Raw genomic sequence first — 72089 nt, forward strand, 5'->3', positions numbered from 1 at the left:
AAACATATCTCTATATAAAGCCACGGGTACATTAGAAGTACCTCAGACACTAATAGGGATGGTCAAAGACTGTTCAAATGTAAGAAAGGAATATAATGCACAGGCTAACACTTTTTCGCATCCTGAACTTGTGTGTTAGGAGCAACTAATGAGAGCATTCAGAAGTGGGAAAGCATTTCTCCTTTAAGCCCTAGATGAAGATAAGCTAATGAAAAGACACTCTAAGTGTGGTTGTAAAGCGTTTGCATTCAACACTTTTGTAGAAGCAAAAAAGTCCACCTAATAATGATTCCAAGTAAAAATGGAAACTACATCAAAACAGGGGTATTTATGAATAGAAAATTAAAGGATCAGCTAAAGCAGGTAATTTCTCCAGGTGTCATGCAGACTGTCCAGGAGATTGCACTCTGTACCAACAAAAGGGAGGTAATTAAATTGTCATTGGTGAAGGATGCTGTGGTCACCAAAACTGTAAATGGATTCAAACAATGCCTAGTCAAAATTCATGAGAAAATATGCTAATCAAGGGTTGTTAAACGGTCATCTGGATATAGCATCTGCCTTAAACAAATTCAGAATCGTTATTTCTCAGCAGGATCAGTAGAAAGAGGTGAAACTGATAAATGATGAGTTACAAATTGCTAGACCTGAGTTGTGTTCACACAGAAGTTCTACAGCTGATGGCCCGGCCTGAAGGAAGCACACCTCTTTCTCTTTAATTCGAGGCCCTCTTCCATTCCAGAGCTGTTGGTGTAGCAGGGTGTGTGGTTAAAGGGTGTTGTCAAGGTCAAAGCTGCCTCCTGTAGGCTCCTCGGCTGTGCCTCGACGCTTGATTCAGCTGTATGCTCTGTCTTCACTTGGTGTCTGGGGACAAGGTGCTTATTCTTTTTTTTCCCACCTGTATACACACTCGATTAGTAAAATGGTTCCTCTGTAGAAAAATTAGCAAAAATGAACGCTACTTAAACGAGACTGGACTGAAGGTGTTGGAACAGACCAGAGGTCTTCTGTATCCCTTCTTACACGGAATCTTAAGAATAAGATTTAGGGGTACGTGAAACTTCATTTATGAAGCCACTTTGCAGATGGGTATTTCTCAAAATCTCTGACTTTGTTACAGATACGTAATGGATTATGCTAAGCATCTTTCAACAATACTGAAATATTTTTGTTCCTAAATATTTGGTTTAATGTCATGTGAATTACACCGTGGATGTTTATCACTGGTAACAGAGCCTTTATACTTTACTAAAACATCTTTTGAGCTGTGAATAAGACAAAGGAAATCTAAGCTAAGCGACAGGCGAGCTCTCCTTGTGTCCATGCAGGAACTTACGCAGTGCTTAGTTAATGTGTACTCACCTTTTTCCTTGAAGTGCTAGTGCCAATGGCCTGTTAAAAAAAGCGTACAGCAGTGACTAGGGAAGCCCAGAAGAAGCGTGACTTCTGGAAGCCCAAATAAAGGGGACGGTGACATGAAAACACATCTCCTTAGTTCTCCAGGTAGTGGCAGAACTTTTAGAAGTAATTTTGCTTTGCAGAGCAACTCTGTTCCCTTAAATTATATATATATACACTGGAAAGATCTTTTCTCAAGCTTGAGAATGGATCTGCTGTTCCCTCCCTAAAACCCACTAAGAAAAATACCAAGTGCTCGTTATGATAGAAGAAGTGCCAAGTCCCCTGACTTTACTTGTTCTGCCTTTTAAGCCATCTTATTTTTGAAGCATTGTAATGTTTTAGATTAATTCAGCTTTGAACTAAAGGAGTTTGATTAGGAATGGTTTGAAATAGGGGTGGGAAGGAATAAGGAAGAAGAGGGAAATTCCTTTATGTGGTAAAGGAAACATTTATCAATAAAAGGTTGGTTCTTTTATGTTAGGGAATGGAATAATTTTATGGCAAAATTACTTCAGGGGGATATATAAAACAGTTTCAAGATAATCCTTGTCTTATTAAATTTTATTCAATGTTTTAAAGGCAGGAGTTTCTAAAATATACAAGGTATGCATAACATGCGTGTAAGGTTTTGATGACTACAGGTATTTGGAAAGACTTTAAAAGGCGCGCAGGTCTGCACCGCTCCTATTGACTTTTCACACAATTTAACATGCAGTGAGTCTCTAAGAGAAGCAAGGATTTTTAAGATTAATAGAGATACTTCATAAATCTGTTCACATTTGGGGACTTTGCTGCATTTTGATGCAGCTAAAAAGATTTGTCATAATTGCCAGAGCTCTTCATAGATCTCTTATCAGTGCTGCATGGCTCTTAATCTGAGTCCTGGAAATTCCTCTTTTCTAAGGAAAACCCATTATATTTTTTAGGCATAAAAATACACCATTTGCCTGTTAATAAAATATTATCTGTATTATTCTTCTCTGTATGGAAATCTCAGTCTCTGGTACTACAAACTTTTTATTGTTGGTACATGTTTCCTGCTGTGTAAGTGTAAATTCTAGTTTGGGGCCAAGTAAGTTCAAGGAGCATGATTTGAACTTTAATCACTTCCCCGTTTTCACTCTGCTACAGTATGTGAATGTTCGCTGTTTCAGCATTATTTCAGACAATTAAGTAGGAAGGTTATGCTTGATGTTTGACTGACTTTCAAATAACCCTGATAGAAGGAATTTATCAGACTTAGACAACAAATCTCACACTTCAGATTTGTTTTTCCCGGGGATTAATTTAAAAAAGAAAACAACCTACATCAAAATACCAAACTAATTTTCTTCCTTTAATGCTAGACATAAAACCTGAATCGATTCTTCCTTGAGGATTTCCCTTGTAACTCTTAGAGCTGTTTTAAAAGTGTTCTTCAATTATAGCCTTCATCATAATGCCAGAACTGATGTTGACAGCTGGGTAGCTTTGCAGCGGCATCACAAAATGTATGTCACCAAGAAAACGGGCTGTAAAAATAAATTGCTGTTCATCTTGCAAAAAGATGAGGCACCAGCAAAGACTTCTATACCATGTACTGCAGAAACTTCACTTATTTATTGTAGACATTATACTGTAGAAGAACATGAAGTAATATAAAAATGATAGCTGTGTGGATATTTGGAAGGAGTCCTTCCCAGGAGCAAGCTAGAATAGAATATCCTTTCATTCTAAATAGGTATAAGCAGATTTTTATCTAAGTCAGAAAAGAGGAAATTTAATGACTAAAAATTCAAAATGAAGGAGATCTGAAAGGGTATTAACTATGTGAACAAGGAGAAAAGTGATCTTTAAGTACAAAAATTACTTTTCCCCATTTTTATAATACTTCTGATTGCAAAACATATTTTCCACAGCACTTTTTTCCGCATATGGCTTTGAATTTAATCTGTATTCAGATTTCCAGCAATACAAAGACTGTGGTAGAAGTGCAAAATTGTTGTAACGCCATTTCTGCCCTGCCAGGTATTCTGTGATCATTAATTGCACGCCTTTGAAGCAAGTTCCAGCCTGACAGGTGCATTTGAAGAGTTAACTGCACAAATGTTGTCCTTTTTTTGTTGCAAGAATGCCAGAACTAACTCAGAGAAAAACAATTAGTTTGAATAGGAACTGGAAATGAGAAAGTTTTGTTGCTATAGAAACATTACCTTTTCTTGTAGCTCATTTTTCTGTAAATATCATGTGAGCCCTTTTTTGTTCTGCAATAAGAGAAATTCTCATCTGAGTACATCAAGAATATATCCCTGACTTGCCCCTCATTTGTGCAGAAAGTTTCTAGTTACAGAAATGATGAATTTTAAACCAGTTTTATTATAATCAGAAAGCTTATATTCACTTTAAATGACGTTATCTTTTTATGCCACCCAAGCACAGAAGTTTTTCATATGATATACTACGAATTAGGTCACTTCATTACAGACATCAGTAGGTTCAGGGTCTAAAATCTTGAATCAGTTTGGAGGGCCTTTCTAAAATCCTGCTCAGATTCACAACTAAAATGTCAGTGGCATTTATATTTCTGCCTGGGACGGTTTTTAAAAACCCAACATATTCAGTTACTACAAGATAACCACTTTTAGTGTGTTACCACCATTGCTACCTACCTTGAATAAGGGCATCTTATCTAGCGCTGTAATACGACTGGAAAGAGCATGTCGTCTTTTACGGTACCTGTTGTTTACATTGGTCATGTTTCCTTATGCAAAAAAAATGCAGAAATGTCAGATTTTGTCACTTTTGCATGAGATGAAGAATGTGATAGAAACATTAATAGCACTTTTTCCTGAAAAAGAGGAAAAAAAAAGAAGTCAGCATCTGGATTCAAATGATACAGTCAAGTAACTCTTTCCTCAGTGCGTACAAACTGGTACCATACTGTTTCATACTGGTACCATACCGTTTCATACTGTGTCCCAGACCAGCCTGTTTCTTAGGAAGGTCTTCACCAGGAAGTACCAATGAGCGTGGTGGGTTGGGTTTTTTTATTCCAGAATTCTGTCCTGGCTTCTCAGTTCTGAATTCTTTCCCTATGCCCTTTATTCAGATGCGGTCGCTGAAGGGCACAAGAGCGCTAATTAAACCACTCTTGCCCACAAGATTTTGATGTTGCTGTTTGACTTCTGAGAGCGCTGCGTGAGATTGTTGTCAGAATGACCTAATTATTTGGCTGGACAATACCGGTTTGAAAAAGACACTTCCCAGGAGGATGTTCATGGCAGCGAAGGTCTGCTCATGAAATGAAGACCACAATGACCCGTGGGACTGTGACCCCAATTTTCCACAGGGAACTGCACTACTGAGTGGGAGTAACTGCCTGTGTGACACTACTGGCAGTGCCACCATTGTGCTGCTTATTGGAAAAACGTCAAAACTAGTCTTTAGACTGTAAAACAAAGGGCTGCGTACTCTCAGGCTTGGAAAGTGTAGTTTCCCCAGAGTTTCGAAGGACAGTCGCGGTGTCTCCTTCTCCCCACTAACTGTGAGCGATGCCCCTGCCTCTTCCTGCCGTTTGTAGGGTTTGGGGGAAAGGTGACAGGCAAGGGGCTGCTAGCTAACAGGGAGCAAATGAAGAAAATTAATGCCCACAGTTTTCCTGGCTCCTCCTCTTTTCATCATTCTTCTTGATTTTAAAGCCTGTTCTCTGTTCTGCTGCAAAACTAGTACGGTTTGCAAAGATTATGGACAAAATAGCATTTTACTGTGTACCCTGGCTGTCAGGGCTGCAGGGCCGCTCTGCAAGGGGGACCAAGCTGGGAGACAAAGCCGACCCCCAGGCAGGCCGTGCCCATACCCGCTGTCCCACAGCTCCCATGCGCGGTCACAGCCCTCTGAGCTCTGTTGTGCCACTTACAGGGAAGCTGTAGCAAAATATAAAAAAGAGAAGACCTTAAATAAGTAAAATTGCGTAAATCATGGTGGGGTTTTTGTTGTTTTAAAAAAAAAAAGCCAGCCCCTTAAAAGCCAAGCCTATCAAGCTGTCAAAAAATGGGTGTCAAATAAAATTAAAAAAAAAAAAAATTTCTTAAGAAAGCACAGAAGAACTCGGTTAGTTAAATTCTTCAGGGAAATATTCTTACTTTTCAAGATTTCAGGAGTGTAAACTTCTTTGTAGCTGTTCATCTGCATCATAGTAATAATAAGGCGTATTTTAAATTGCAGAAAATGTCCAGGTTTTTCTTTTGTTCAAGGAAAAACTATGTTCATAATTATGTTAGGAGGATAGACAATGATTACTATATGATCGAGATATACTAGAGACTCATGGTTTCAGTGACTATTTTCGTTACTATATCCCACCCCAAAAGTGTACAGTCTCTCGCACACTAAGCAGCTGACATGGAACTTCAGTGTTTGCATACAGAATGTTCTTCCTTTTTGGCATTTTACACAAATAAGGAGAGAAACTGATAGGAAGGTGCAGGCTGCCACTCTAGTTTCAAAACAAAACGTTATTTCAAAAAATATTTTGGGTGTAACTATGAAATAAAAACGTACAAAATAATAAGCATTTCCAAGAGGAATCTCCCTCAAGCCCATGTGTGGGACTGAGATAACTCCAGTATTTCTAGCACCTGAAGGTGCACATTAGCTTTGCTTTCTGCTTCGCCTTTTACCCAGTATTTTATACTGCTTAGTGGTCACATGAAAATAACTTATGTTTATGCCTGGAATTACAGAAGAGAGGATATTTAGAATGAAACTGTACCCTATCTGGCGGCTTGTTTAAGTAACACAATTTGCTGTGCTGAGAAGTGGGGTATCTCATAGGAACGCACACCGCTACTGCCTCAGAGCGTTGCTGGAGTCAAGCGCTTTGGCACGTATCTGCTTCTGAACAGGCTTTCTCTTCGGGTTTGGCAGAGTCTGGAATCTTTTACAGCATGTGCCTGAAACTTTAAACCTGCCCCAGCCGTACTCCCGTGTCTCAGTTTTGTTATCAAATTTCAGGGAGTGATACGAGACCAAGCCGAGAGGGAAGATTAGTGTCTGTCAACTTCATAATCTGCTCCAGTTATTGAGAAGACAACTTTATTCTTTTGGGCAGAAGTCAGTGGCAAGCTCGCAGACTGTTTTGCTAGTTCAGGACAGGCTCTAAAAACTCTGACTATCCTGGTTTCTTGGTAGCTTTCACTGTAAAACCCGTGCGTTCCAGACAAAGCAAGCGTTGGGCTGCCTAGTCCAGCAGCTCTCGTGACTGCCGTAATTGCTGATGCAGCAAGACAATATGGGGTAAAGCCTTGCTTGGTGGGGTTCCCTCTTGCTTGAGGACAAGAAATATTTCATTTCAAGGACTGCCATGAGTTTTGCTCGATATTGGGAAATATTTACTCGCTTTTTGGGAAATATTTTTGTTAGAGGTGGTGTGAGAAATTAGAATAATAGCAGATTTATGTGCTGAGGTGGGTTGGTGGGGAGAAAAAAAGTAAAAGCAAACAATTGCTGTGGTAATTGTGCAATGCATCGCGCAGTTCCTACGGGAAAGGAAATGCAGAAAAGCCAAATGCAGCTACATAAAATTTGGAATGTACCTTTTGTATGGAGCATGTGACTCATTTGAATAGAGCTAGCAAATTACAGAAGAGATTTACCCTCAGCAGCAAGGCTAACTTTGGAACCAAGGAGGATTTTTGTCTCAAAAGAGAGGGTATCATGTATGTTTCAGGATGACAATTCAACAGTGTTATTTGAGTTATTTTTATAGTGGACATAGTACTTGAAATGCATGATTGCATAGGCACATGTTTGATATTTGAGTGTCCTAAACTTCAAATGGTGACTTAAGATGCCTTTAGTTTTAGATAAAACATATCATCAAGGCACCAGGAGATTGTGAAGTACAGTGTAGGAGTAGAAGCGACTTAAATGCCAGAGTGGGGCTTGTCTTGAGCTTTTAAAGGATTTGGAGAGTAAGAGGGCATCCTTGGAGTGTGGGTTTTTGTGGGTTTTTTTTTTGTCTTCTGCTCACTGGGGAGGTGTTTGGGATACACTGTGATTCGGAGCTACGCTGCAGACTGTGTTCTGGGACAGGGCAGCTTCCCCAGGGGCTACATTTTGCAAATGTGCATCATGAATCAAGAGAAACCTTAGCTAGCGTGTCCTTTTTGCTATTCCTCTGCCAGAACAGACAGCAGAAAAATAGTTTAAAATTTGGTATTAATAGCGTAGTCAAAGTGAGTTTCATAAGCCAACAAAACCAGGCATCCGTAGAGACATTTTTTGTGTTACATTTTGCACAATGTTTTTGAATCAATAGCATTAAGCATGGAAAATAGGAATCATTGATTTCTACACCTGCAAGGAACTGTACGCATGCTGTATACCACGTACTGCATTACTACAGCAAACGTAGAAGTAGAGCAGGGAGGTATGACAAGCATACAGAACACCTATTCTGGGACTTAGTCCCTTGTCTAGCATTTTCTTATTTCTAACTTGAGATGTTAAAGATATAAAACTGTCACACACATGATTAATAGCACGCTGTTTGCCTTCCACATAGATTATTAAAAAAATATATAAAACAAAGAACCATATATCTTAACCAATGTTAGAAAAATCACCCTCTGGTACTAAACACTTTGAGAGATATTCAGAAAAAAATCATTAGAACTTTGCTCAGTCATCAAAATTGGATGTTTTTATGACAGTGATACTGTTGAAGAAATGGCAAAAGCTAGGCAGGGTTACATTACAATGTGCTTGTGAATAAAGAGGTTTCTGGCTTCGTGCCTGACTGTACCTTCAGGCTGTTTGCTTAGTTCTCTCTGACTTTTTAAAGAAAACCTTCTCAATGTAGTTTTCTCTTACCCTGTGATCTACAGAGCAACCCCTCAGAGTAAGAACACAAGGAAATCTAGGGCCTCGGGCTCCACGGTTTTAGGAAAACTCACAAGTCAAGGCTTCATGTTCAGGTTAACTTCATGAAGAATGTGTTTTGTGCTAGGGCAAATGGTTGGAAGTTCTAGTGGTCTTCTGACTTATTTCCTGAATTACACAAAAGCAAAGTCCTAAATATCAAAATATCAAAAAAACCAGTGTACTTTCTTCTACATGAATTTTATAGCACTGTACATGCTAATGAAGCAAAGACCTCAGTAGCTGGAGTATTCCACATGATTAATATAGGTATTGTATTCCTTTAAGTATTCCTTTAATTTATATATGGTCTGTTTTGTCTATTTGTTTGGTTTTTTTCCTTCGGTTCTCTCATTTTCTTTGTAAACTGTAAACAGAAGAGAGCAGCTTGGTTCACATGCTTTGTAGGAGTAAAAAGACAGGGTGCTTCAGGAGAGTTTTGATCAAATGTTTACTGCTCAATGTTGTGTACTTAAATGTAGGTCTAGTTAGTCCAACCCGAAGATAAGGTGGTACTCCACATGCAGCCACTGGTTTTCTTCGTCTGGCCAGTTAAAAAATCAGAGGAATAAGGTTTGTGCCCCTAGCCACCATGCTGAACAAAAGATTCTCTGGGTTTTGACCCTATACGACCTACATCTCTTGTGAGACCAATGGCAAGTCCTTTGACAACTTTTATACTCCAAAATTAACGTTGTGATGATTTTCCTACAAATTCTTGAGTTGTTATGCTTGTGCATGTTGGGTCTCTGTAAAGAGCAGCCAATAAGGGCCAGTAGGAGTAAGCTACTGCCCTTTTCCCCAGGCAGCTCTTTCCAGAAGTTCCAAAATCTCCATGGAAGGAGAGGTGCATCCCAGTGCCCATGATTACTTGTACCTCTAGGCTGCCTACGTTCAGGTTACTGTCCTTCAACTGCTCCTCCCTCAAAAGGCCCAGTCAAAGGGCTGCTGTTAGTCATTATGTTTGTAATGCAACATCTGAGGTTAGTGCCTGGCATGTATGGGACTTGAAAGCGCTTATATGTTTAAGTACATGTGCACTCCTTCTTGAAGTTTTTTAGTAGCTGTTCCTAACAATATTTTGTGACAAAGAAAAATATGAAAACCCACTATATTGAATGCATCTGGCTTGTTCCTTGTGACAGGTCAAAACTAGCAAAGGGAATTTTGTATGAAGCTTTTTTCTTAAGTTATAAAACAGAGCTTCTTTCTTTGTGAAAGCTTTTCTTCTGTGAATGTTTCTGAAGGAAAGTCATGTTTTTCCTCCTATAGGCAGGGTACTAGCACTAGTTTGGTCTGTCATAAAAGCAAACAGACAGAGGATTACTTGCTCCTAAAGAGAGATTTCTCTGTCTATTTCAATATTAGCAACATTTTTTCTGCCCTGGGGTGGGCTACGTAGCCCTGGCCTCTGCCCCGGTCAGTGCAGGACATGGCCAGCCCTCACCACGCCTGGACGAGTCAGTCCCTTGTGGAGGTACCCTTACTGCTAAAGGCTGATGACCCGCCGTTGTTATCTGTGCACCAATTATAGCCATCATTTTAGTTAAAAAGCCTCGTAAACAGCAATTTCAGTAGCTGCGTGCACGTGTGGTGGCACGAGTAGCTGCCCTTTCTGTTATGCGTTTGAGGGTGCACAGCGGGACCCCAAAGCACTCAGCGTTCACCATTTGCTGGCCCCATTCCTCATGTCGGTGATGGCGATTTTGAGTGGCCTCATCCTGCAGCCGTGGAGCAACGCCAGAGCTGAACAGCTCCTGTATGTTAAAATTAGCGGCGTACTGGTGTGGTGAGTAAACCGTTGCCATTACACCATGCTGTGCATTTTGTTCGAAAAGCTGTTTAGACAGAACGTTTCCAAAGGCTGATCCTTAAACTATTGTATCTTTGGGACACGTTGTGAATCTGGCCTGAATTTTATACTGTATGTAGAGGAATTATAGAAGAGATGACAAAGGGTAGGAAGATTGTCTTTCAGGAGTCAAGCTTGCAGGCATCAAAGAGTCAAGGACTGGGCACAGATGCAACACATGTGTCTACCAGTCCTTCAGGTTTCAGAACTCTCTGGTGCCTGGGGACCTTAGTAGTGAAAAATGGAGTGCTCATAGACCTAAAGCAACACATTCCACTCAGCTTCTGCTTTGACAGCCTAAGGTTATACCCAGAAGCTTACTGCAAAATGCCACCTGAATTTTTTCTGCTGTTTTCACCAAGCGTCTTATCAGAAGCTCTCAGTAGCCATGGCTCATTGTTAGGAAACTTTTCTTTGTCCCAGTTCACAACTGGTAAAGGATGAGTGTGAGCTGGTGGGGAGATTCTGAGTTTAAATCGGTCCCCACAAAAAGCAGTTATAGTCCACAAAGCTAAGGGGAATCTAATGCTTCATTTAAACTTGTCCAATGCCTTTCATGCTTCTGTCTTAAAGCTGTGAGGGTTTTAATAGCAACAGGGAAAAAAAAAAAAGAATATCAGTCTATAAAATCAAAAGATGCCTCTAAAGTAGAGAACAGAGAAAGGTCCAGACCTCTTAGGGCTCGTTACGGACTTTATTGTACTTGGTTTCACTTGAAAGTCGTTTAAATAATGTGGTGACCGAAGGTAATATAAAACTCAATGTAACTGGTAAATATTTTAGGTGTTTCCAAGTCCAGACGAATTTGGATTAAATGTTTTGTTTCAGGTCTCAGTTTTCTTTTAAACATTGGGAAAGAAAAGACAATGCTTTTTTTTTTTTTAATCCCAACTTAAGAATTCAAAAATAGTAATATTTTTTCGGGAGTTCATATTAAATTAGTTGGTTTTAGCATTTCTAATACACCTTCAGAAAGTTACAACAAAATCTGTCCTTGTATTCAAATGGAGCATTTTTTCCAGCTAGATCATCAAATTCACTGCTCACAGTGAAAGCAAAACTGAGCTCCTGGCTCTGGCTGCTAGGTTGAGAGCTGTAGGAGTTAACTCTGTTGATGGTAATGAGACTGAGCAGGCAGCAGATGCTCACGTGCCTTTACAATCCAAATCTACCAAAAAATTCCTCTCACAGAAAATTTGAGGAATGTCTGGCACCCTGGAGATAGTGACAGACTTGTATTAGCCCTATGCCACCTGCTAGAGCCATTGTTAAACAAATCGCAGGGGTTTACGGCGCTGTACGAAGTTGCTTACTCACAATGAGACTTTGTCCCATTCCAAATTTTATCGTCTTCCCTTACAACAACTTTTTAAACAGCAAGTCATGTAAAAATAATGACTTTATTACCAAAAAAAAAAAAAAAATTAAAGAATTTAGTTGAAGATGTGCTATTTACAGCCATCCGTGTGCAGGAACACAGTGTTTGCTATGCTCTGTTCTTTTTCCTGTGAAAGCTCAAATACTACACGCCTACTGTTTCACATTTATAATTTTAATATCTGTTTCCTTAAAGGTTTTGCTAGGGTCTGCTGCTGTTTCATGCCTTAGCATACTTGATGTGATTCTGAGCCAAAAAGCCATTCTGTAAAATATGCAAAGTTCTTTGTTTGCAAACCCTGTAAAAGAATGATACCTCACCGTAAAGAGGAACACTCCTGAGAGCTGTAGAATGCATCGTGCATATCAGTGATTCCTTGTGTGGTTAAAAAAGGCCTGTTTTTCATCTAGTCTGCAATTCGTGGATAAGTAGGTACAGGGGGGAAAAAAAAAATCAGTGTCCAACATGCTCAGAAATAACCGATCCTTTCTGAAAAGAGGTATCTTCAGTTATGAGCTTCAAAACTCACGTCTCAGACTAAGGAATTGAAAACTTGGCCAAAAATACTCTTGAACAATCAGTACATATTCCTGGGCATATGTGTGAGCGTTTGTTTTGAAAATACCACAGGAAAAAATAGTAGGTGAAGGAAGCAAATCCTATTCAAATAAAGAGGAATCAAATCTATCTTTACATTTAAGACGGTCAATTCCTATGACACGAGCTAAGAAACCCTTCTGGTTTGTGCAGGGATCTTCAAGTCTGCGCTCTGGTCATCATTTAGGGGAGGATTTAGAGAGAATCTAACAATGATATGGAGAATGAGAAAGTTAAGGTAGAACTTAACAGGTTACAATAAGGTAGCTCATGGACTCATGTGGCTTCAGATGGCCCAACAGACCAGTTAGATTCAGAGTTAAAAAAGGTTTGAAGCTGAGAATGGTGCAGCAAAGGCCCATTGAAAAACCAGGAGAAAACGTCATCATTTGGAAGCACTGTGGGAGTCTGGGACAGGGAAAATTTGGCTTTGCTTCCAGATAGCTGAAAGTTCCCCACAGCCTGACGTGCTGGATATTCCTGTTGCTCAGGGGATGGACTGGGCCTTATATCTGTGGCTAGTCTTTATTGTACTGGCTGGTAGTGTTAAAAATTGTGAATCACAAAAAAAAAAAAGCAAAACAAAAAACCCCACGCAGCTGAAGGGGAAGCTCGGAAAGTCTGATTTAAACCTGGGAAGGCAGGTTAGGGCCAGGCTTCAGGCCCAAGGGCAGTTTAGCATTAGTGGCAAGTCTGTAAGGTCTTTTGAAGGATTCAGCTACACAGAGCTGTTTATATTGAATTTAAAGCTTTGGCCAGTTCTGAGTTACCTTAAATGAAAGAATAAACAACATACTTTGTGATGCAACCCCTGTAATTCCTTCCTCAGAGTCATGGAACTCAAGTGTAGCACTTGGTAAATACAGACACTTGGTTTCTCATCATTTCCCCTATTTGGTTTGCTGTTTAATCTCCCTCTCTATAGCTGAGATGCTGCAGTTTGTTGGAATATATTTTGCGGGATCTTTTGCCCTGGAGTCGCTAATTCAGATTCAGGCTCAGATTCATTTCAGTAGGAAAAGATTGAGGCTTACATATTTTAAAGTGTTAGCTCCAGCATGAAAAACCACCGGTTTGTTTTATTGATATGTTCCAATCTCAGGACTTTTTTTTAGTGATGAGCAGAGAGAAAATTGGAATGAATGAAAACTGGGCAGGGGGGAAGTACTTATTTATCTCTGGATTCATTCTCATATTTAAGATTCTGTCAACTTACTATACAAACATTCTAAGAAGCTCCAGCCTTTGCAAGAGGTTGTTGGTTTTTTTTCCTCTGTGCATGTTTTCAGTGAATAAAAATGGTTGCGGTTCTTCTATTAGAGAAGTTTATTTTGAAAAATGCAGAAGTAGGAAAATCATTATTCCTAGTACTGACTCCATTTCTGAAACATATATTCATTACTGTTACCTGCTCCATCTTCAGTTGCACAGGTCAGCAAAATGATAACTAAGCAGAGAGACTGGCGCACTGTGAATATACCTTCGAGCTTACCCCCAGGAAGCACAATGTTGTCAGAAATGTGTGCGGATATTTTTGAACACATTTAGGCTGGCAGTTGGGAGATACCATAATAACATTCCTAACCACCATACAGTCAGGTACAATGCAGTCTTTCAGTGGAGTAGTTAGGGGGAAAATGCTGCTTATTAGTTTTAAGGTAGAGTTGATGTGTTTTTTGAAAAGGTTTACACGGCGCATTACCTGAGATAATAAGGTACTGTTCATTAAGAGACAGAAAGCTCCTGCTAATCCCCTATTTCTAAATACACTTGTATTGCTTTGTACTCGTTCTCTGATTATGCTAAATAGCAACTACAAAGAATGTGTTTTGCCTTTTAAGCATTGAGCTGGCTGCTGCTCCAGAAGCTTATCATATTCACCTCAGAGCAGGCGAAGCGATATCCATAGCACAGGACTGCAAATCTGGTACGTGTGCCCTTTGGAAAGCAGTGAGTGCTGCTGGCAGTTAAAAAAGTCTTGGGAGGCTCCTTTCCTAGGGTTTGCTCCGCTGCGAGACAGTCAGACGGGTGCTGACAGCAGCTCTTCAGTCTTACTCTAATGGGCATGTTCCACCCTGCGAAGCATCGTTATTGCTTCCGTTGTAGCTCTTCACCTCATCCCTGCTGCGCAGGGTGACTGAGTCAGGAAATCAAACTGTGGCATGAACAGGAAAATTTTTGACTTGATACCTCCACATCTGGTCGTTCACTATAATACCTACGCAAAAGAATGTAGAGGCAAGATTACGACTTATCTTCAGGATTCAGTGCTGATCTGGGTTGGTGTTCTGTTCCGATTGCTCATTCCACTACGCAGAAAACTATTTCTGACCTCATTTCAGAACGCTGAGGTTCAGCACGTTGGTTCTTGTCCTGAGGACTGCAACAAGCCACTCCGGTTCCTTCAGGGAGAAGAGAAATCCTCGGTTAGCAAGGGAGACTTGTAAATGATTTTTCTCTCGCTTTCTTGTCTTTAATCTCTCTGACGTTCCCAAGATCCTCCCACGCTGTTGTTTTAATGCATTCACCCTGTTTCCCAACTATGGGATATAGGCCCTTTGTTTCTGTAGCCACAAGAAATTCTTCCTTTCTGGAGGTCCACGTGGGCCTGAATAAGATAAATACAAGTAGGTAGGAAAAACAACACAGGAAATTATTTTCCTGCTCAAGGAGTTTGTTATATGTGGTCTTTCAAATAGAAGTACCAAACATTATTTTTTTGAATTGGGTTTTATAACATCCAGAGACTGAATGTCCATTTGCCTGTGATGAATCTATTCACCTTACTTCTGGAGTGTGTGAACTGTAATAAAGTATTAAATATTGAATGTTGTATTTCCTTATAGTATTCTAAAAGATTTCATGTAAGTAAAAACATAGAAGATGGTTATTAAAATGTCTCAGCTTTTGGGTACGGTTTCAGTACTTTATTCTCAATTTATATCTTTTTATCTTAATATGCCTTCATTCTGATTTATTCACTCCTTCAGAAGCTGACAATGAAATTAATATCAATAATTCTTTTATTTCAGTTGAAACTATGACAGTATAAAAACTGCTTAAATCAATTGTGCCTTTTTTTACTTTTTCTTCCACTTGTGATTATGATAGTGATAGATTTATTTTTTTTCATGCAAAGATATTGTCAGCTTTAAGGAAAGCTCTGAGTGATATGATAGAGTTGTGTTATCTTGGAAACATCTCTTCAGACGGCTACTAATTCCCCTTTTTATTTTCCTGATCTTTGCAAAGTTTCACTGAGAATACTGAACTGATAGTTTTGCCTCGGATTGGCAAGAAGGTACAACTGGTAGGGGCAGCTTTCAACAGCCCCCCTTTTTCATGTCGGCTTTTCTTGTTTGCATTTCGAATAGTAGGATCAGGAACTGAAAGGTGCCAGAAAAAAATACTATTCATAGCACAGTTATAATTTGGGTTTGTGGGGTTTTTTTGTGTCAGGCAACATTTTAACTGACATGGGGACTCTCTGCTATCTTACAGGGCTATCTCTATTTCTGCCTTGTATATGGATTCTGGTTCAACTTAAGCATTTTTATATATTTTATTTCTTTTTAAATAAGAAGACTAATTAACTAATTCTAAGTCAGTCTGTACGATAGCCCGTAACAGCTTAGTAGTTTAAGGTTTGACAATGAGTCTAGTTGTTCACGATGTGTGTCCCACATCCCACGAGTGACATCCCGCATGAATTCTCTGGCTTTCGTGCTCGTCGCCAGGCTGGCTGTGTCGGAACAGGGGGGGACGGTGAGCCAGGGTGCTTGCTGTTGGATTCCACAGGCTGTCGGGCGGCAAATAGCGCCTGGCAAACTCTGCTCCGCCTCGCAGGGCCCGCAGGATGGTGCCCAAGGAGCACCCGAGTCTGTGCGTGTGTCTGCGCGTGGGCAGGGGAGGGAGGTGGTGGTACTGAAATAGGAGTTGCGAGTTCCAGCTCACCTGAGCTGATGTGGTGAAGTTATATAGAGTTTCTGATTTTATATTAGAGGAGTAACTCATCTGTCCAAAATTATAAATAAAGGAAAAAAAAAAAAACCAACATAGGAAAAAAGTCCATAATTCTGATCCTAGTTAGCTAAATTGATTTAGCAACTTCATAACATTATCTCTTCTTGTAATTGTTTTCCAAACTGAAAATTTCCTTTTTCTGTTGTTGGAATCATGATTTTCTGCATAGATTGTAGTTACAAATATCTGCCATTGTGCAGTTAGAAGGGTGAGTCTGAGTCTCTTCTCTGAATTCCAGTAGCCGTTTCAGCTGCCTCAGCTATTGCAGACAGACACCGTGCATCTACGGAACATCATGGTTAGTCTCTTTCACTGAAGATGCAGCTTCTACAAAATTTGCAGTAAAAGCCTGTTGAAAATGGATGGACGCTTGTTTTCAAAGATAATGAATTCTTACTGACCCCAAAATATCGTTTTCAGTAGAGGAATTGAAGAGTAATGTTCTCACTGAAAAATATAAGCAGCACCACAAAAGGTTTAGTTTGCATATTGCACTGATTAATCCTTGCAACATAATTGTAACTATTTTAGACAAAACCATGAGTTCATGAAGAGGAATTTTTTTTTTTTCTGTCATCATTGTGCTCTCATGATCATAACTTTAAATTTGAAATTGCTGTACTGCTTTTTAAACCTACTTATGCTGTCTGTTTTAAACATAAAGTATAATTTTCTCAATAACATTACCAGAAAAAGAACAACTATAGTGATCAGAGGAAGATTTGACAGGAAAAAATGTGTCAGTCTTACAGACTGTATGTACCTAATAGTTGCAGGAAAAAAAAAAAGGTGTTGCAAGAAGCACAAGGAAAGCTTAAGGAAACATGACTTCTCTACATTTTTTTAAAAAATGACTGTATTTCAGTTTTTATTGTAAGAATCACTGAAAGTAGGCAAATACTACTAGAAAAGTTCTCTAAGAAATCACTATTCACCTTCAGGCAGAGCTAGACTAGATGGTTTTGGTTTGAGTTTTAAAGATAAAATGAAGCTGGAAGCTCTTGCTAGTGCATGAATTCAAAGGCACAAAAAACTTTTGTACAATGTGACCCTACGCGGCTGATGGCAACCCCCTCGTTTTTCACTGGTTTCTACCATCATTACGGCACTGCTCAGCTGATGAGTGAATGGTATCCAGAAGCGTCTCCCCAGTGGATAAACTGGGGCAGAATAGGGAGGCTGAAGTCCTTGGGGTTAATCCTAACCCCAAGGGAACTAAAATTTCCTGTGTCAGAAGGTATGCTGTGGTTCCTCTTACTGTGGAGGTAGAGCTGCAAAACAGTATTTCCAGGAAAATGTTATTATTTAGGAAATGAGAGTTCCAGCCTTTGTGTGTCCTTCTGAAAGCATGCTTTGAAACACACTTTGACTTGATTTTAAACAGCTTAGGTGGTGCAAGGACTAGAACATCCTTTCTCCTTTGCCTTTTCATGCGCCTGCAACCGTAAAAACGTATCTAGAGAAACTTTGGTGCTGTTCCAGAGGAGCACTGAGAGCCATAACTGGGCAGAGATAAACAGCTTTTTCTGCCACAAGAGCGTAGTGCCAAACCATATTTGCTCGGGCATTTTAAGAAAGTCTTTGAAGTTGATCATGAAATATGGATTGCCAGGGGATATCTGAAACTGGGAAAACTTTTAGAGGGTGCTGCTAACAAATTATCATCATCATGTGATTCTTTCATTTCGTCTTTCCCTTCTCACCAGAAGATTACACAGTGTTGCACGAGATCAGTCCTAAAGCATAATGTTTTCAGTGTACCTGTGTAAAGTACAGAAAATTCCTAGGTAAAAGCTCTAATGGGTGTTAAGTATACCACAAATTAGGTTTATGTTGGTGCATGTAGCTTTTATAGTTACAGAACCTGCAGACTTGAAGAGTATAGAGTGCTGAAGTTTCCTTAAAATCAGAAAGTTTACATACACCGTAAGTTACATTTTTCTTGAGTATTTTTGAGATTTTTATCCTCATATCAGATGCTGCTTGCACAATAGTGTGCATTTAGATACTGAGGCAAAAGAGGAATCTGTTTCCTTTCATCTTCCTAGTTTGATACCCAATCTGCAGAATGCGTACAGAAATTATTTATCCCGTGGAGAATTCTGATTTATTTTGGTAGGACGTTTCAGGATGTCAGAGGAGGACATAGGGGACTGATATACAGCAATTGTGATTTTTAACGTGCCGTGCCAGGATACGTAGCAATAGGGAAAATGCATACTGCAATGGTAGGGCAATCGCAAGGGGCATATTGCAAATGGGAAATACGACATTCAGCTGCCCTGAATAATTTGAGTGCACAGGGAACGATGGTATCTGGTATCTTGATAGTAGAGATGCAATAATTCAGCATTGGCTGCACTGTGCTTACTGATAACATTTCAAATCGGATACCGTGTGGCATTTAAGTATCTATGGGCGCGGATTTTCCATCAAGGAATGAAGACAAGCAGAGAAAATCTATAGAAATCTTGCGCTGATATAATGGAACTGTTCAGCACAAGACTTCTATAGATTTTTCTATAAAAAAGCATTTATATTCTATTTTTTCGTATATCTATATTTGAAATGACTATATTTCATGTTTTCAAAATAAACCAAGAGCGTAAGCAGCTGCAACACGTTGGCACACACTACTCGAAGAATATATTAATGATTTTAGTGCAATTGTGGTTTAACATCCACACCTCTTCAGACATTACAGCTGCCTACCTGGGCTCTTATTGCATGTAGTTAAAGGTGCTCAGTATAAACACACCACAGTTTCCAGCCAATTAAATATTAAGTAAATAATAATGTGAACCTCACAGCTTTAAGGCATGTGTAAAAATGCTGTGGAAGTGTAGACCTTGGAGTTACTCTTCCCGTTAGAGAATTCTTTGTTGGGGAGGGTGTGTGTTTTTACTGAAAGCCTTCAGTCTACAGAATTCTTGCCATGAAGTTATGTCATCTTCCGTGCACACTTACTTACAGTATGAGAAGTAATGCATATGTAAATTTTCTGGACTTTTAACTGTGCTGCTGGAATCAGTAGATACAAGCCTTGGTTCTTTTGGGTGGGTTTTTTTGTTTGTTTTTGACAATGTGAGAAGAAGGAATAGAAAACAACATAAATGTTACATATGTTATCTGTTTTTTTTCTTTTTTTTCCTCTTTTTCATTTTCTACTTTTTAAAACATACTTGACATTACAGCATTGACAACGTGGAAAGCAGAAAGGGGCAGAAGGGAAGAGCTGATATATATTTTTTTTTTTCTTTTTTACTAAATTTATTAAGGTTTCAGTCCAAAGAAAAATCCTGTGGCAGGTTAGTTTGAGAAAGTTGTACTTTATGTTTTATCAGTCCATTACTTCATTGGGGTTTTTTTCTGCGTGCTCGTGCCTGAGGCTTATCTCCTTTTTATCTCATCCCTGATAGAACTGTCAACACTGATCAAGTTTCCTACACACACGTGAAAACTGACTTATTCTCCGCTCCACCACGGTTGCTTTTCAATACTTACGTATCGCCTCTTTGCTCCGTTACAAGTGCTCTGCCTTCGCGGCCGTGTGCGTAAACCCCAGCTGAGCACCCCAAACCTGTCAGGTAGCAGAGGTACCGTCGCTCCTTCAGGCCTGTCTCGCCAGTGGCGGGGCCACCGGCATAAGCTGTGCAGCTTAACGCGCCATCATCCCATGTCACGCCCCCCGGCTCATCTCTCCTTGTGTCCCGTGTCAGGGCATGGTGGGAAGTGACACTGGTGCCGTGTCCCTTTGTGTGCCACCAGACCCTGACTTGAGCTAGCTGCTTGGTTTTCCAGCAGTGCTGGGGTGCGGAAAGACTCCTCCCGTGTAGCTTGGACAATTGCAACGGGGGTAAATTGCCGCCCCCCCGCCCCGCATCTCCCCCCGCCCCGGTCCATAAGACGCACAAAGTGTTTTCCCCTGTTCTGTTCAGGTGCCCGCCCTGTTCCGTTGCTGTAGCACCAAAGCGATCACAGCCCCGTGATACTACAGGAACTTCCGATGGAGCCTTTCTGAGGGGTTTTCTTGTAACGCTCGTGTAGCAACACACGCTCTTGCACCCCACAGAAAATAACTGTGATGTAGGTGGGGAAAGGGGGGAGAAGGTGTCGGGCACCAGGAGAAGTAACGAATGAAACACACTTGGAACTTCTTGGTTATATGTAATGTGGCAACAGCTTGGCTCTTTAGCTGCAGAAGAGAATTCTTACAAGCACAGCAGTGTGAATCATTCAAATGCACCATTATTTTATGGGTAGAAAATGAGAAGCAGTGTAGTAACAGGTTCTTTTGCTAAGGGCTACGAAGTACGACTGCATTACATGCTATATCTATATTTGGTATTAAAAAGAACTCAAGATCCCCCTTAAAGTCTTTATTTTTTTTCTGACAAGATTTTCATTAAAACCCAGTTCTTGTTATTAAGCACATTATTACATAATTAAAATTAAACAAGCCTTGGGGGAAAGTAATAATTTGACAAAAAACCACCCTTGATTAAATTTCTTTTTTTTGCTTTGAATGGGTTCGTTCAAAAGAGAGATTCAGTCTGAGAAACTACGTTGTAAGTTAAGTATGTTTTCATTATCTTACTTTTTTAATTTATATACTTAGAGGTACCACATGCATATAGTTGTTTGAAAAATCTTTAAATTATTAAAGAAACCATTTGCCCAAAGCTTGTATGCTTTCATATAATCACAGTGTGTTGTCATGTAATATTCAAGGCATACGTTATAGCAATTGGTCTTTGGCTTGCTAACATTGCCTTCGTTGGTAGTTGTATTGGCTTTTAAAATAATAGCAGACATTAAGATTGAATTAACATTTTAAAAATGTCTTCAAATATCGCATACTGTTAGATAACCAGGTACATTGGACTTCAAAGCTTTTTCTTGGGAGACACAGCTCAAAAATGTTAGACTTGGGGAGGGAGGGGGAAATGAGCTGAGTATCGGTTGTCTGTTTCAGGGTGTTCGACGTCCATCTAAGGGCACGGGTTCAGGACTACGTGGGAGATGAAATGACTCTTCATGTTATGGTTTCCACTGCCTTTAAGGCCCTCCTGTCTCGGGACAGCCGCAAGTCACGCGGGCTGCCTGCAGCGGGCAGAGCTGTGATGAGCAGGTTCTTGATCTCAAACCAGAGCTGACCGCTGTGGGAACCAGTAACTGACGTGGTGGGTAGATGGGCCTGTTGCTGCTGCTGCTGCTGCTGCTGCTGCTGCTGCTGCTGCTGGTGTTGCTGCTGCTCGGGGAAGGAGGCTGACTGCCGCGCAGTCCGGCGTGTGATGGTCCGCAGCACTGCATGCCGTCATGCTGGGTCGCTGGAACGTCGAGTTGTTTTGAGAGGGTTTACCTGATGGGCGAGAACCTGATAGTTCTTTAGGAAGAGCTCATCTGCCTCCTTAAGATATTAGTCGTGATTGCTTTTTGAGCCAATGCTTCCATCGGTGAGTTTTTGAAAGCAATTTTGTCAGTCTAAATAGCTTTTGCATTATTGTAGTACAAAGCAAACACATAAAACTTAAAAATCCATATGTTTTTCTAGCTCTAATAAGAAATTATTGAATATTCTTTCCTCCACCTTGGAAACATTTTCCAAAGGAAAAAAAAAAAGAGCTTAAAAAGACCATGCCTTACAGTCTTTACAAGCCAGTGAATGAAAACCCATGTTTATCAGTAATATGTTGGTATTTTTTTAGAGTAGTGCTTTATTTGTTTTACAGCTTGTTTTGGATTTGTTTGGGATTTTTTTTTGGAAAAAATGAGAAAAGATAAAAGTAAGCCTGTCTCTGAAAATGTATGAGTATACTATGACGTATCAGGACATAGACAGAATTATGTTTGCAAGATAGCTTTCAGTCATTGTTCTACACCTGAAACAGTGGTCATCTTTGAACATTTACAGAGTACTCCATGTTTATAAGGTCTATCCCTTAAAAGGCATTCAAAAGACCTCTTGGAGGTATGTCAGGCTGTGTTTGATGTGAGGTTATGCATTCAAAACCCATACAGCACTCTGGAAATCAATGCTGACCTCAAATTTTTCTTGGGAAATCCATGCAAGGTCAAATGTGTATACGCAGCCTTACGTATCAGGATTAGGTTGGGATTTCATTTGTTTTCCAACCAGCTGGGCTACAACTTTTTTCAGTCTTTGTTATGTTTTGGTTCCCCCCTACCCCAGTCTTTCTTGCTACCTATCTTGAAAACAACAGGAAACATGGTGATACTTTCCGTGAAGTGAAACAAAAATTTACAGTCTGAATTAGTTCAGTCATTAGATTGTGGATGTAATCCTTTTTGGAGAGAGATTGTAATTCTGACTGTAAACTTTTCAGAAAATGAGATGAATATATAATGATGATTTTTCTCCAATACAGCTTTATTAGTTATCTCACAAAACAGAAAATGTGTTTTATCCTACACGTAACCCAATAACAATTATAATTTTAGTGTGGTGCTGCAGTGTTGTTCTGGTACAGAATAGTGGTTCTGTATAAAACTCCTGTGCCAGGTCACAATTGTGGTCCATGGTAGAAGATCACTTGCCTAAATTTGAATTTTCATTCTTACTGTTAGTTGTCTGTTAATCTACCTGATTGAAAACCACCCCACCCTTCCCTACCTTGGTTAGTGTTTATGTAGAGCCAAAACAATTAGGAATAACCTTAGGGGTAACTCCAGTGATCAAGATGTTACTGGAGACACTGGGTCGTTAGTATTAGTCATCGAGAGTAGTGACCGATCACATGGGAGCAACATTTTGCCCTTTTTCTTTACAACTGCAGTTGGCAACCTTTTTGTGTTCAGAGACAAGACTGGTATGTAGCCCTGCACCCAGCTTCATTCAGAAAGTGGGTTCTGCTCTAGAAACCACAAAAGGATCTTGGTCTTGATTCTGACAGTTTTGGAAAATCATTATGGAGCTTTTTTGCTCCTATGCAGGAGTTTTGCAAGTGCCATATGAAAAAAACAGCAGAACAGAAAAGTTGGGTTGCCTAAATACCCAATTCCAACGTAGTGAAAGGTAGCTTAATTGCTGTATCGCACATCTCATGTGCTCTCCGTGGAGCATGGTAGTTCAGACGCCCAGAAACTTTACATGGGCCTCAGTCTTCCTTGTTTCTCTATATGCAAGAACAGGCCAGGCTGTAATCTAGCCTCCTGTGAATAGAAAGCATTTTAAAGATAAAAAAGGTTGTGAAAGTCATACACAGGTATTTTGAATTATAGAGGATAAATATTTATGTACTGGATTAACTTATTTTTCCTTTCTGGTTCTGACCAGTGTTTAAATCAACAATTTATTTTATGTAGAGCAAAGCCTTGGTGGGTTCTCATGTTATTTTCTTGTTTCCCTGGCCTTATTTACCTGCATGGTGGTTAGATGTAAGTGAAATTACAGTCTAAGACAAAAAAAAATAACCAAGAAAATATTTCTGTATGTTGGATATGGGCATTGTAGGTCCTCAGTTAATCTTACTTGCAACAGTTCAGAAGCTGGTATCGTATCTGAAGGTACACCCAGTACTGCTGCATCTTGTTCCCTGTCTCTGAATAACCATACAAAAGGTAAAATCTTGGGTCATACACCATTTTGGTGCACAAGTGAAATATTTAAAAAATCCAAATGCAGTACAACACTGTTCTATGTTACTTGCTTCCTACTTCTACTCTCTCTAACTATAGAGTTAAATAACACCGTGAGGCAGAATGTGGTTTTATTTTAAACCTTTAAAAATATTTAATTAGTATTTAATAGATACTTACTTTAAAAAATAAAAAGCATACGTGACAGCTTTATAAAGTTATTGCTTATTATAAAAATTTCAAAATAAGCCCAAAATATAGCTTGGTCTAAGCTTAAAGCATGTTCTTTAATACTTTAAGATGAGGGTAGCTAGACTGTATTGTAAGGGACAGGCCGTTGTTTTTCAGAATTTGCCTTTATTATGAGAAGTGGAGAGTGCTGCAGCATTTCAGCGTACAATTCAACTACCGCAGTGCTGAAAAAGTTGACTTCTCCAACCCAGAGACTTAGGGAAGAATTTCTGAACAAGTGCTGTTGGCTCCCTCCAATGGTAGGAGGTTACTATTGCTGGGGCCGTGGTTTTTCCAGAGGAAAACCTGTTACTGATTGAAACAGCTACCTTAAAGAACCAACAACTTTGTAATCTGGGAAATGCTTCATCGCTTTCCTCGTCATGTTAAAAGAACAAAAAATCTTGTGGGATTTATGACATGAACAGTGAAATAAGTTATGAACAGGGGATTATTTTTCTATTGTAAATTAAATCTCTTTGAGTGTGAGGAGAAATATATTAATGAAATTTATTTCTCCACCCATGAAATGCGTTTTTCCACCATCAGAGTTGAATAATTTAGAGAATATTTACATGATGAAGTTTGACAACGTGTCTGTGCTACAGTACACCAGTACTACAGAGATTAACTTTAATGTATTTTGTTTTATCACTTAAGATAGGACAGTTATTTGCCACCTGTCAGAGAGAAAACTTGAAAAGCATCTTATCAGACCATTTCATTAAACACTCAGCATGACACACAAACAAACTCAAATGTTCTTTGTTACTGCTGAGACAAGTTTTGCAGTGCAGGTCACACTGCACAAGATAGAGGGGTTTCCTCCTATGTAAATTTAGCCTCTGGTTGAAGACGGAGAATGTCAAGCGACGTAATGCCATTGTGAAATGTGAGAATGAGAATCTCTTTATCGTTTTCAAAGAACAACCTCTTTGCTGGCAATAGGGGACAGCTTTTTACAACACTGGATGTAACTGATGCTACTAAGAAAATAACAGGTAAAATGAAAAAACCACAAAGTCAGTCAGACAAAGAATCGTTTTAGGTAAAGTTGATTTTATCTGTCTTCAGGAGAGCCTTGCACTACTTACAATGCATTAATCTCCTTCAAAACTAAACGTTTCCTAAGTAACTTACCAACTCTTAAATAGTACTGTGACACAAATTCCTGATGAGTGGCTAAAACGAGCTTTTCTTTATTTATGTGAATCACAGGAGGGTAGGGGTAGGAAGGGACCTCTGGAGATCATCTGGTCCAACTCCCCCGCCAAAGCAGGTCAGCCTAGAGCAGGTCGCACATGAATGTGTCCAGGGGGGTTTTGAATGTCTCCAGGACAGGAGACCCCACAGCCCCCCTGGGCAGCCTGCTCCAGGGCTCTGCCACCCTTAATGGAAAGTTTTTCCTCATGTTCATGTGGAACCTCCTGTGCTCCAGTTTGTGCCCATTGCCCCTTGTCCTGTTGCTGGGCACCACTGAGAAAAGCCTGGCCCAATCCTCTTGACACCCACCCTTTAGGGATTCTGTTATATTCTTGGCCACAAGGGCCCATTGCTGGATCACGGTCATCCTGTTATTATTTAGAAATAGTCATATAATCAACTTCTTTACCCAAAGACTGTTAGTACTACTTTTTTTTTTTTTTTCTTTAAACATAATTTTCTTATGGTCATATGGGTGCTGATATTTGACTGAGGTATATGGGTCACGGTACTTCTCGGACTCCCAGATGATCTTTCTCAGACACATTTTGTGGAGCAGTGATGACTTTTGTATACGTTGGATTTTGAAGGTTATAGGACCATGTTCTGGCCCTCAGCTCTCTATTCCAGACTGTTGTCTCAGTAACATCCTGAGAGTTACTACTCTCATGTATTTCCTCTCCTGACCTATTAAGGATAGCTCTCAACAGATTTATTTCTTTTTTTGTGGATTTCTCAAAAGCATGGACTTCATAATAAATGCTAAAATCTATTTGCATGCTAAGTAATTCATTGTAACATTACTTGATTACCTTGACCCTTCAATATTTCTTTTAAAGTTCGACTTTTCCTGCATACTGCATTTTTCATCTTACTCTGTTACCCCCCAAAACATGCCAGCTATTGTATTGCCAGCTCATCCAAACGAACAGACTGACTGAAGTGATTCTTGCCCCTTGCTCTATACCCCGTGCTCTGCAACAGATACTCGTTCTATGGCTGGTGTGGTGGCTTAGGGTTTTTTCGCTTTTCCATTGCACAAATATGTTAATGAATTAACTTTGTGTGTACTAAGTCTTGGATCTGCTCTCCAGGTCTTCTGTTCCGGCTATACCACAAAAGCCTTAACTTTTGTTTCCCAGGCTACATCTTCCCTAAGTCCTTTAGGGAAGATGTACTAGTAATATGAATTACTTTTTATTTTTTTTTAGCAAACATGAGGTTGATTAGTGATGGAAATGGATAAAACTGTTCTCCTACACCACTGAAATTGTGGAATGTCCCAGTACATTTTCGGAAACAAACAGGAATGATTTTCTGCATAGGTGTAGTATTTCCCACAGTATAAAATGCAGAGTTCACTGAGATTCATTTCCGTCCTTGAAGCTTTCTTGGAAAAGCAAGATCAGTCAACTAAAGAAATTGAAAGATAGGTCTATCAAAATTTACTCCCTGTTTTAGAAGACAAAACAGTTTAGTGGAGAGCTTTCTAGTGAAATTCAATGTTGAAAAATGAAAAGCCTCAAACATTAAATGTTCTGTATGTTCTAAAGGCACGTCAACGGAAAACTAAATTTAATGGGAGGAAAAAAAGGTGTTTTAAGTGTTGTGTACAGGTTATTTTGATGTTTTAAACAACAAAAATCCATGGAGTGCTATACAATGTACATCTAAGACAAGCAGAACTAATGCCTCTGAAACTTAAACAGGCTTTTTGTGGCTTAGACAGTTTACTTTTGCTTAAAAAAAGACAACAGAGTTTTGAGAGGCAAATGTCATGGTTTAATATTTGTGCAGAATTCCTGAGAAATAACTGTCTTGGGCAGATTAAAAAGGGGCTTAGAAGACATTGTAGTCTACACCTTCAGGAAAACTTTGCGTATGGGGAAATGACAAAGTTTTGAAGGCCCCGGATCGGCAGATTATTGTGCGTCATTATGGAGGAGGTGTGATGCTCGGTATAGAAAGAGGGCAGCTCTTGGTTTCTTCCATAAAAACTACTGGCTAGCACCTATTTCTGTATTATTTTGCTACCTATTATTCACTAGAGGAGGGAAGCACTTTACTAATTCTCAGAGTAAAGAATTGCTCTGTGGCAGAAAGCTGCAGCTACCGAAAGACAGGTCTTTCTCTTCTCCGCAATCTGTTATCACACCTCTCTCTTGCCTTCTAGCACCAAAGGGGAATCCAACAGAACAGACTTGCACAGTTTACTGAGAGATTTTGGTCTGCATGGGGCTCAATAAGGAGTAGAACTAGGGCCCAAGTAGCAATATAGAGTTGACAAGACACCTCAGAGAACTACTATTACTTTAACAGAAGTCTATAAAAATTGTTTAAACTACTATATAAGAGTTGGCTCACCTGTTTTTTCCATATCTTTGCAAAGGTAGTGGTAGCCCACATGGAAAAACAGTAAAATCCAATGCCACCTGTTCTTATCTTTGCAGGAGCTGTGTCTCCAGCAAAGCTGGCTTTGCTATGCTCTCCTCTTCTTTGAATTCAGCTGCCTTAGCAGCTGCCTGCTCTGCCAGGTTACTTGTGTTGATGGTGTGGAGCCACCGTGCCTGAAAAAGGTCTTGGTAATCAGAAATGCCTTTGAGTAGTTGCATGTATCTTAGTTATTTATTAATGTGTTTTAATCTGTCCATAAGCAAAGACTTGATCCTGAATATGAAGTTGGCGTGGTATGCTGAGGAGGTTTTGAGAGGAGGAGGCTTCCTTTCAGGTAAAGGAAGTTACTAATTTCTTTTGAGCTGCCTTGGATGGTTTTTTTAATTATTATTTTCAGAATCTATTCCTTATATATACGAAAGACATTTTTGATACGTTCAATATGTTATAGATATAAATAATAGCACAGAGTCAATCATGAAAGACATAGTCAACAGCCAGAAAGTAGGCTCCTAGACAAGAGATGAGAGCAAAGGTACAGCTGGAAGGCAGATGTGATCTCTATAGAAACTGCATCTACATTCAAATTATAGTAAATTCTTTTATGGTTAGCTAAATCATAATTATTTATATCAGAAATAAATTTTTGGAGGAAAAAATCATCAATCATGAAAGGAAATAAAAAAGAAACCAACCCAGGCGTGGCCAATGTCAGAGTATAAAAGATAATATTTTCTGCAGCTGGGGTTAGCAGCCATCCTTGTACATCACCAAATTCAACCATTTCTAGCTGAATGTTAAGAGCTGTGATTATCTGCATTCTAAGGCTGAAATCTAAAATGCTCCTGCTTGTGCAACGCTGGTGTTAGCTAATGCTGTAGTATAAATCTCTCTCCCTCTCTTTGGCTTCTGTAAATTATTAGGAGAACTAAATTCTCATGACAGCACTGTCAGAGTCAGATCTGGTGCCAGCAGACCTTCCTCTTGCAGTTCTTCAGTCTCACCTTCAAAATGGGATTCCTGCAGATGTCACCGAGCTAAAATGCGATATGCAGAGACCTCTAGAGACTGGAAAGCTAAACTGCACCTAATGGCATGCGGGCGTAGTTCAGTGGTGTGTGGTAATGAAATCATTTGGGGAGCTATAAAGCAGACTATAAAGAGAACAGGATAACATTCAGACTGTTTTAATCTGTGTGGTAAAAGTCGTGTGCTTGAAAGTTATATAGTTTAGCTTATTTTCTTCAAACATTGTCAACAAAGGTAAAGTATATCTCATTTTTATGTTCTTTTAAAAAAAACCCCAGCCCAAACCCTAAATGCATTAGATGCTTTCCTTATGTAAAAACACAATGTTAAATAACAGAATTTTCAGAACAGCTGTGACGTCACTTACTATGCTGCAAGCTCCCGGAATCTGGAATTCATTTGTGAACCCGTTGATATACAAGGCTGTGGTGGTTTTCCACTGGCCTGAAAGCTGTTTAAAGGCTGCATCTCTTAACGTTGTCTGAGGTGCCACAAGGTTCCGGTTGAGTTCAGAGCTAATTACAACTCTTCCAGAGGCCTTTGCGGGATTGTCATTAGCCATGCTTATATTTCAGACCAAGGTGTTACCTCATTTATTTTCTCAGTGAGCAGCTATTGATATGTTTGACCATGGAAAAATGTGCTCACCTTGAAGGACACTGAAGTTTGCAACTCTAGCTGCAGCTTATTGCTGCTTCTGTGCTTGATAGTGCTGCACCATTTCTCCAGGTCCTCAGCCACGTGCCGTGCAGATGTCATCGCTTCAGTGGGTCCTTTTTTTATGTCTATTTGAGCGCTGGGAGTTTGACTTATGGCATATCTTCAGCCTGAAGTGGTCTTTCACAGAATGGTGGCAATGTACCCTCCAGGTTTTTTCTTAGGCCTTGATGGTGGACGTACTGCTAGTACCAAGCATTGGGCATTTCATAGTGCTGATGCTGTAGAGACAGGGCACAGAGAAAATCGTGGGTTTGCTGATTGCTGAAAGACTGTCACGCAGATCCAGATCCTAATTATTTCAACATGAAGTGCTGCTGCATTCCATTTTTTTAAAGTCCTTGCCCAAAAGTGGAAATGATTAGGCCAAATTACCAACTGCCTACAACCTATGCAGAGGAGCAGAGCTAATTTTAGAATTAAATGATAGCTTTATGCAGGTAGGCATCTGTGTCTGGCTTTTCAAGTCTAAAATACTCGATAAGCTTATGTTTTGCTAAAGTTACTTCATGGACTTACCCCTCTCTCAAGCAATTTTGATTGCTAGCATGGCAAACTGGTGACTGTATCAAAGTAACCAGCGATAACTATTGACAATAGGAAAGCAGACAAAGTAGCATAAGCCTAAATTCCAGCTCTGGAAATGAGTTTTGGTTTGGGACCTGCAGTGTTTTCCATATCACAGCTACTGCCGTTTGCCCTGTATGCATTAAAACTATTATGTGCATGTCTAATGTCTGTGATTGCATTATACCTACAGTGAAACTTTAAAAGTCTGTTCCTTGAAACACTTTGTCCTTTGGGCTATTACATGCGTCTTTAAGCCAAGGGTTCTGCATTCACTTCAGAAGACAGTATGAATGTCTAATGGATGTCCAAGAGAGCTTGGGAAATTAAAGGTCTTGCTCTTAAAATTGTATAATAAAGCAGAATTTCACTTTTTGTTACTTAGCACTCTGTGAATTAGACTTTCTCTTCTTGCCTAGAAAAACAGAAGACAGAAGAAGCAGGCCTCTTAATCTGTCCTCAAATTCCCCTGTGAGCAGAATTTCTAAAACTTCCCCCCAAGAAACCTACCTAGAGAATGAGCTTGACAAATAAATGTTGCTGATAAAATACAATATGTGGGAGGGAGGCTAATCTGCTGGACTGTGTCTAAAATAGTTCGTTAGAGTTCAGTGGAACTTTTTCTCCCAGAAGATTGAAGCCTGGCTGAGAGCAGGCTGGAAGGTGCTTTGTGGAGGCGGTCTGCCTGGAGACGTGTGTTTGCGGACACTGCAAAGGTAGAGGTAATTTTCATAGGCTTTCAAAATACATTTCGAGAGGCGGTGTGCGTACTGACATCCAAACTTTCAGGGTCACTTCTCTGAGAACACTCGCTACCAGCCTCCATGAGCAGCAGCACTGTCCTTCAGGAGAGGAACCTGCGTGTTTGGTACATGCTTGGGGTGGTTTGTTGTGAGGTGCGTTGACTTCAGCTTTGTTTTGAGCATCCAACTAGAAGCACCAAAAAATGTGCTCATTATTTTGCACATTTTCATCTGAGTGCTGGTCTGGTGGTTGGTGCGTCACTACCTGTCAGTTCTTGTGTTCATCTATGGTTTCACCTGTAATGAACTTTAATTAGGTGCACTGGGGCTTAAACAACTTTTCTTTTTCCTCAAATCTAACTGCATGACCCTATGTTTTTTACTTTTCCCATAAATTTAATAAAAGATGCACCTGTGGGAATAAGAGGAATTGATTTCCGCCCTCTCTTCTCACCTACCATCAAACCATCTTTTTTTGGGACTTGGTTTCTGTAAGTTAAAAACAGGCAAGAGTTCAGACTTCAGAGCAGGAAAGGAATACATCTGCTGAATTTATACTTTTATATCCTGGAGTGAGCTCTTATGGAATCTGAAGGTCTATGGGATAAAAATAAAAAAATCTCGTTACTTTAAAGTAGGGTTATTAAATGGCTTTTCTTAAAGCAAAGAAAAATTGGATTGTGGAGTTCTTTTTGTTTCAGTGGATTCTTCAGAGTTAATAATTGTCAGGAACAGCTACTGAGTTAAAAAAAACCCAGACAAGTTTAAAAGAATTAACTGGTGAGAAAGTTAGGAAAAAAGTCTAAATACTCATTGCCCAAAAAAACAAAAAAAAATATTAAAAATTAAATGAATGAATCCAATGAATTTTTGACAGATTTCAGTTCAGGATCTATTACCGTCTATGTCAAGGTTTTACAATGGTTACAGTGGGGAAATCCTGCTGGGTGCTCTGAAGAGGTCACGTGGCAGACGAGAAAGTCCCAAGTAGATAAAAATTTTGCAACCAATAATAAGGAAAAAAGAAATTGATCTCATCTGTTTCATTTTCTCCAGGTTTCCAGGTCGCTCTTTTAAAGTATTTTAAGACAGTATCTTTTATCTTTCCTTCTTGAAAATCCAGTCCTGAAGTTGAAAGTCCTGGTTGCACCTTGTGAAGGGACTAAAGTATCTCCAAACTTCTGATTCTTTGCCCAGAAAGTCCCGTGTAGGTTGGGGAGAACTGAGTAAGAGTCTCACTGCCTTGTTTAGGCTTGATCTTACACCGTATGTGGCGGCGTAACACCCAGGCTGTAAATAACGTAGAGCTGGTGGAGGAATCTGGAGAGAAGTGTTTAACGGAGTCACGGTCTGCTTTTCTAGGCAGCTTGGCCGTGCACACACGTGCAGGAACACCTGAGCGCTCTGTGCGTCTGCCTAAATTTCTTCAGAATCACTAGTGGAAGGAGAGAGGCGAGCGTCCTAATCGCCGGGCGATGCCGGCGGGGTGGGAGGTCAGAGAGGGCAGCACACTGTGGTGAAGTGGTGTGAGGGTGTATGAACAGAGCAACAGGAGTGTGCATCTGCAGTCTGCTGGAGGGATCGGGCAGCATGGGAAGAGGCTAAATTCCTGTTCCACTCCTGACAGTTGTCAGGTTAGACAGACACTGGGGCGCAAAACAGGGGGAAGAAGGGAATCTCCTTCTGTGTATAACTCACCTCTACTCACTAGGCTCAGGAAGTCTGTGCAGCCTGCACTGTTAGTCCAAAGTCTACTATGTAAAAGGTAAATGTTTTTACTGCTGCTACCATCAGTCATCTGCCTTTGTCCAGGGAGGCCACAGCATCCCTTTCTGCTACCCCAAGTCTTCAACTTCTGTATCTTACAGTGTATTGGATATGTTCTACTGAAGTTAGAAGTTAACATTTTTATTGAAGTCAGAATGAAAAAACTGACACTATCACTGAGCAGCAGGAAGTTGTTCAGTAAAAAGCTGTAGACAAAGAGAAAATATTATTTGAAATTTTATAGATTAATACCTTAAATGCGTGAAGTCCATTGACTTTTGGAACTTCACCGGAACAAAACTGACTGATTACCTGTAGTGGCTGTCCAGTTTTTGAGAACGATGAAACTTGATGAATGAGTTAAGGGTGACCGCTGTTGGCTTTCAGGCAGTCTTTTTCACAGCTGCTGAAAATAAATCAAGACAAAGCTTGATATGTTTCATGGAGGAACAGAATTAAAATAAACAGTTCCTCATACACCCAGAATAACGTGTAAAACGTTTGGCTAGATTTATGGTGGTATAACCAAAGTCTAATATCGCAATAATAATGCGATAAGGTGATCACGAGCCCAGTTCTGGGTTTATAGCTAAATGTCAAGTCAGCAGGATTGTGAGTTGAACACTGTGTAAGCCTACTAACACCTATGTCCAAAGTCAAAAAGAAAACAGTTAATGCACTGACCATAAAATCATCACGCTTTTGGGCGGCTGGCACATCTGGGATGAAAACCATAACTGCTGAGTGGAGGTAAGTGTTCTCCTCCATTCCAGGTACATTTATCGGAAGGAGATTCAGGGTAAATCTTTCTGTTACCATTCAATGGCATCGCATTATCACAGTAGCTTCTTGGTGATTCTGAACGAGGTTTCTATAAATCTGTTATTTCTATAAAGCTCTGGAAGAGGAACATAAATAAAAATCTCCTGTGTCTCAGGTAACCATTATGCTGTATTTATGTTTAGCATCTCCAAGAGGCCTCAGTTCTCAATTTGAGAAAAGCCGTCTTTTCAAGAAAGAAATGATTTGCTGCAGTATTTCTGACTTGCACAAAATTTATTGTTGCTGTGTAGTGTATTTTATTCAGATACACACTCACTGATTTTCATGACTTCAGAATGTCTTAAGAATTTAAATGAAAGATATTAAATATTTGCAGTGAAATTTCAGGCAAATATCTTAAAAGTTGGAGATTACTGTATTGCAAATGTGCCTGAAGCAAATGGAATCACACTGTTGGTAGAAAAACATAGCTGTGAATTCAGCTCTGCTGCTTCGTTGTGCTAGCAGTTGTCCCAAGCAACTCATCCTCACCTACAAGCGTATATAGGAAGGCAAGCCACCGGCAGGTATAAACATAGGCCGTAGTCTGTCCGATGGAGGGATAGGAACTTTCTAACATCAAGTATTTTCTAGCAGCTCCAAAACCCCAAGGTAAAGACTTTCAGACTAAGCTGCAGAATGCAAGCTACCTTCTCGCCTGCAGTACAACACACCTTCTCCCTGTTTTTCTCCCTCTGCTCCCATTTACCTCATCATTTTTTCATCAACACTGGCCACGAAACGAGCCTGTTCAGCTTGTCAGTCAGACAAGGGTGCAAGGGCGGATGGAGGTACGACTTGCCGCTAGCAGGGCTGCTCGAGGAGTGATCCTGGCTGCTTACAGTGCTGCAAAGCGAACACACAAGCCAGTCTTCAGGAAAATTGTATTGTTTAAATGTTTGCAAGGGTGTAAACGGAAACATAAGGTGAGTGACAACGGGAAACCGCTGCAGTGGGTTTGCCCCAGCGAAATGCTTTTGTGCTGCTTTGGCAGCAGTTACTGGAGACAGCTCCTCAAAGATACAGGCTGGCATAGATGTTTCCTTCTGGATAAGCCTTTTATATATTTCTCTTTGACGTAAAAGTTCTGTCACAGGGCATGGAGTGGCTCTCCAAGGTTATTTTGGTGTATTTTATTCCAAAAGAATAATTTCAGCATCCACAGTTTCGTTACTCCCATGGCAGTTAGATTTGATGCCATTTGAAAAACAAGCAACGAGAAAACAAATCATAGAAATGAAACACAACAGTGTGCACTCGAGTTGCCCACACAATCCCACATAGCTGTGGCCTTGCGCTGTGTTTTACAAGTCCATTCCTCGTGACAAAAACTAGAGCTGCTGGAAGTTACTCAGTCATGCGAATGACTAGGGAGAAGCAGATGCTGCTGAAGCTGTGCACTTCCACACATGGCTCTTCAGTGTTCTGCGGGAGTAACCCAGAAATGTTTAACAGTCACAAGGGGGAAATTAACTGAAGTGGAGAAAACACTGATTGGCATATTAATTGTAAGGAACTGCATGAATCAGACACAGCAACTGGTTATGTTGAAAGGGGAGAGCATCAGTCTGCAGGACTTTTACTGGAATAAATCTTCAGCCATTTAATTAGTTATCTTGGCACACGAGAAGAAGGATGGTGTAAATGAAATTTATTAATGACATAAAGCTGGAAGGCCTTGTCTTGACAGAAGAGAATGAAAATGTCAAATAAAAAAACCTAGAGGAATTGAGGAAGAAAAGTGGGATGAAGTTAAATATTATAAATATAGATTGCATTTGTATTACAGGCAGGTTTTATTCATTCTGCCATGAGAGTGACCAGCTTAATTTGATTGGAAGAAATAAACCGTGGTAAATCTAAAATTCCAAACTTACTGCATAGGATGGGTGTCTAACATTAATCCTCTTTCCAGGCACTCACTTTCTCGGAATTCCTTCCAAAAGCTTTTCTATACCCCCCAGGAAAGGGCTTCCTAAGGGTAAAGCATGGTCTGCTGGGTGGCTGCTGGGTGGCTGTGGAGATATTTGAAGTGCTTAAAGACCAATGGTGATGGATAAAATCTCTAATTCCTTCTGCCTACCCAAATCTGGGTTTGCATTGTTGTATCCCGACCCCTCGCCCCATCTGTTCAGGAGTTTTCAGTAGCAGTCCAGAAGCATTCAGCAGGCGGTCCCGTGGGGACTAACCCTGTCTGTCTGTTGGTAGGCTAAAGAATCACAGAATTGGTTCTCTCCATGCCTTTGGAAAGATGACCAGGCCGTGGGATCACGGCTAGATCCGAATGAACAATCTCCGTGCACCCCTCCGTAGCCCAGGTGACTTCTGGCAGAACCAGCGTAGGTTAATTAATTGAACTGGAGGCTAATTAATTGAACTGGAGAAAACCCTGATAAGCATGTCAATTATAAGTTGGTGAGGAACAGCATTAATTTTTCTTTAGAAAGTCTTCGCAAAAAGCCTCCAAAGTTAACTTGGAAATGCCTATTATTTTATTTTCCCCCTCTAGAAACAGGCTTTCATCAAAATTAAGGGCATAACAAAACAATTTTTAAAATTTTATAGTTTAATTATGTATTTCACCTTAAAGAGCTTTGATTCTTTATGTTGACTATACATAAACCAAAGTGTTTCTGTAGAGAAAAGTAAAGATAGTAGAATCAAAGTCCTTAAAACATGGAAGTAGAACATCTTAGAAATTATATAGAAAGTGTCTCTTGAGAAGAGAATGTTCATATTATTCTTGCTAGAAATTTCTTTCTCCTCTTCTCCGTTTTACAGTCATTCCAGATAACAGCTTACAATTAAGTGAAGGGTGTTGCAATGATATTTCACTTTATTACATCATACATGCACATGGAATATGAAGTACAGATGGGGGATTGCTGAATGGCTTAATTTAAACATTGCAAATATCCCTGAAGTGTTGCATTTCATGTTGTCTGTCAAAACCAGAATGAGAAATACTTACTGCTAAGGGTTAATGAGGGTTTTTAAAGGAGAGAGTCGTTCCTAGCAACTGTGAATATGTTGGAATAGTACTGCAGAGTATACTCAGCCTGTTCACTAAAACAGGACGCAGAATGTGTGGTAGACAGGTGCCAGCACTGTAGGACCCATGGGCATTAAGAACAAGCATGTCTTTTTCTAGGGCAAAACATTTTAGTTTCGTTCTTCAGACCCTGCTATTAAAAGTGTTCCATGAATACCAAAACACCATCTCCAGTCCCTTTTGTTTCCCACTTTTCAATCTATACACTTCAGAGGAATTGATTTCCTTCTTAATGAGTCAATCGTAATCAATACTTGCAATGAATTTTAGCCATGTTCTTCAGCATTGCTCCCCAGGGAGATCTGCAGCACACAGAGCAGTCTGTTGAGTGCCTAAGTTGTTTGCAAGAGATTACTGGATACTGTGAACTTTTTCCTGTGGGCTTAAGGTCAAATAGTTAAAAACATAAGCTCCACTCTAAGGATTGGAAAGTGACTTTTAGACAATTGCTTATTGCACAAACCCACTGTCATAAGTGGCATGATGACAGTCATTTTGAGGTTGGAGAATTAACTGTAAACTTGTAATCCCCCCAACTAGCGAGTTTCAAGCACTTCTGTCTATTATCAGGACCTCAGTGTGGTGTGAACCCCCACCCCCTGCCCAACTAAAACCAGAACTGTAGTGACATTAAGGTAATTCAATACAACCTGTAATACTTTTAAAGCATGTTTTTAATTACTGTAAAATATAGTGTGTTTTCTATTGTTTATTTACCTGTTTTGTCAAGGCTGCATTGGAATGGAAATAATGAGACCTTTTCTTAACTTGCTAATGAGAATTATCTTTTCATCGCTTTCAGCATCCTTATCAACAATTACCTCCCCATAAGGGCATCTTTCCATTATGGCCTTTCCTTATTTGTCATGCTAATTAGACTTTTCTTTGGAGAAGGCTTCTGAGAGATGAAAGAATGACATTGACATAATTATCAGTCTATCTCTTTTTAAGGAGCTGCCTATCCACCAGGTAAATTCAGGATACCATACCTATTAGCTATTGCACATGGAAGCACTAAGATTCCAAGTTTATTTCAGCAAATTGATACAGAAATAATTGGAATTGCACAATTAAATCTCATCATTAAGCTTCCCTAAGACTGTATCTGACAAGTAGACAATATAGGCTAGTTGCTCACCGATTATTTCCAAAGTTGTCAGAAGTTTGACTCCAGATAGCATACAGTGTTTTAGAAGGAGGATTTCTCAATCTTTTCCTGTAGAAAAACCCCACCATGAGTGAGCAAAGCACATCTCAAAATGTGGAGAAGTGTTTTGTTCAGGGAAAAGCATACAGGGTGCAAATAGATGAGGAACCAGAAAACAATGAGAAGCGCACGCTGAGATTTTGTTTTCTTCAAACCAAGTAGAAGCAGCCAGTTGTTCGATGCACAGGAACTCAGGGAGAATGGAAACGTTGGTGAATCCAGTTGCTGGCTGAAGGCCTGGGTTGGTATTCCTTCTTGTGAACCGAGGAGTCAAGAGCCTCTCGGTGACTTGTCTGGGATTGCCGTCAGGCATTCTGTTTTTCTTTTCCTCCTGTTCCATTGGAAGGAAACATTCAGGTTGATTTCCCTCTCTGAGACAGGGCTCTTAAAAAGTCCCTCAAGAATTTAGTAATGTTTTATTCTTGGCAGTGTTGGTTTTGCTCCCCAGACCTCCCAGATGAAATTCTTCCAACCGCTAGGCAAGTGATGGTAGCAATGACTTAACATACTTGTTGTATAATCTGTAGAAAGCCACCAACAATACTCCTGTTTTGAGAAAAAGTAAGGGTACAGTTGGCCTTTTAGAGAATGCCAGACATACTCATCTCCAAATGATTTCTTTTTCCTTACTTAAATATCTAGTGCTCTCATCTTGCCAGTGCCCCATGGTGTACTACCTCTTTTTTCTTCCATACAGTTAGGTTCTAAATCATTTCTAAACCACAAAGCACCTGAGCAGCCAGAGCTGTCAATATCCACAGGCTTTCCGTGCTCCTCTGGGGACCTTCAGGGACCATGTGGTTCTGTTTCGTTTTTCTACCTTGATAACAGGCTTATAAATGTAAGCAAACATACAAGTAAAAAAATTCCAGTGAATCATATATTATTCATTTAATGGTAATAAGCTTTTGTTAGAAACAGATTTCTTTTTTCCTTAGCCTTTTAAATATTAATGAGAGCATTTACAGAAATAACTGGAGAAGTTGTCAAATATTGATTTGTTTCTATAGTCTGTAGGACATGAATCTGAACTCTGATGCTTTATGAATTGGGCTTTAGTAATTTTCCTAATTTTCTCCACAGCCAACATTAATACTAAAATCATCTGTAACACTGCATTTTCTCATCCTGGAACATCTACAAATGCTCTCGTATTGCAGCGTGCCGATGTCCTGTGAAGCCACATCGGATACCCCTACCAAAAGGCTCGCGTCTCCCATCACACTCTGCGTGCGCCGTACTAGGGTTACTCGGTACTTAGCATTGTCTGCCATCACCGAGCAATCGGAAGCAAATGTGGTCATGCGAAGTGTCAGAGCGTACGGCATTTCGGCACGGAAATTTGGGGCATGTAAACGCGTTCTAGCAGACTGTTCTCCATGCTGCCTTCTCTCCACAGACTCTTTTACTTTTTCTCACAGACAGCAAATACTGAGCAGGTACCCCATCAACTCCATGCTACTCTTTTCCCTTCCATGAAATGTGGACAAAATTTAATCCGGCCTGAAGCTGAGCCTAGCTCTTGGTTGAATGCGAGACAATTTAACTTGGCAGAGTAATGCCACGCTTCTTGCTGCTGGAGCGCAGCCGGCTGTTAGGTGTACAGGGGGATCAGAAATCTCGCCTCCCAGCTTACCGGTTAAGCGTCCCCAAGGATGGTACGTGTATTCCAGGCGGTAACATAGTGCAGGAGGAGGCGTCTCGGTTGTGTGTGAAACAGTTCTGTCTTCTCTGAAGATTAACAGTTCTGCCAGGTTTTTAGGTGTGTGAGGCGCTATTGACAGCTGTCGTTGCATTTGTAGGCGCGGAACACAAATGGTAGGTAGTTCAAGATTAAGAACATGAAAGTCATGTTTAACTTGACTTTTTATCTGGGAACAAGGTTTATGGTAATAACTTGGGTGTTTTTTTTAAAAAGACAACAAGCTATTCTGTAATGTCTTGGGATACTCTTGATTGGTTCTGCTGACAATTCTTCAACAGCAAAATTACCCACTTCATAATATTTCTTATCTGAAATCATAGTGTAACATACATAGAGTATCATATACAATTGATGCTGTACGGAGGATGAAGCTATAAAAGTTTAATATTTAATCATAGTTTGATAAAGTAACATCATATGTTCATTGAATATATTTACACATGGTCATAAAATACTTAGTGTTGTCTGACTGCTCATAACTTACACACAACTCTTAAATGCCTGGGAAATGGGACAGGTACTGTAAAACTGAGCAGACAAAGACGGCGTCTGCTGTAACATTCCAGCCGGCTGTCACGGCGGTTCTGTGAGGATAACGTGCCACCTCCTTAAGGAGAAGGAGCCCCCGCCGTGAGGCTCAGATCTTTGCATCCTGTGCTTCCATCAGGAGTTTTACTATGCGTTCCCGGGGTAAACTTTAAAAGGAAGCACATACGCTGAGGTTATATTTAAGGAAAGGTGTACGAGAGTTATGAGTGGGAGCCAGTCTCGGGTGTGGTAGAGTAGAAAGCAGATGTCAACAGAGGTGACTGAAGCACGTGGAAAAAATAGTGATTCTCACAAAACCAGCAATTTGATGATCACATACATTTATCAACATATGCATGGTTTTGTTAAAAAAAAAAAATCTACAGAAAGTCACCTGTTCCAACTTTCCACCTCTAAATCTCATCTCCAAAAACCTGTTGTTAATGATACGGTATTTAAGAGAATTCTTTTGTTTTAATTACTTCTAAAGCTCTGGAAAGAGTGCTGAGGCATGTCTGTTTTCTGCAGACCCAGGCTGATATAAAAAAAAAAATGATTTGGTGGGAAATTCACGTAATATTTTGCATCACACTAAAGGTAGGAAAATTATAATTTTTCCAAAGCAATTCGAACAACAGCTGATTATTACTAGGGCTGTAAAGTCAGTATTACTTTTGAATGAGTGAAGTACAGCTGTATATCTGCTGCAAGTATATGTCTGCGATCATTTTAGTAAGAATTAAAAATTATTCAGTCCTATAAAAGTGATTTAAAAATGAACAACTAAACCCCAAGCAACCAAAAAGCCCCACCATGCTCAGAGTCTTCACTTGAGGTATGAAATTGAGAAAGGATTAGTAGGAGGAAGCGAGACATAGAAAGCATAGATGGGTCACTTTGTGCTAAACTGTTTTCCTAGGTAGGGATGAGAACATGGGGTTTCTCCACCCCTCGGTGTTTGAGGCCTCCTTTGGTGATAAATAAGGGAAGCTGAGAGCAGACAGCTTCATGCTGGAGAAAGGGAGTTTTGTGCTTCCAGCAGCAGATCACACACGTCTGGTACTCCTTGCCAAAGCTGTTGTAGATTCAAAATGTGTGTATGGCTTTAGGAGGAGAATGGGCATAAAAGGGTCTCTAAATGGAGAAAAAAAACAAACCAAAAATGAAACAATTCCCTTCACAGATCTGCGTGGCTCTCCCACTAAAAGGTCTGTCTGACTGCTCAATAGGCAGAGGTAACTGGGACAGGCAGATGCTTCAGCTAGACATCAGCCTATTTCAGTTTTTCCCCATGTTCTTCTTCTCATTTATGTGTTATTGTGTCCTACTGTCCCCACCTAATAGAGGGTGAAATTGTGCGCAGCAGGAACTCGGAAACCCCGCGCTTTGACAGTCCGTATTTCCTTTTCGTTTGGGAGGATAAAAGTAGAAGGGGAATTTCACTTATTCATGACTCACATGGCAATGATAGATAGTTCCTGCTGAAATGTGAACTATTTATTTGATAACAATGTGCCATCTAATAATAACTCAGCAGGGAAGTGAACTAAGCAGCATATTCATCAGCAAAGGGGATTGACTCCCAACCAAGTGATTATCTGCTTTCCAAATTTCATATCGAAAGCAGACTGCTGTGAATCACTGCAGCAGCTATCATTACTCGCAGTCTATGTAGCCAGCAACCCCTATGCACCATGAATATTTATTGCCATAATGAGAGACCGAGCCATCTGATAATCTCAGTTCTCGTACCAGATATTCAGCATGAAGCAGCAACCTGTAGCATTGTTATCCTTTCTCTCCTGTGGTGGTGGTGGTGGGGAGGTTTGGGGGGGTTTGTTTTTGTTTTTTATTCATGAAGCTGCTCTGAATTATTCAAAGGCAGCAACACAATCTATTTTATGTGGCTAAGCCAGTCCCACTCGATCGTGTTCTCCTCCATTTGTATTCTGTTTGAGCAGAACTCACGCCATGCAGCGAAAGAGGAACCACGTGACAGACGGTGCATCCCTGTGAAGTACTGCGTGCTGCTGGGAAAGCTGAAATTCCTGTTTCTCTGAAAAAGGATTCTCTGTGTTTTAATGTGGTGACAGACAACAAATGCAGAGCTTGATTGTGTTACTGAGCTTGCTGTGAGCTAATTACTATGGGATTGTATCGGGCATAATCAGACTTCCCCATAGAGCTTGAACTGTAAACTACAGCCCTGATGCTGCAAAGGCGACCAGCTAAGGGTGACATACACAGATCTCTCCAGCAACGCTGCTGCTGCTGAGATCTATGGAAGTGCTGGAATTTACACCTACAGACCATAAAATAACAACAGACAGCTTTTTTTTTTTTTTTTAAAAAAAAAGCCCCACTGAAGTATTCAAAACTATAGAAAAAAAAAAAATGCAGATGTGAAAAATAATTCAACAAACAGTTGGTTGTGGTGTTTTATAACAGAAACACAGGTCATACATAGGCCGCCAAGAACACATGACGGATGGTTATGAATCTGTGAAGTACAATTTTTATATCAACCAAAATGAGTAAGCTTTTCCTTTACTCATTTTTCCCCTCGGCTTTCATTCTCAATGGATAACAACTGAGGTGGTCAGAAGTTAGTCTGACTTGTACAGACACCCACACAGTGCCTGAACTGGACTCCACATCAATTTGCTTTTTCACTTAGTATTAAATAGTAGTGAATAAGTTTTTCAGCAGCTGAATTAATTTGCAGATAATTTGGCTATTTTTCCTTCCAAACAGGAGGGTCAGATTTTTTCAAGACAATTGGGTATGACTGATTTGCTTTACTTCAAGAACACACCCATGATTTAAAGCAGTTAAAACCAATTTGAGTTGGAATAAAACTCTTCTCTTCTCACACAGCAGTAAGCTAATTTTAAGAAATTAAGCTGTATGTTTTTCAAAGTTGACACTATTTGCTTTTGAACTTCAAAATGTGACTGTGTATATTTTCTGTTTACCATAATAGTTATCCTTCAATATGTTAGGAGGATATGGTGATGATCTGGGGTTTTAACAACGAAGTAGCTTGGCTCTGGCTGTCGTGAGAAAAGCCTTCCTGAACCAGCACGGCGTGTGGCTGCGTTGCAGAGTGATAGGGTTTGCCTGTGCTTACTCTGGGCTTGGATTTGACAAAGTTACACGTTCCATTAACTGAAGTAAACTTGTCACTCCAAAGTTTGAAACTGATTGATTAAGTGAATAAATAACCTGTGTTGTTTTCATTAGTACTGCATTTTCCTAGCGTACTAAATTGGAAAAGATAAACTCAGGAGCACTCTAATGAATTGCTGGGTAGTTATCTAATGGTACCTTTCTTTTGGAATGTAATTTGTCTTCTTCCGTTTAATTGACTTGTTTAGTCAAATATCACACTACCAAGCAGAGCTTTTGAACAAGATGTTTCAACAGTTTGCTAAACTATGAACTCATACATATCTAATGAGGCTTCAAAGCGAAGCGCAGTACCTGCGCGGGGTGCAGTAGGAACCGTTCCAAACCAAAGGAGCTGTTAGACAAGGGTAAAAGAGACTACTCTGGTTTGAAGTTTTCTTGTTATTCGACAACGTATATCCTTAGCAGCCTTTGAAAAGAAGACAAAAAAAGAAAAGCTGCCAAGTTAATTCCTTACCGTCAAGACAGTCAGACACCTTCTTCCAGCCCCCAAATCTTTTTCTAATAAAATAAGATTTATTTTTTTTCTAAAATTTTGGGAAAGTTAAAAGAGGAATATCTCCATTAATTATTTCTTTTATAACCATGGAAGTCTAATGAAGATTTTTGACTGACATTAACAAATATTTTAATTGTTGTTTTTACATATAAAAAGATATGTTTTGATTACCAAGGAAGACATTATGTTGATGAGACTGCTAATGAATTTTTGTTATCAGAAGAGATAAAACACTTGAAAATGAAAAGCTGAAGGAGTTATTACTTAGACTATATGATACTCACTGGGTTTTGTTGTTTTGATTAACTATGAACCTTTGTTCCTGCATGCTTTTCAGAAAAAAGTTCATCTTCCTTAACTGTAGTGACAAAAAGACGAAGTCTCAAGATGATAGATTGCACGTTTTCAAGCAAAACTAAGAACTACTTCATTTGACTTTCCCGGGATAGGTATGAGTGGAGAACTGAGCAATGAAATTGCTCAATTTGGCTTGAAGGTGGGTTTTGCTTTGTGTCTCATGGTTGAGTTACCCTGTGTCTAATAAGAGATGAACTCTGTTCAGTGAGGTATTCCTAATCTCCGTCTTCCCTGTCTGGTTTTAATAATATACCTGACCTCACACTGCAGACAGACAGGAAAATATGTGGGTACCATGCTGCAGACTTTCCTTAGGGGAAGTACTAACCTGTTTCCATCTCTCAAGTTAAGAGGAAATTGTCCAGCAGATTGTCTCTTCTCTGCCCAAGAACTTGTCAGAGCATTTGTATAAACCTTGTTTCCTTAAGAAACCAGATGAAAAATCTCCATAAAAATGCGATGGCTTTTACAAGGATTCAATCAGATGAAATATTTGGTGAAGCAATAGGACTGTCTGCAATGCAGGTCGACATCTCTATCAGGACTTTGGTTCTTCAGTACTTCCTACCCGGTTTTTATTCCCCGAGTTAAAGGGAATAGTTGAAGTTCAGGGTCTCCTGTATTCTACACCTGGGTCTGCACCTTCTGCACGACACTTCTCTTCAGAGCAAGACTCGAGATATTAGTTGTGACATTTCTATGTATTAATAAACCCCCTTCAGTTATAGGATAATCTTGTGGCCTCTCACTACCCAATTTAATTTTATGAATTTACTTTTAATACTCAGATTCTCCAGTGATGATCTGTATGGATGCAGCTCTTCCCACAAATGTGGAAAAGAGTTCACCCTGCAGAGCTAGAGAAATAAGCTCTACGAGATCTGGATTGTGATAATACACAACTTGCATTTCCATTTGCAGAGCCTGGCCTCTTCCATTGTGTATCCGACAACAAAATTTAAACAAGATAAGAAAGGTCTTTGATTAAAAGATATTGAGGGTTTTTTGTTCCCTTGCTTTGAATCTTGAACCTCCTCCTAAGAGAAGGAGGCATTATAATGACAGCTGCCTTTGAATGGGCATGTTATTTAATGCAATATATGTCAGGGCAATGTGGCTGAACTGTCAGTCTGAGATCTATACAAAGCCTACAAGTAGCTGTTCAGATAAATCTTTTATCCTTGCTAATATCCATTTCCCTTCCTAAGTGAGGGTGGATGTCTGTGTTGATCTGATGTGAGCTTTCACTGCAGCCAGGTGTGCTCAGATGGGTTTACAGCTCAGATGCATTACAGACAAAACTTCATCAAAAATAAAATACTTTTTCTGATCAGGAAAAACCCCATAATCTTCTGTGTATGTTACATGAAGCTGCTAAAAGCAAAAGTCTCCCAACAAACAGTAAGAACAAGATTTCTGTACTCTTCTTGTACTGATAAAAACGTTTGTGGTAGATTCTCACCTACGAAATGCAGGGAAACTAATAATGCCGTCTGGTGAAAGTCAAATCAAGTGGAAACAGTGATGCAAAAAATTGCCAGGATTCTTGTTTTATCCTCTTGTGCCTAATGGGCAAAGTGCTGAGTGTCAAAAAGGTGTGTATCTAGCAACCACCAGTATTCATGCTCTATTCCTGATACTGTCCTGTAATTACTTGTAATTTTATTATGGAAGTAGGTATGGTTTTGAGTGGGTTTATGAAGAGTATGAACGCCATCACCAGGAGAGGCTAGAAATTTATCTGGGCAACTTTGCATTTCCATTAAAACCTGAGTAACAACCTTTGATGATTAAATACAGCATAAATGGCCCTGTTGAAGTTAATGGAAGTTTTGACGTTATCCCTTCGTGCTCCAAGAACTCTGGGCACAAACCTTATTATAATTGTGTCTGAATCATTTCATAGATTTCTTGATGTAAAGTTTACTGTTACACAAGCAGACGGCATTGTGACAGCCAACCTGAATTTATTCCATAAAGTTCTGTTCTCCTTTGAAGTCTGTTAATGATTTATTTTCTGTCGTTCCCGCATCTACCTTAAAGCACTATTATGCATGGCTGATGTTTCAGATTTTCAGATCTCACTCTTTGCAAGACTGAGGCTTTACGTTGGCATCAAGTACTGTCTGGCATAATCCGTTTAGCTACTGTATTTCAGTCCCTAAGCTTTTGATGAATCTGGAATCATGACTTAAATATTTACCATTTTCTGCTGGAGTATGTTACAAGAAAGAGATTATGCATGCAGAAAGTGTATAGGGATTCTGAAGCTAACAAATGATACATCAAGCACAGCCTAATGTGGTTTTACTGGAGTAGAAACAGTGGTAATAAATCACCTGCCAATGTTGATAATAAAATACTGCATTGGCCTCCATCAGCCACAAGAGAAAGGTTAAATGTTATTTCTCACAATAACCATGTGGTCTTCATTCCTGACATCTTTGATACTAAATTCTGTCATTATTTTCTATAGAAACTGTGATCTTTATAAAAAAATATTCCATTAAGAATAAAACTTGATGCTTGCTAACCTCCAATATCCCTGAAAAACCTTCATCCATTTTATGGTTATTGTACCCTATAAATTGTCTTCCATTTTGGGGTAAATACAGCGTGCTTTGCACAAGTCAGAAGGTAAAGCTTGGAAGTCGCCATGACCAGCTGTGGTTGACCTCTGATTTCTTTCATAGCCGCTAGAGTTGTTCTGTGTAGTTGAGCGCTTGAGGCAGTCAAGAACAGCATCATTAACCTTTATGATGTCATTTATGTATTAAATTTCTTGTTCGTTTGTGAGGTGACCTGCGAGATGGTGTTCTGCGCTGGGGTGGAGGAGGGAGAAGCAGAGAGAGGGGGAGGCAGAGAGACGGTGCAGAGGTCTGTCTGGGTCTCGACAGGAAAGGCCCCAAACCAACAGGCTCAGTAAGAGAAACGACTTGATGGGACAGAATAAGAACAGGAATATAGACAGTGAGTAAACCCTACGGCGCTTCAGCTGCTGGGCACCCTGCGTTCGCGCAGGATGGAGCCCGGATGGGTTTTCCCATGGCTGCTGTGCAGACAGAAGCTCCCCCGTTTTGGTTCTTCGAGCCAATATATAAATTCCTTCTGAGAAAGCAACCCTGTTCCTTAAGTATGGTCTCGTGAGAGCTCTTGCTGCACTTCCAGACACAGGCGAGGCCGGGCGGGTGGTGTAAGGGCTGCTCCCCACGGGAGCTGGTGGCCCGGGGAGCTGGTGGCCCAGGGAGCTGCCCGCAGACTCCTCTGCTCCGGGGAGCTGGTGACGTGATCCGCGGCCGGAGGGTTTGTGCAGCCCCGCAGAGGTTTGCACCTGCTCGGGTTCACCATTGTGGGCATCACTGGCCCCTAAATGTGCAGCGGTCTCTCTGTCAGGATCCGTACAGGTTCCTGTACAACCTCAATATAACGACAAAAAAAATAATAAAAAAAGATTAACATATTACACCCCCTCTTGGTTAAAAGCAAGCTTTCTGTGGATGGCACAGAAATAACCCTTAAATTATCAGATATATGCAGAGTTCTAAGCAGCTGGTATGACACCTAGTGAAGGGTCAAGTCCATTTTAGAACAGCTGACAGCTTTGGGGGACAACAGCCTCACAAGACCTGGGGCAAATCGCTGCTTCTGTTCGTATTCCCACTGTTGCACCTCTCTATTTTGGCAGTCTGTGACTCTATCAGTATAGAGCTTCCAGTCACTACTTTAAATGCTTCTGTTCTGATTGTACATGTATTAGGTTTTCAGCATGTTTTCCGTATATTCTCCCATGCTGCTTCCAGGGGCCGCCTCAGGGCCGGACCTGAAAAACAACCAAGAGCAGGAGGTAGGCAGGAGGAGCTCGTCACTGTCCTTTGCAGTAGTGCTGGCTTCCAGGGATGTGTCCGTCGGGCTGGCCCCACTCCCCTGCTCAAGGCACCACACACAAACGTCAGCCAGCCAAGAGCATCAAGCTTTTCTCATTGCAAGGAACTTTACTGAACATTGAGTAACTTTTCCCCTAATGTCAAAATACCGTTGATGGTCCCAGAACAGTATTTCCTATAGAGAATGTTTTTATCTCTTTTTCTCATTTTCATAGCTATGACGTAAGGCTCAGTCTATTTCATTTTACGACGCTATGAGCTGCATTAGTAAATGGAGCGAAACACCAAATTTTCAGTGTTATCTCTAGCAAAGCTGCTGGAATTGGCATCTGCAGAAAACTGCCCCTCTTCTTCCAGACCAGACCTGCGCAGTCCAACCCCCTTTACACTTAATTTCCTACTTTGCTCTACATTGATCAGTCAAGCCACCTCTCTATTCATTACTTGGCGAACAAGACAATTTAAGATACCTTTATACCCTGATCAGCGTCTGAGCGAATGCGTGTGTGTGTAAGAGAAGGTTGTGTTTGTGCCGGGGGCAGCTGGGAACAAAGGCTAACAGGGGAAAAGGAAGGAGATGAGAAGGAGGAGATGGAAAAAGAGGCAGAAATCTTTTTTTGCAGGGTGAAAGAAATGAGAATAGAAAAGACAGGAGAAGGAATTTAAACCCTAACCCAGGCTAGAAGTTGCTCAGCTTTCACCAGAAGTTAAACGGAAGACACGGGGTTTATGGAGCTCTGCGCAGTCAATGGCCCAAGTCTGCCTGTGCTGTTTGCAATACTGTAATGCAGTTCTTCCGTACGGTTCTCAGGGTACCTGAAAAGGAAAGAACACTTCGAGTTTCCCTGTTCCTTTATGTTTTTATTCTGCATTATATTAGAATTTTCATTCTAAAATATTTAAAAGGAGACTATCTCTTTAATACCACTTCTTGTATCCTACTTCAAAGTCCTTCTCTGAGCTCAGAATTCTCATTAGGGCTATAAGTGAGAGCAAATATGTCCATTTTTTATTCACAAAATGTTAGTGTCTATATTGCCTCTAATGCTGGAAGTGTCTGGCTTTGCAATATTAAGTTTAATTTTGCCAGATCTAGTTTCAGTTGCTTAAACACCAGTTTATCATGCAAAAAAAGACAGATCATAAAAAGCAGTTAAAAGCCAACAAGCTATAGAGTGAAACAGAAATTAGTAAGAGATATTTGTGCTCTAAATGCAATAAATAAAACATTTAATTCTCTATTACATTAGGGAAAGCAAGCCACACATACAGTTATATATTAAAATTTGAGTGAAAATATTTTAGTGTCTGATTATTCCTTTCATAGAAACCTCTGCTTAGGTTTTGGTGAAAGGAGGTGAACTTCATAGGTACATGCTGCATAATGGGCACAGCTTCATTGTTGAGATTTCTGGGTGTATGCAGAGAGGAGGCTTGAGGTCAGTGAAAACACAGCTTTGATATTTCGCAGCTTCTCTTTAAACAACTAGCTATCTAGGGTACCCCTGTATGCAAATTAATTTACACGTCTTCATGGCTTCCTAATTGTGCTTCTCCATCATGTTCCTAATCAAAAAAGGCAGCAAAATCTTAATTAAAGAAATAGCCATTTCTTTTATTTATTTTTTTTTTTTTTTCTAGAAATGGAGAAAGGTTTAGATTCTTCCCTCAAAAAACTCCCAGCCTAACAGGTTGCTCACCTAGAAAGCTACGCTTTTATTTTATCTGCCAACAGCATAAACTTCACAACATTATCAAAAAATTGGTCTCCATGTTACCTGTGGAATTCAAATGTGAGAATGTGCATTGCGAGAAATCATGGAGAATGGAATCGGGAAGTTCAGCTTACAGTCCTCATTAATAAAAAACCCAAAGACTGAGCTGTTTTTCTTTTCCGAAGTTCCTTAAAGCCCCCTGACATTGTTCATTCCAAATGCAAGTGTGTTAACGATGCTGCAGATTCGCTTCTGCACGAGGGCAAAAAAAATGGACATTTTAATTTGATGATACTGAAGTCTGCAAATTCAGTTTGTAGGATTTTTTTCTTTCCAATTCATCATCCAGGAGAGGAGTACAAGGCTCCGAGGTGCAGAACCATCCGAAAGGGTTATTGTTTTCAGGTGATTATTTCTGCTTCACTTTCTGAGATTGTTTTTCACCACCTGGATAGATCTCACCTGACTCCTTTTACTTGGTAATTTTATTATAGTTAGAGTCCTTTGACGTCAGGACAGCCCTGCCCTGATTTTTAATCTTCATATTTTTCCTGTGTGAGAAATGCTCAAACAGCTTCTCCAACCTGGAACGTCCCTGGAAGAGAAACAGCCTGTCACAAAAGAGCATTTGTACAAGTACGCTGCAGAGACTGGGGTGGTGTTACCAGCGTCACAGAATCACTGAACGGTTTGGGTTGGATCTTTACAGATCATCTAGTCCAGCCGCCCTGCCGCGGTCTGGGACGTCTTTCAGTACATCAGGTTTCTTAAAGCCCTGCCCAACCTTGTCTTCCAGCCATTCCGGGGATGGAGCATCCACCCCTTCTCTGGGCAATGTATTTAACGGCCACGCCGAGAACTCCCGTGTCCACATGGCATTGCTCAGGAAATATTCCCTGGTTATTTTAGTGAAAAATAATTAGTGAAAATAATACACGAAAAACGCAAAATGGTCACGTTATTCTGAAAGAGGAGTTCTGTTTGCTCTGTTTTGGTGTTTTTTCACCCATCCGGGCTATTACTTTATGTGCTTTTCCTTCCCGCTTCTTCCGCCGCCTTGGCAGTTCAAGTGCCACTGTTCACTGGCAGCTATTTCAGCCAGCGCGGGGAACGTTGCTCTCTTCATTCAGTTACATATCACTTGTAGGAGTGGGTTCACCAACTCAGGTACGTTGCTTGAGGGGTTTTTCCCTAGTTTTGACTTGTCACGTTTATGACTGCCCTTCCATCGTGGTTGCCATCATTATTCAAGGCTCTGATGGGGAGAACAACACGCAGTTGGGTTGATACGGAACAGAAGGTGAATGCCATCGAGTGTAAAGCTGGACGGAGGCCTCGGAGTTTGGCACTGTACCCTGAGACCAGAGGTTACAGCGTAAGATGGCAGGAGTTTCGTTAGAAGTGAACTGGGGGCGATGAACGGGAGAGCTAAAAGAGGGGAAGGAAGAGGAGCAGGGAAGGGGTGTGGACGACGTGGCTCCTTCACAAGATCCTGCTGTATCATTTAATCATTCTCAGCCTGTTAGGCAAATACGTTTCACTTATGCAGCTGACATTTGTGCCCGACTTAATTAGTCTATCAGAGTCTGTCGCCAGTTTTAATCAGGCTGTCAGAATGTAAATTCTCTAGAGTCACAATGTAAACAATTCACAACAAGCTAGCAAGGGCTGCATGAAACACTGAAGCTTCTCCAGGCACCTGCGAAGCCTTCAATTGCAAAACTTCCTGTTTTTTTTTAAATTATTTTGTTTTAATTTGGATCTGGATCGCTATTACTTCTGCAAAATTTAATCAAAGGCTCAAACATTTTGAATAAATATCAGTCCATTTCCAGGACCTTCACAAGTTCCTGCAGAGAGCTTATGCTTCACATCCAATGCAAAACACGATGTTTTCAGGTAAGAGTTCTGCACAGTTTAAAGGTGTGTCAAACCCTGAGAGGAGACACTTCCAACGTAGGCTTTTGAAGAAATGTGAGATTTATTTTGCAGTTACTGAGTGCCGTGCCCAAGAATCAATATTGAAACAAGCTTTCTCAGCCCATGCAACCGCACCAGGCTCTTTGTCGTCGACATTATTTACACCCTGAAAACCAGAAAAGACATTTTAGGTTCTGGGTCTGTTTCAGAATGTTGGCCAGGCTTGTTTCATTTATTGCACTTATTTATTAACAGAGTCTAGCAGCAGCCACTGACTGGTGGGGTAAACACTTTACATCTCGACTGAAGTTCAGAGATTCTGCTAAACATATAATGAAGTTTTTATATTTTTCACAGAAGCAAGTTTATGCAATTTTCTGCAAGGCATACTTCTCTCCTAAGAAAATCCACTAAATCTTCGTTAGAAGCTAATCCCTTAAAACACTACTTGACTTTTTTTACTTTAAAGCTTATGCACAGTTATATTTCGGATCAATAATCTGTCTGTGGACATCTTCAGCTTATTTTCAGTCAATTCACATATGGAAAAATATATGTAGTTTATTTAATAGACCATTCGCTGTTAGATCCAGAGAATATCAATGACTCCATTCAATAAAGTTGTAGCAGTATTTTTATCTCTGAAGCAGGGAAAACTGGAGACTTGCCATTGGCATAGAGAGCTGCATGAGTCAGGGCTGCTTCCCGCTGAAGACATGAGGGGCCAGAAGCAGCGTTGCAGTAAGTTGGCCTGATTTCATTCAATACCGGTGGAGTTGTGCCCACTTGTATCGGCACCAAATTTGAGAAAATATCCATATGGCTTCTGCGTTTGTAAGGGAGAGTCTGCAGAAGCAGCAGATCAGAGATGGCAAGGAATTAATTGAAGCACACAGTCTTTATTTCACTGATCTGAATAACGTAGATCTCCTTCCACAAATGTGGGTGAAAAATATTCACACATCTTCAGCAACTGTTCTCTAAGTTACCTGTTACGTTTTTAGCTGGATAAATTCTCTCTGCATTTGGGAGAGAAGAGCTTTGCTGCTCACATCACTGAAATGCAAATGAATGGAATGTGGATAAACTTTAATGGAAAGTGTCTGTAATTCACAAGTAGCTCATAATTGCTTTTATTTGATGTATGTCTTGAAAGCATGGCTTATTTTTTTAGCAGCCCACATCACTTTCTTCAAAACCTTTCTCTTTATACTGTCTCTCAAAAGTTTGTTCATTTTTTTTCTCATTCAATCAAGTTTTAAGTGCTCTAAAAATAATCGATGCATGCGGAGGTCCTCGCCATTCCGTTTACTCTAAACCAACGTATAGCCACGCAGCTTTTATCCCAGCCCATGTGCACTCAGTTCCTCCTTCCTACCTCCTCCCGTCACCCACTTCGCCTGTAACGGTGGCACAAGTGATATCTACAGGCAGGTGTGACACTTCGGACTTTGCTCATCATCGAGTGGCAGACCACACCTTCTGATGTGTTTGCCTACAAGGGAAAATAAAAATGAACGGATTTCTCCTTAAAGGAGCTTGAGCAAGTCAGAGCGCTGTACCCGGTGGTGACTCAATCACCCGTATTTCATTTAATTCCTGAGGTGACGCTGGTTCCCAGTTGTATTACACTTTCTAACCATTACGGGCTTAGCGTGTTTGCCATCCTTTGCTGTGTCACATGAGCAAAGACGGGACTTTGTTTGCGAACCCCCTGACGTTAAAGGGTTGCGGGGTGCTCGCTGGAAACGGTGCCAGTCCTGTCACTGGGGGGCTGGTGTCCGGACTGCGAGCACTAATGGTAAAGTTGACACAAGCTGACAGCTGGTTTCTCAAGAAGAAGGGCAGCTGACACAGCGTGGGGAGGCTGAACGATCTTCTGCCCCTAGAGTTTTCCTGACAGGTGAGGCTGAGGCGTGGAGAAATGTCAGGAAGATACTGATGGCCGGGGGATATATTTCCTGTGACTGAAAAGGCTCCTGTGTGTCAGTCTCATTCTTTTCACAGATACAACATCATTTTCAAGACTTTTTGTTTATGTTTTGTTTCGGGTAAGGGACAAAAATATCAGTGGAGATCTGTGACAAAATCTCAGTAGTCTCTGTGAACTTCCTTTTGAGGCGAAAACCCACTTGTTAATCTGTGCAAATGCTGTATCTCAGGAGCTGAATTTTGGTTTAGTCTTCTCAACCACGATGCCAAGTAAGTTATAATCTTGCAATGTTGCATTCTTACACAGTTCTTTATTTAATTAATAGGATTTAAATTATGTAGACATGTTTTTTCAGACCAATTTTTATTAATTCCTTTTCAGTCTTCCCACCTCCCCCCCCCAATCTATGCCAATTCTTACTCATGCTAAGTACAAGGCTTTAATTCAGACTTGATTGTGAAAAGTCCACATTAGTTAACACAAAACTCACTTTCCTACTGTGCTGTAGAGAAGCATCTTTCCAACAACCACGTGTACTAGGATAAACAAAGCCACACATGATCTCTTTCCAAAGATATTTTTTATGTACGCTGGAAATAATTTCCAAAGTAGAAATTCTTTGTTATAGTTTTGGTTTTCCTTCATTTTGCCTAGCGAACACCTCCCTCCAAATTTAAATAAACTTGTGTGGTAACCTCTGTTAAATTCTTTGTGATCCACTGATGCTAGTTGTTTTGAGTTCTTTTTGGACAGACTTTTGCATACCGTTTCATAAGCCGCAGTGAAAGAAACAGTAAATGTGAGGTTATAGATATCTTGAAGTTTATCCACTTGATAGCACTTCCTACTTGTTTGAGAGTTGTGATGATGTTTCCTTGAACTCACTGGCGTTTTGTGAGGGGAGTTCGTGTAAATATAGCTCCTGCTCGCAACAATGGGATGCTTGAATAAGGCTTTGTTTTTGACCTCAGTTGATATGGCAACAGGGCCTTGTGTCATCAAAAAATAACCAGTGTCCCCTGGGAAGAAAAGAAAAAAAAAAAGGAAAGAGTTTTGAACAATTCAGAAGAGAAGGACAATGGAAAGAGCCATAAGAGGATAAGTATTTGGTAAATCTCTTTGTCAGACAGAACTTGTTGCAGACACAGAAACTGTGTGAGTTGCTCAAGGACGTCCAGAGACGCTCCAGCTGGAGACCAAATCTTGTAAAGAGTCAGGCAATACCACTGCCAAGGCAGAGAACACCCTGGGGTCCCTGTCTTTCTGGAAATATCTGGTCTCTGGTGATTTTTACCTTATTTTGTTTACCAGTTTCAATACTTAGAGCTTGGGAGAGAGAGTTTCAAATCTTCCTTCTGTTTTATGGGAAAAGAAAACAGAACCAAGATTTTTACCCTCCCATAATACTGTCTCGATTGTTTGGTTATACAGATTATTAAGTGTGTTTTTCTGTCTCTCCTGCAGAAACTGTTTTACTTAAATGAATATTCACTGAGAGAGAAAAGGACTTTGTAGACATTTTTTTAGGGCAGGTCTGTGAGAGGCGAAGCCCTGGGCTCGTTTTTACGTTTCCTTAGCAATAAAACACTTTATGCCGAACGGAGCTCACACAGAATGCCTTATAGCCCATTTGTACGCAGCAGCGGAGGGGCAGACCTCGATTTCTGTGGTTAAAACAAGCCAGCAGACAAACATGAACTTAGGTCTCCTTTTGCAAGTCAACTATCTTAGCCTTTTCTCTGGGATTGTGTTATTTCACATTTCTCTCTGCTGCTCTTTGAAGATTTTTAAACCCCACTGCTCATTTTCAATCAAAATTCTGCAAATCAAGTGTTTAACTCCCATTCTTTTTAGGTGAGAAATTCTGAAAGAGGCTACTTCCATGTGAAGTCAAAACTAATGTTTAGATTTTTTTCAGTCGAAGATCAAACAGGGAAAAGCCCAAGCTGTTGTGTCATCTGTTGCTCCCATCAGAAAGAGAACAACAGTAATCCTGCAAAGTGAAGGGAGTTTTTTTGCACGAGCAGACTGAGCAGGCTGTATGGAACCCAGCAGAACCACAGCGCAGAGGTCAGGTGCCGTTTCAGCTGTCGAACCGCTTAAAGGCTGCCCAGCATCTGGACATTAAGGATCAGAATTTGGTATAACTGTCCTTGATTGGTTAATACATGAATATTTTAGGTAACGGCAGGACTAGTACGTATCATTACAAGCCTAAAGAAGTGAAGGTTGGCAAAAGAAAAAGCAGATGAAAATTAATGTGCTTTCAAACGTTAGAGAACATGATTGAAAAGAATTTGTATTGTCCAGAAAACAACGAGGGTATTCCAGAAGCATTCCAATTATTATATAGTATTTAATTAAACTAAGTAAAAAGGTTTCAGTTTGCTTATTTGTATGTATACTGTAATGATTTTAATTTTAGAAAGAGCTTAAAAGGAAAAAAATAAATGTCTGGTTTTTTCCTAAACAGAAATTCAGGTAGGATATTCTATAAAAGTTAAAGTAACACTTTTTTTTTTTTTTCCCCTTCCCAGAAACAAGCCCTTCTCACTGAGAAATTTCTTTATAGAAGTAAACATTAAAAAAAGTAGCAATTTTTTCGAGTACATTCTTTTAGCAGAAAAAATACCATCGTGTATGTTCGGTTACGTTTTAACGCTCCTTCAGGCACTTACACGCCTTCCCCAGCCACCAGAGATCCGCTAACGCCGCAGAGCTCAGCGGAGCCCCGCTACGCGAGCGGAACCGGCGCCTGCCCAGTCTGCGCGGGCCCGAGCCTGCGGAGGGACCGGTTCTGACTCCTGCTGCAGGGCCCGGGCACAGCCGGAGCGGGGCTGCCCCGCACGGGGACGGAGAGGCGATGCTGGCGTGCCCTCTTACGGGACACGCCTCGGGATTTCTCCGGCGGGACGTGTTACTTCTCAGTCAGGATTATTCCGTCTCTCTGTCTGGTGGTGCAGTGTATTTCCAGTTTCCTGGCTTCACTACCAGTTCAGTTAGAGCGATTCTGGGAAAATTTGCTGAGCTTCTAGGGCCTCGAAAATGGTCTACGTGGAGTTTTTCCTTTGTAGAACTCAGTTCCTGCCTATTCCACCTCGATTTCTGCCCGCAGGGCAGCTCCCCAGAACTTCTCTCTGCCCGTTCTCCATACAGAGTTTAAACTATCGTTACCTATTTCCTCAAAACAGAAAAAAACCAGGAATCCTGATGGAGAAATGCGTAGGAAAAATTGCACAAGAGCAAGAACTATAAATAAAACGTGTCAGCTCTCTCTTGGGGGAAAAGGGAGCACATGGGAACAGAGCGGGGGTGGTGGTGCAGGCAGACACAGGTGTCCCTAACAGGGTATTAGAAAGGGCTGTGGGTACGTACAGGAGCCGGGAGGGGTGAAATGAGGGATTAGGTGCTTCTGGCGTGGGAGGGATGAAGTCTGTGGGGGCAAAACCAAAAAGGACCAGCCTTTGCCCTGCTTGTTTTTTCTGTGGGGTATTAACTGGGGTTTTTTGTTTGCAGAAGGAAACAGGGCACAGAAAAACTGACGGTGCGGGGCCTGAGGTAGGGCACGTCCCCAAAGCTGCCGGGGCTCCAGCCTCCCCTCGCTGTGGCCAGCGCAGGTGCCGTGAGTCGAGCCACCTGCAGCGGATCATGAGCTGATCAGGCGGCCTCTTAGATAGACCCCAGGGGGCTCTGGGGGAGCTGTGTTAGCGAGGCAGGGGGTGCTTTGTCTGTCCGGGAGAAGGCAATGCCAGCAAAGAGGGTCCAGCTTTACTGGAAAGCATCCTGTCAGGTGGGTCTTACAGCTCAAAAGAGTGAGTAGTGATAAAATTAGTGAATTAAGCTGACTTTTGAAGAATAAATAGTGAAAAATCCCTGAAAAAGCATTGGAAAATTGAGGTGAGGCTATGAAAACCTGTTTGTTTCTGGAGTTGGGTATTTTTTTTTTGCCTTGATACTTTACTTTTTGGTTTCTATGCTGACACTTTTGTATGTGTGTACACATATCTATAGATCTGTGTCTTTGTAGATTATAAATGCAGTATGAGGCAGAACTTTAGTGCAAAATGGTTTCATGTCAAAGGAGTGTTCTGAGGTGTGCGTATTTGAAATGTCCCAACTAGCATGAGGATCTGTGGCTGTTCCCTAACGCCTGTAAGCAACGAACAAAACTGTTCTAAAGCTTGGAGCCAGGTTTGTAGGTGGGTTAATGGTTCCAATAACCCAGCACTCTATAGGAAGAAGGAGTGTTTCTGTGAGTTTGCAGAGTTGTTTTGCTTTTTTTTTATTATTTTTTTTTTTTTCTTACTTGAGGCTTTTTCAAGCCTTGGAAGATGAAGCTTTAGCTAAGGTAGAGGTTTTCAGATGATACAGCAAAAGGCAGAAAACAGAATCCTTTCCTTCAGCCAAGGAGCTGATGCAGAGCTCTCTTGGAGATAAGGCTCCAGACGCTTTTACGATGGTAGCTCGCTAACGGAGGGTGCTTATTTCTTGGAGGCCTCATGGGAAACTGGTGCTGTGTTGCATTTTGGTGGTGTGCATATGTTTATCAGAAGACTATTTTTTTTTGGCTAAATAGTTAAACATCTCTTGAATTGCTGAGGATGAATTATTTACTGTGGTGTCTGAATTTAAGATCCTCAAAAAACCAAGGGCTGGCACTGAAGTGGCCAGAACTTAAAAGCTGGTTGAATGTTAAAAATGGTCATTTTGAAAGGTTTTGGTAACATAAATGTGTTTCTGAGGTAATAATAATAGTGCTTTGTTGTATAATACTTAAATGTAGTGTATTGAATAGTATAGATAGAGGGAAAAAATATTCCTCTATTCCTTCACTTGAAAGAACTGGAATACTATGGTTTTTGCAGCTTGACTTCTTTTTTAATTATTTTTGTCTGTTGCTCTGCCTAATTTGAAGTTTTATAGCTGATGTATTGTGGCAGGAATCACAGAAGGAGACAGTATAATTGAGTTACTTTCTTGAGGGAGAGTTTTTCTTCCACTAAGAATTGGATTTATGCCTTAGCTGAATTTGGTAGCTTTTGATGTATCTTTATGGTAATCATATAGAGACATAACTGTGTAATTTCCTTTAATCCCACATAAAATATCGTGAGCATCTTTCACCTTTACAGCGCACTGGATTTATGATCAAAATGCAAGTGAGGCATTTGAATGCTATGCTGCTCGCAATGCTACCTGAATCCAAGGTAAACCTCTTTCTGTTGCAGTTCAAGATGGCATCATTAACCGATTGTGACTAATTAACTGTAAGCCTGTATTTTCATATGACTGGTGAAATATGAAAGAATGAACTGAAGCCGAGAAGCATTGGGGAAGAAAGATAGATAAAAACTTTTATGGATGGTAAATGCAAGACTTGTAAGCTTAGATGATTAGTTTACTGTAACAACTATAACACAATTCTTTTCTCCTGTGGTGGAGAACTGTCTGTAGAGAGATGTTCTAAATTGTATCTGATAAAACAATACACTTAGAAACAGACTGCTGAATTAATATCCAGTTTGGGAAGCTCTTTTCTCACCCCTTAAAGTGGGCAGGCTTGCTAACTTTTGGTGCACAACTCAAGGTTAAAATTGTGACATTATTTATAGCTGGAGGGAAGTCAATATTCCCAGAGGAGTTCTGAAAGTATGCTCTGTGCTCTGTTGGTGTCACTTAACATGCATTTAAAAGAAAAATAATCTTTCCTATCTTCTCAGGAGGGACTATGCATCTTCCTCTATCCCTTAATAAGGCTTTTTGAATGTTAGTTTAATTAAAACAGAGAGATTACTCAAACAGTGACTTTCAAAAAATTTCAATTAAAAACAAACCAAGATCATGGTTTGTTTTAATACTTTGATTGCTACTGGTTATCACTGCATTTTTCTTACAGCAGTTAAATACTAGTAGCAATCTCCTCTTGATACTGAAGGTGATGTGTGAAATCCCTGGAGTACTTAAAACAAGAGAGAGCTCCCAGCACATATCGGTTCCATGGAAACCAATATTTACTCTGAAATATCAGGAATAACCTGACATCTGGGTTTGTTGGTGGTTTTGCATTTTATATAGGGAAATGTGCACTCATCATAGCATGACACTGCAATGAAAAAAAACCAACCCAGAATAAAATCAAAGAAAAACCCTGCGTCGTTAGAGAGCAGCAGTGGAGAGTTGTTGCTAAACCTGCAGCAGGTGGTACTTAGTCGTGTGGCGTTTGGTTCAGCTGTGGGCGTGTTACTGCCTGGATGAATCCATGCATCCAACACCTTAATGGTGTGTGCTGCTTCGGGGACCAGCAAAGGAAACCTCTTCTCTGTGCCTGTCTTCTGAAAACACCCCGGGGAGTTGCCAGTTCCTGCTGGGCTGGGCAGAGGAGAGGGGTTTGGGACTTCTGCACCCCTGAGGAGACACGTGCTCCCGAAGCCATGGAACACCTTGGTTCCTGCAGGCTTTCCCCCGTGGCTACCTGATTGCCACGGTGACTAGTGTGGGTCTGCGAGAGGGAGAGCACGGCCGAAGGTGAGACCGGAACAGTGCTCACTGGCAGAGGGAAGGGGAACTCCTGCCTGTCCGCTGGGAGAAGTCTCTGCACAGACAGGTTTTACTGGGTTTTTAACTCCGCTGCGCAAATAGTGCTCAGACATAGCTACGCTTCAGGTGCCTGCTGAAAAGAACAGGAATGCAGTTTCTTTTCACACTGCACGTGATGACAACGGAACCCAAATTTTGGAAACTGTCCCTCTTCGGTTGAGTAGTTTGATAAAGCGTTCACTGCAAAGCCCTTCTGGCTAAGAACAGGTTAAATCGCTGCTTTGGCACTGTTGCCTGATTTATTGTAGGTCTGTGTGCAGGTGGTAAAAAATATTTGAATAATAGTTGTAATTCTCCATGTTACTACTTTATTCAAAACAAGAAAACTATAAATTGGTTTGGGGTTGGTGTGCTCTTTTTTCTCTTCCATTGCGTGCGCGCATCCGATTAGTTTAAGGTGGTGACTGAAGGACAAAATAGGTCAATGGTTGCAGAAATTTTCTATTTGTTAATGGAACGGGGTGTGACCTGCTTAAATGAGTATTAAAAAAATAACTGGTGCAGCAGAACAGAGAAATCGGTCGCTCTCAGTATGTCCAATATAGCTTCGAACCAGCAAGACTGAGTCGAGGCTCAAGTAGGCTGAATTGTTCTCAGCCCCAGGTACTGCTGAAGGAAAAAGAACGGTCTTTCTGTGCAAGATGTGCAGGGTATGGTTCATACAGGGGGAAGGGCCCAAAACCTTACTTTAGATGGTTTTATTTCTGTGGCATGTTCCGGCAATCAGATCAGCTCTTACGGAAATGAGGAGCAGCATCCTTGTAGCTGCTACCTGTATCAGAGCTTTGCCCGTTTAAAGCCTAAGGTGATGGAACTACAGGTGGGATGTTAAGCCATCACTGGCGCTGACCAGTGCACATAAAGCATGTACAAAGGGCTACAAAGCACATCCCCTTTTGTGTCTGGCTGTATGAGGTGAGAAAGTCCCAGTATCAACAGGAAATATTTATGTTTTCTGAACTTTTAAGCAAAGTAAGTTTGCTCCATCTGGTAGCTTACACCATTCTCTGGAGTATCATCAAACATCTACTCCAGTCGTCATACAGGGATGTGGTTTAGCTGATGCTTAACTGGAGGGTCCTCTGAAATTAGACACTAAATCAATGACTTTCACTCAAATGATTGACTTTGTTATAACGCTAGGGGTAGGTTTTCTGAATGATTGATGTTTCAGAGACTCGTGGCTCTGGGTGGAGCTTCTGTCATGTCATAAAATTTCACTACTTGTTTTGGTTTTTTTCTTTGAACTAAATGCATGTCTTTAAAGTGCCAAGCTTTCCCATGTCTTGTGTCTATGCGCATAGCATGAAACAAAAAGTATGTTGAAGCTACGCATTGAATCAGCAGGGGAAATCAAGTGGCTCGACTTCAACATGCCTGAAATAAGTACGGGTTTAGTACAAGGCTGTGTTTAAAAGTGGCTAAAATAGTATCATTGCCTCTGGCCTAGGATGGAAACTAGGGATGCACTAGTGATTATTCCATGTTCAGGTTAGATCATCGCTCCCATAGTGCAGATCTTGGTCAAAGTTTCCTGTATCTAAGGAAAAAAAAAGGGGGGGGGGGGGGGGAAGTGAAGTGAGGAGGAGAAAAGACCTGTCAGATCATGGAAGTCTGAGATTAGGATAGTCAAACTGAATTGCTTCTTTGAATGTAGCTGTTCGCAAATTCTTTAAAACAGACTTTAGCATTTTCGAAAACAATTTTTCATAACTGGGAATATAATTATGAATCTTTTGTAAATGTATTCCAGGCTTTGATAACTTTTTAAGCTTCTTGGCAAGTAAGGATTTGAATATATTCTCCAAATGATGAAATGGTTCCAATAGACAACAAATATAACTTTAATTTGACTTCATGGTATTAAAGTTAAAAGATAAGTAGCATAAAACTTCATACAAATATGTTGATTTCAACATCAACAAGATTTCTTTCACTTTCTTGTGTGTTATATGAAGTGCCACAGCTTTAACATACTCTGCACCTTGAACTCATTAACTCCTGAATCTAACTAATCACGTATTTATTGGGAAGATGATCCACCTGCTGTCTTTTGACATTGCTAAACACATAGGTAGGGCTGACTTTTTTTTAATGTCTCTATAAATCCTGGGAAATGGGGGGGGGGGGGGGGGAAGATATTGCAGATCTTGGATTTAGTGAGTCAGTGAGAGCTGTTCTTGTTAAAATAAAGTCCTTGCTGCTCTGTGTGTGCGGTCTGGGATCAGGTGCGGGTCCCAAGCCTTCAGGGCTGTTGAGATGGAGCTCTGTGAAGTAAACGGGGCATAACAAACGGAGCATCAGGACGACAGCTCAACGAGATGCTTGAGGAAAGCCTGTTCGCAGAAGGCTAACAAGTGGAACACCTGCCTGTGAGGACACCAAGGAACATGCCCGGGAGACAAGGCTGTTTGCCTTGAGTTTTCTCAGGTTTGCTCAGCCTTGCACTCTAACCCCTGTTTCCAAGAGAAGGAATTCACCTGCTGGGATGCTTTCTGAGCGACAGGAGTTCTTGCCTTGCAAAGGAATGGAAGGACTGATTTCCATTTCTCCCCTAAAATGCAAAATATTATGTGATCCCCAGTGGTTTCTTTTGTTGTGTGTGTTGTTGTTGTTTTGGATTTTTCCTGGCACTGTTTAATTATGAGAAAGGTATTTGAAAAAGTAGACGTATTGGAATTTCCCAGTAAGGTAACAGGCTACCTGTTTGGAGTGGAATAAAATACAGAACAAACACTGTCGTGTGAGGACAGGTTGGTTGTTTCGTAGGCTGCTTGGTCTGTCTGTCAGCTGAGTTGCTAGTGTTGGATGTGGGGATTTTGCCCAAAATCAGATCGAGGGGGCCAATTTGGTCTGAGCTCCCAGCTTTAGTCATCCTGACTTTTTGGAAAACAGCACAAGCCCCTTCAATTCTAAACACCAGCACAAATTTATCCTTTACCCGTTTTGCTTGCTAATTGGTTTTTTTCAAGCATCAAAATGAGGGGTTTTCAGGATTAAATACGAAGTGACACAGATTACCTACGAATATTTAGTGCTGGGAATGCTTGTGTCCTAATTTGATTTGAGAATATTTGAGAAATATTTTGAAGCTTATCTGACCAATTGAAATAAACTACATAGTCTGAACTTCTAATATGAATGGTTGTTTGTGCTTTTAATACCAAAACAGTGAAATAATGTTATCACTGAATGACAATGTATTAGAAAACCGTTATTTTTACGGGCACTTAAAAAGTGGCTGCATCAGATGCATACATTTTTTGCTAAGCTTCAGTTGCTGCTTCAATTACCTCTGCCCCTTACTGATTCTTAATACCTGTGTTTTTCATAACCTGCAGATTTGCCTTTAGACTAAATAACGGAAATGATCAAGAAAAGGGGATGTTACTTGTGGCTACGAAGGTTTCTTGGCACGTTCTCCATGTAGTTAGAATTGTTCCTAGCTTTCTTCCCAGTGACTTAACTCTGTGGCCACCATTTAAATCAACCGATTATTTGTTGGCCAAAGGGAAGAACGTTTTGGCAGAGAGAGCTTTTTCTAGATGTGTTCCATATGTGTGTATGGGCATATGTGTGCCTGTCTCTTAAGAGTAGCTTTGAACAAAGGGGGAAAGAAAATGCAGTGTGAATGATGGTCAGTGTGCAGTCAAACACACCTGCTTTGGGTTTCAATTTCATTCCTTCTGAGATAGCGAAGTACAGGAAGGAATAAATGTGATGTGCCGTGTCCTGTGCTGTCGTACAGTGTGATTTCTGTCTGGGTAGTTAGTTAACTCAGACCCTAGCTCGGCAAAATACTAAAATACACAGCGTTCTGAGTGGAAATATCCTTAAAAAAAAAAAGTACCACACTAGTGAAATAGGTCTGGTAAAAGTGGGACAAAAGGGGTGTAGTAGTGGTGGGAGGAGACAAATTACTAGGGGGAACGGAGCTCAAAAAAAAAAAAGTCCCCAAAACCATTGGATGTTCAGAGATGCTTCTTAAAGTTTAAGTCTCAAAGCAGTACTCCTGCCAGTCAGGTGAGCTCATCTGCTCTTTTGGCCACTATCTTCACTGTTCAGTCATAGAAAAAATAAACAGCTGATACAAGTTAGGGCAGGCTCACCTGACCTTTAGCAGGTGCTTTAAACAAAACCTTAGTGCAAACTGGTGGGTTTTGGGGGCCTGACAGATTTGTCTGGCAGCAGAGAACACCAGAGTGGTAGCACCGCTCTGTCCTTTCGCTGGTTTGATCAAAAGCAGCGAGTTAAAGCAAGGAGTAATGCGAACGCAGAGTTCTGGGTCCTGGCACACGGGTATTTCAACAAGATCTAGAAACCCAACAGGAAAAAAGGCAGTTTTTCCTATCTGAAGGGGATTCTATGTTAAAATGAGAACAAGCCTTTACCTTCTAGCCTCTGTCACATCAGCTTTTTTTAGATTTCCTGTGCTTGATGAGCTGAGGAAGTTTGAGAAGCTGGCTTTTGCAGTACTGATAAGTGAAAATAGCTCGTTCAGACTCCCTGGGTGTAGGGGAATTCTCTAGTAATCTGTGCAGGTTTGAAAGTTGACAGAGGACCATTGTGGTTCCTGTGAGATTTACAGTACAGGGCTATAGAGACTGTAATATCGTTTGGGGGGGGGGGGAAGAAAAATGGTCCCATATTACTGATGTAGACATTTTGTGTTACAAACCCTAGTATTGCACAGGTAATCTGTTTTTGAAGAACAGTAAACTTATTTTGAATTTTCTGTTTGGGCGAGAGGCTTGCAATATAGCCGCAGTTACACAGAAAGTGTTCTTTTTTAGCTGTGTGGGTTCATAACTCTGGGCAAGGGGATAGAAAAACCCTGAGATGTCTTTGAAATGCTTTTTTGTTGTAAGTATCATATTGGTTTATGAAAAACATCACCAAGACTTTAAGATGGAAGGGAAGAGGTGACGGGTAATAACTTTTGGCAGGTGAGAATTGAAGTGACTTAAACTCTTAGTTAGGGTTATTTGTTTAAAAGTAAAATTTCCTGACACAACTTGGTGGATCAAAGGCCTCTGACTCGCAGACAGTAACTTCTCGGGCCTCCGGGGTGTGATCCGTCGGGTAAGGCTGCTGTCCCTAACATCGAGGTTTCTAACTCGGGTCTTGCAAGTAGATACTGGAGCTGTCGAAGAACTCTGATTTTGTAGGAGCAGTGACTACTGCAGTGGAAATACTTTTTACAAAGAATAAATAGTTTGCTCTAGGGAAAAAAAAGACCTGGATGAGATGTAGCTGGATAAGCAGGTGTTTCACCAACCTACACACGTGGGTAAGAAGCAAGCCCAGTTTCTCAGCTCTGTTACTTTTCCATAGGTAGGGCATTCCTGGATCAAAAGAATGACCCCACTCCTGAGTCTAACTGATCTTTTATTGCCATTTTTACAGTCTAATGGTCTTTTAAAGTTTTGGTTCCAATAATTGTAATTTACATTGCTCATCTTTCACTGCTTTTCCCCTTTCCTTCCCATTCTCCTTGCAGAGCACATTGAGGCTTGTCTACAGAAATATTCTCAAAATCTATACTAACAATCACTTATTTAAAGAAACTCTAGTGCAATGAATCAGTCCCTCTAAATAATCATTCAGCTCTGATATCCAACATGTTTCATTATTTTTGTAAGAATAATCTCTGTAAGATTCTTTTTAAATTGTTTATTAACATTAAAAATCGTAAGTTAAGAAATCGGCTTTACTGGCATCTCTTATACCTGAATACTGATGTCATGGGAAGTATTGCCCATTGAACAGGGCAGTCAGATGGCTGCTCTGTTACAGTACTGACAGACTTCAGTGCATTTTACAGACGTGACTTACTCGTATCTGCACACACGGGAAGGATATATGCCTGAAAGAAGGGGGAACAAGTTGGTAACTGCTGTCACCGCCTCAAGTTTCCCAATGTGATTATCGCTGCCAATAAGATCTGATAAAGTAAGCTGAGATACTTCTGCTGTTGTAACTGCGGTTAAGATTAAATCTTACTGAAAATAATAGGAAGGTGGAGAGAGAGTCTGAATATTTTTGTCAAAACACTTTTTTAGTAGAATTTTTTTCCCCTGGTTTACTTAAATGTTCTGTCAAGAGATTGTTCCTGATGATCCTTACTTTCATAAGACTGGACTTCAGTCTCCTAAGTGTCCTCTGAGGGAACATTTCATTAGTTGGAAATTTAAGACTTAAGCATATAGAAGTGAAATATTTAACACTATAGATGTGCTGAAGTTTGAGCTCTGATTTACACTAAATCAAAGTGGTGGTGTAATGTATTACATTACATTTCCTTCATTCTTTGGATGCTGAAGAGACAAGTTGTATGGCCACGGCATTTGTCTTCATGTCTTTGGGAAACTTCCAGTACTGTGCTCAACTATATGAAACTAAAGCTGGCCTAAACCCCACTTTTTCTTTCAGTAAGTGCTCATGACATCCCAAAACACATGCCAGAAAGGCTCTGTGTGATTGCGGTAGCACTGAGATGGTTCTATGTCAATCTGCTTCCTAGAAGTAGTCTTTGACTGTGCTATTTTCCAGTTGATTGTTACATCCAGTCACACCAACCATAGACCTTCTTGGGTAGAAAATGCAGGGTTCCGATACTACATTTTAAAAATTGGATGCTGTTGGGTAGATGAATTATCTAATAAAATGTATTTGTGTCTATTGTAGTTTAACATCTACCAGAAATGCTTTTTTTGTTTTGTACTTGTATGTGACTTACACCCATTACACGCTTTTTTGCCTAAAAGTCACTATGAAACTTCTGAGAATATTTTTACTTTGATATTTTTTCTTCTTTCTTTAACTTAATTGCTTAGACATAGGTCTGAAATTTCAAAAGCTGCCTAAGCATTCTGAGGGCCCAATTTCCATTAATTTTAAATCGCTTAAGCAGCTTTGAAAAACTCAGCATAAAGGCTAAGTCACCCTGGGGTGACATTCCCACTTTGCTGAAGCTGATGGTAAAACCTACATTGGCTTGAGTGGGACTAGGGAGATCCCCTTCCGTGGTGGTAGGGGTGAGGCTCTGACTACTCAAAAGTCCATTCATTTGACAAAAACACTGAAGCACATCCTTAATATTAAGGGAGGGAGTATCTGCTTATTCTAACGAGGTTAATCTCATGCTCAAAGGTAAATACTTTGACTCTCACAGAATAAGAGACTGAGAAAGTCAGTTTTGGTCTCAGAGTGGGAAAATTCACCTAGATTGTCAAGATGTGCAGTGCTGAAATCGCATGAAGCAAAGAGGACTTTGATATTCCTCTTCTTTAAATCTGGTTGGTTGGTTTGTTTGTTTTTCCTCTGAACATAACTGTTAAAAGGAAAGATCGAATCACCCCAAAAGTAGAATCTGTCTTAAGCGAGGTAGGTAGCAGGTGTGGCTAGCACACCCATTCACAATGCAAACTTTCAGAGAGAGAGCCCCATGAAAATTCAAGCATAAAAGCATAACTTGGTAGAAAATGGTTTTTCAGTTGGAGGTATTCTGATTCACACAAATGTACTACCTTTCAAAAAGGTTGAGGGATAACTGAAGTCACTCTTAGAGGTAAACAAACTGTACACATAAACTCAAATAAATGCCACTTTTTATAAGCTCCAGTATGGCCAGTATTGTTGAGTAGCAGTTTCTGACAAGTATGAATGTGCTTTCTTAAGGTGCCTTCACTAGACCTGAGGGACGCTCAACTTCAATATCTTCTGGGGTATTAAACAGCAAAATCCTTTGTCGGATTACTCTTCTTAAGGGACATCTATTTATTTAGAATGCATTATTTTGTTAAACATTTTTTGGTGACTTACATAGCTCAAGGTCATTGAAAAGGTGACTAGAAATAACATATGCTGTCCTTCAACTCTTATGTGTTCTTCTGGGCCTGTTTCTGAAGTCTAGGTATCTTTAAGAAACAACAAGGAAACGTGTCCCTGCCCCGGCTAGCAGAAAACAAAGTGGCTGCTCCTGCAGAACAAACCCTTCGGTCCTTAGGCTTATCACAGCATCGTTCTGTGCTGGTAAAAGGAAAGAAATGGTGACAGCTAAACCATCCACTGCTGATCTGATGAATGATGATATGACTAGAGAAAGTGCTAGTTTAGGAAGAACACAGCCTCAGTTACACTATTTCACTCCTTTGTTTGCTCTGCAGGCATTATAAGATCCTGTAAAAAAGCAACCCCACTGTATTCTTAATTTCTGTGATAGATCGTTATATATCAGGATGTGATATTGGCAGTGTTTCCATGTACTGGTCTCTTTGTATTTGTACTTTTAGAGCCTCAATTCTCTGCTGCTGCCTCTATAATTTATAACAGTTCTGCATGAAACAGCAATCCGATTACTAAATAAAAGCATTTCTCTACCAGTTTGCTTGCTTTAATGTTAATGCAATTAATAGTAGTGATTAGTGAATTTTTTTTCCCTGTTTTAGTATACTGGCCTGGTTAGAAAGTTAAAAGGTGCATTGGGAGAAATAGTTCAGTTTTATTCAGAAGTAAATCAAAAGTGTTGTTTAAAAAAAAAGTCCCATTATCTGTGTTAAAGAAACCCATCTTCAAAACTTATTTGTTTTTATTGAATTAGAAGGTTGATTAAAATGAGGAAATACTTCAGCCTCTGCTCTTTTTAAAATGAAATCAATGAAATCTGAGTGTGCTTGCATGATTTAGAGCCAAAAATGAGACAAGAAAACTCTGGAACAGCTTTTTTATAAACACCCGATAGGAAAGTTTTAGCTCAGAGCTTCTAGTTTAAGCTGTCAGTGTCTGTTTTGTTTCAGCTCAAAGGTGAAACTGTTGCTTGAAACTTTTTCCAGACGAATGTGAGACGTTAAGACTAGATGAGCAGTACCAAAATTGTGAGGAGCAATGTTTAAAATAACCAGCTTTTGGGAATTATCTCCCTTCCTGAGGTTTTTCCTTCACACTTTTAATTTCAGTTCATTTTTCTACAACAAAATGGGAACCAGGTGGTTTAGAGCTCTGTGTATTCACACCCAGTGTATCAGTCCCGCCTAACAGCACGGCTCCCCAAGCATGAAGTGCATATGCCTCTGACTTCTAGGGGTGTGGATCTCATTCTGGTACCAAGATGTTGGTTTTGTGGGTTTTTTTTCTTTGTCCGTAATTCTGCTCTCATAACAAAATAGTGCTCCAACTTTTAAGTCTTCAATTACCACAGAAATTTTGCCTTTACCCTTGACCTTCTTCCTCAGTGTAGCTTATGAATATGTCCTGTCTGTGGACAAAGAGATTGAGCTGTTTTAGAATTGAATGCAGCCTGAAAACAACTGAACTTCCAATGGCTACTTGAAATTTGAGGGATGAAGGCTGAAGGAGAACGTATTCCTTCATGACACTACCAATGTCAGTAGTCTCTCTGCCAGATATTACTTAGATTTCTTACTAGTTGTTTTAATAATGACAAATAAGTGTGTGTCATGACTACTTCATCATCTTTGTATTTTAGGATTCAACAGAGCATTTTATCTTATTGGATTTCTGGCAAATTTGTTATTACTTCTGACTGCAATAATGAATCCTTTGAGTGTGTTCCCTGCTGTGGAATTAAAGTTCAGTCAATGCCTTACAATGAATCTACTGTCTAACAAATAATAATTTAAAAATGCAATAACATCTTGAATTTTTCTGTCAGAAAACTGTAAGTGTGCATTTAATTCTTGGTGAAGTTAAATGTAAGACCAAAGGGAACGTTTATGTGTTCCATGCTGATTAACCGAACATAGCCATTCCCATGGTTCCATGTGTGTTTTGCCCTGAATTTGAAATATTTCAAAGTTATGCTGGTGGTGAAATTTTTGAGCACTGTTTCTTACGGATGATCTCAAATTACTAAACCAGAGACCAAAACCAAGGTGCTGACTGCACTGTACAGCGATTTTATGGTTCTTTGTCAAACTGAATTTTAACGATGTCCTTAGATTAAGCAGTGCTTATCTCTGCCCTCTTTCTGGCACGTGCTTTTGGCTCACCTAAAGGTTTGTGAGGGAAAACTGAGAAGGCAAAGCACTTCTTGTTTGGGAAGGCAGACTTTAACCTCTGATAGGACAAAACATGGTATGTGCTGAATGTAGTTATCCCATTTCAAGGGCACAGTGACAAGCACGCACAAATTAGAGTAACGGGCTGCTCTGCCAGCTTACGGAACATATCCTGCACCCCTACGGTAGTTCTGGCATATCTCTGAGTGTTAAACCTCCAGAGAGAAGCTGCGGTCTTGAGATGCGGACAGTGATTCACGCCTCGTGATTAGCCTTCATCCCAAATGTAACCTCTGCTTAAAGACGAGCAGCACTTGCGGCTCTTCACCTCTTAAAGCCGCAAGCTGTCTCGAGAAAAGACCTCACTCCTCCAAATGCTCGTTGGTGCTTAAAAGGCTGAGGTTGTAATTTGACATTGTAAGATCTCCCTAATTGCAGTAAGTTAGCTCATCGGGGAAGGCTTGCTGGGTAACCAGTCTGGAGCTCTTCTGTGGTGGAAATGGATGTTGTATAACAAAACTTCCTGCTTACTGGAAACCTGCATGTTTTGGTACAGTTTCTCTCGCTGCTCCAGATCCCCCCTACTGGGACAGTTAGAAACCACCTTCCAAGTTCCAGTCTCAATTTACTACTTTCCTACATGCTTTTTCCACGTCCTAAATTTTATTTTTTCAAAGTAATTCAGAAAGGCCAAATCTTTCAGCCTTTATTGTTTTGAACCTTTCGAAGCTTCTGTTGTAAAATACCTGTATTTCTTTCATCTTAACATTTTTGGTTCAGTTTCAAACATGATAAACAGCCTTGTTGAGAGCTCTTATTATTTTTTTGTTTAATAATGCTTCTTCATGATGTGTATTCTTGGCCCTGTTCTGAGATTATTTTTTTAAGTAAGATTTAGTTTCCCATAGTAATTCTAGAAAGATAACCTGTTGAATAGTTAAAAACAAACCCCAAAAGCTTATCCCTTAGATCTGAGACTAAACTTTAAACAGTCATGTGTGTCTGTGTGTGTGTCTAGTTCATTATTAGTGTGGGTAACCTGGATTCCTTTCACACTCCTCTCGTGGTGATTTAATTATTATCTTTGTAAGTACTTTATAGTATGTGAACTTTGGAAATTTGACTACACAAATGCTTTGTTAGCTTGATTCGCAGATCAGATATTGACAGGTTGACTGTCCCCTCCGCTTCCTGCTCATTTCTAGGTACTGCCACCCATTTTTAGGACAGAAGAATTGGATTTGCTTGTTGGACATTTAGATCGAATTCAAATTATACCACCCATCGCATGTGTTGAAGGTTATATCCCTCTATTGATGTGTATGAATAGCTCACTCAATGACAGTCGTGTCCTGAACACGGTTATCTTGTGCAGAATAGCTTCTATCTAAGGGGGAGATATTTCTCTTTTTTTTATTTTAACCAAATAGAGAAATGCAGCTCAATGTAACCATAGCTTGCTGTGTGGTTTGCCATTAAGCTTTTTGCAGCTCATAACTGGAAGTGTGCTCTTCACAAAGCAGTCATGGTAGCTTAGAGAATTCAAAATTCGTCTTTTGCACTTGTTTTTATACTCTACTTGGAAGTTAAAAAATATTTTTGTTAAAGTCTGTAGTATTTCCTTTTTTCGTACTCTTTCCTGTTCTGCAGAACAAATGTGTTGTCAAGTGGCATTGCAAACAAGAAATATTTACTGCAGGAACGTGTCTCTTTCACTGCTGCTTCTTCGTGCCATGGAAATACTTGTCCAGGTCCCTTTCTAGTTTGTCCACCTATTTCAGACGGGTAAAGGATAACTACCGTGACAAACGACTCCTGCGCCCCTCCGCAGAACGCTTAGCGACAGCGGTTTTGAAATGGCTGAGCTACAGCCTGTCGCAGACGAGCAGCGACCTGCCGCCGTGCCCACCCGCCGCTGGAGCCTCACGGCTGCGCACGCTTGTACGCGCCCGAGACCAGGCGTGCGAGTCTTGGGGAGCCACGCGAACTCCCCAGCAGGGCCTTCTTCCGCAATAACCTGTGAGTTCCCCTGTAACTTAATGTGACGGGTTAATTGATACGCAATTAATTGATGATGCGTGGCAAGTGAAGGAGCTCTTCGAGCTCGCTCAAACGAGGCAGGCGAGGTATAAAATGATTTTGTCCGCCCATACGGTCGAGCCGGAGCAGATTTCCTCGCACGGAAGGTTTCCCGGTGCCTTCCTCCGAGGGTGGCGCCGTGCCCTGGGCGGCACGGCGCGGGAGTCCCGCGGGCGCGGAGC

The sequence above is a fragment of the Leptosomus discolor genome, chromosome 4 (assembly GCF_034619465.1).
Source record: "Leptosomus discolor isolate bLepDis1 chromosome 4, bLepDis1.hap2, whole genome shotgun sequence".
NCBI classification, from domain to species: domain Eukaryota; kingdom Metazoa; phylum Chordata; class Aves; order Leptosomiformes; family Leptosomidae; genus Leptosomus; species Leptosomus discolor.